This window comes from Helianthus annuus, chromosome 11, assembly GCF_002127325.2.
Source record: "Helianthus annuus cultivar XRQ/B chromosome 11, HanXRQr2.0-SUNRISE, whole genome shotgun sequence".
In the NCBI taxonomy this organism is placed as follows: Eukaryota; Viridiplantae; Streptophyta; class Magnoliopsida; order Asterales; family Asteraceae; genus Helianthus; species Helianthus annuus.
Window position 1 is genome coordinate 74,352,434 of NC_035443.2, and position 72,089 is coordinate 74,424,522.

Sequence of the window (72,089 nt, forward strand, 5' to 3'; positions counted from 1 at the left end):
ACCCATTTTGTAACAGCAGCTAAAGCTGAGTTTTCACTGCAGTAAATGGGTGATATGTTTTTAGTCATAACTTGAAATCTGTGTTAAATCAGCTCATAAAAATTGTATTGTAGGTGACCACTGATGTCGTAGTAATTCTCCCACTGGAATTTCGTCAAACGGACTTACGATAAATTTTAGATGAATAATTTCATAGACTGCAATCAGAAAGTGACAAATCTGATTGCAGTCCGGTAAATAAATTTTGATAAAATATTGTTAATGAACTGGACCCGATATTTTTAGACAATAATGTTTGGATCGTATGAGACACTCTGTAAAAATTTGGGAATTTTTGGAATAAGATAACTATTTTATTAAAATGCCTGAAAACAGCTCGGTTTTGTATATTAAAACTGAAATGATATAAGTAGTATTTCGCATATCTAAATGTCGGGTTGGTTATTTGAGAACGATCTAACGTGTTATATGTTAAAGAAAATGATATGCTATTTAGCATGGGCACCTCCATTTACAAAGGAGACTATGGCGAAATTTTCTGAAAATCCTAACACTTAGTAAATATTCTTCTAACAAGTGTTTACGAATATACTTTTTACTTTGTTTTCAAAATAAACTTCACCATAATTTTTATCACAAAAATACAAAGTATCGGAGGTTGATTTTTACAAATAAAATTTGATAAATATATATTTAGAATATATATTTTACACTAAAACTCTTATGTGATTATTTGTATATTTCGTGGACTAATTATATTGTTTTAGGGTAAAATAATATAACTAACAAAATACTTTGACATTTACAACTCTAAAATAATACCAAAAACATCAAGGAATAAAATATTTAAGTTACACACTTGGTATTGTGAAACCGAACAAGAAAACGCAACTTATGAAATATTCCAGGAAATACTCTTATACATATATTTTGGGTAAAATATTATTTTGGAAACACAAAAATATTGACAAACACATTGTTTTTATTTTTCTAAGCTAGTTATGAACCCCGAACATCATAACACACCTTAAATCATCATAACACATATAAGCACTAAAAATTAACACTTAGATGCTAACTAACTAATGTAACTAAACAATTGAGATCCAACTAACATTCCCCCCAACCTATTCACGATTACATATGGGCCACCACTAGAGATTTTATTTGATCATATTTCTAGATCTTGTCTTCACTTTTTCAAACACATTATCCACTAGATTTTTGGTGGAGGTTATAAGTAAGACCCATAATCCAAGAACCTTCATTCTTCCATCAACATTTCACCAACACTTTTTTTTCCCTTTCCTCCATACCTACGGCCAAGGAGAGCCCACCCACACCCATCTTCATCTTTCAAATTTCATTCATTCCATATATATACAATGGTGTAAGGAGCTAAGTTAGGAAGCTCGGTGTGTTCGGAAGCTCAAGGACCTCTCTTATCTTCTTTTATCCACTTGTTTTCTCCTCTTGATCATCCCTAGCCTTGAGCTAGTGGTAAGTCTCTTAGTTCCATTCATTTTACATCCTATGAAGGTGGTTAAAGTATGATTCGTGATGTTAAACTTAAGAACTCTAAAGATCATAACTTAAAGCATGAACATAAAAGCTTTACATAAAGGTTATGAGATGAAAGAGGATAATATATGATAAATCTGAATTAAATAAACAAAAATCTGCTGTAAATAACTTACGTTATGATATAAATCGTTATTAGAACAAATGGTAATCGTATGGGTACATTTTAGTGGTATTTAGACTATAAAAAGTATGCTGAGTAAAGTTTCCAGCCAACTTCTACTGGCTGTAAACGGATCATAATTAAACGAAAAACTGATTTTCTAAAGCCTAAATTGGGTATTTTTGAAAAACTGATCAAATGGCACTGGAATCGTAATTTTTCGAGGTCGTTTACTATTTTTAAAGACCCATTTTTTAACAGTAGCTAAAGCTGAGTTTTCACTACAGTAAATGGGTGATATTTTTTTAGTCATAACTCTAAATCTGTGTTAAATCAGCTCATAAAAATTATACTGTAGCTGACCACTGATGTCGTAGTAATTCTCCCACTGGAATTTCGTCAAACGGACTTACGATAAATTTTAGATGAATAATTTCGTAGACTGCAATCAGAAAGTGACAAATCTGATTGCAGTCCGGTAAATAAATTTTGATAAAATATTGGTAATGAATTGGACCACGATATTTTTACAAAATAATATTTGGATCGTTGGAGACATTCTGAAAAAATATGGGAATTTTTGGAATAAGATAACTATTTTATTAAAATGCCCGAAAACAGCCTGGTTTTGTATATTAAAACTGAAATGATATAAGTAGTATTTCGCATATCTAAATGTCGGGTTGGTTATTTGAGAACGATCTAACGTGTTATATGTTAAAGAAAATGATATGCTATTTAGCATGGGCACCTCCATTTACAAAGAAGACTATGGCGAAATTTTCTGAAAATCCTAACACTTAGTAAATATTCTTTTAACAAGTGTTTACGAATATACTTTTTACTTTGTTATCAAAATAAATGTTGGTGCTCAAAATGTCTGTTGACTACGTCTACATTAAGTCTTAGGTCAAGTTAAGTCAAAATAGGAGCTTGAAAGTCAAAATTATGTTTAATATAATAGGTTTCGCTCATTAGGTTATTTAGTGAGGTTTCGCTTATTAGTCATTAGGGTTTCGCTCATTTGGTTTCTTGGGGGTTTCGCTTTTGTGTCATGTCTTATGAGCGAAACCACATGCACTATATATAGTCTGTATAGGCGAAACCAGTTCAGTAAGTCGTGTACATTGGAGCGGAACCTGGTCATGCTTTGTGTAACCAAACTCTATCAAAATTGATTCAGAAAGCAGTAATAGAGAAGGAATTAAAGAGGAAAAGCTGTGTAACTTCATGTGCATTGATTCCGCCTTTGTATCTGAAGATGAACTACCTTGACTGACTTTTCAGGGTCATAGAACGGTCCAACAAGTGGTATCAGAGCACAGGACGAGGAGTTCATACTACTACAGCTTGATTCTACCGAATTCTCTTACTTCTACTCACTTTCTCTCATATTTTTTTAATTTGAACTGGTTCCTACAGATGAAATGGCCTGATTTTTTAGTATAACGTGTAAAACATACAATTAACAAACCCTAGAAAGATTCAGGTTAAAACACGGCTTAAAAATGGTAAAAATCAGTTAAAAACCATATTTCACTTATTCGGACATCCAAGGTTTCGCTTGAAATACTTAGTTTCGCTCGAAGGTTTCGCTCGAAATTACTCTGGTTTCGCTCATACGGTAGTTTCGCTCATACGGACTTGCTATTTCGTTCATAGTGACATCTTGCTAGTTTACCTCATACGAACAATCTAGTTTCGCTCATACGGACATTATCAGTTTCGCTTATAGGAACATAACCTGATTTCGCTTTTCTGTCAAAACTGATATTTCGCTTTTGTGTCACCACACTGCTATTTCGCTTTTGTGGACATACAAGCTGATTTCGTTTTTGTGTCACTGTTTTTTCAAAAATTTCGAAAATTATTCTAAGTGATTGCTGATTTTGCAGGTACACTCAAGATGGATGACATATTCTTGAATCCGTTCAGCGACTTGTATGCATTTTCTGGAAATTCGGGAGACGATTCATCTACAAGCAAAAACAATGAGAATCTGTAGAATGTGAAGAAAAAAGAAGCTTGGGAATCGGAAAGTGCCTTTGGAACCTTCAACAAACCACCAAAGCTAATGGCTATCCAGGAATACAGTCGGTGGTCAAGAAAGTTTGAAGATTGGTTGATGGCATTTGCATTTCCCAGCTGGAGGAGTCTGAAAACTGGTTATTCAGATGGAAACAAAAATGGTGAAACTTTAACATCAGCTGAGGAGATTGAATCATTTGTGGCTGAGCAAAAATGTGTGGCGTTGTTATTTCAGTCCGTCCGGGAAGACATAATCTCATTGATCGATTATTCAAATGCAAAAGATCTCTGGAAAAAGCTAGAAACAAAATGTCTAGGAAGTGCTGAAATTGTGAAAAGTAAAAAAGAAACTTCTTAGGAAAGAATTTGATATGTTTGGCTGTTTAAAGAATGAGTCAGTCTGTAAAATGATAGAAAGGTTTGGTCATCTGAAGCTGGAATTAGCAAGACATGATATCAGATATCCTGAGGATGAGCTTATCGACAAATTGTTCGATTCGTTGCCTGACGAGATAGATTGGAGATATTATGCGCTGATGCTGAAAAACACTATCGAGCCTGCAAAGTTGACTTTAGATTTGTTGATTGAGAAACTCGAGAGTCACGAGTTGGAACTGAAGAAGACATACAAAGTCAATCACTCATCCTACCAGCAGAATTTGGATTGGTATTATCCAAAAAGCATGATGCCAAAAGCAACTTCTCCCAAGACGGCGTTTTCTACTGAGAATGTGTCCACAGCAAGCAAAGAAAGTCAAAGTAGTCAAAGCAGTGGAAATCACAGTGGTTATTACAGTGGATCTTTATCATCTGCAAGTCATTCTGATGCAAAGTTTCAATGCAACATAGCAATAGACTTAAAGAATGCTCAGAATTTTGACGAGGAGTCTGCTAAACAACAGATGATTTTCCTAGCATCTGTGTTAGAGTCGTATGAAGGGTTAGTAGCAGGGAAGATAGGCAACACCAACTTAACAAAAGAGGACTATGATCAAATAGATCTTGAAGAAATGGAATTAATCGACATTCATTGGTGCATGGCCAGTGCTGTTCGTCGAGCACAGCATTTCATGGAAATAACAGGCAGGAAGACAATTGGTGGTCCATCTACCAAGCTGGGTTTTGATAAGTCCAAGGTGACATGCTTCAAGTGTAAGCAGAAAGGTCACTTCAAATGAGAATGCAGAAAGGCATATGCTGATGAGTCGGAGAACCCTTTTAGAGAAGGCTATTACAAAAGGCGATATATCATAAGAATAAATCTGAGCCGCCTAGATTGAAGCAGGTTGAAGACAACAAAGAGAAATCTAGAGCTCTTGCGGTGATTTATGATGATGAGGGGTATGATTGGAGTAAAGAGGTTCTACCGGAGGAAGATGCGGTTGGTTACGCATTCATGGCGAAAACTGAACCTATTCCTTGGAAAGATAACCGAACTGAAGAGCAGAAGTATAAACACAGAAAAATGTTGGCTGAAAACAGAATAATTCGAATTTCTGGAATCTATTTGGAAGCGAAGAGAGCGAGAAGATGGGATCCGGACAGGGAGTGTTATCTTGATCCATATGGAAATATTGCGGTCGATGACAAAACTCTTGATCTGGAAGCAATAATCAAGGAGTTCAAAGATGAGGATGATTATTGGCAGAATAAATGGTGGGGAACTGTAGACGAGAAAGAGAAAGAAGAGAAAGAGAGGAAGGAAAAAGAAGAGAAAGAGAAAAAGGAGAAAGAAGAGATAGAGAAGTCAAATAAGATTGATACTGGGGTTATTAACACAACGCAGGAGTTTAATGCTGAAAATCTCGGAAATATAGCTGACAAAGTGCTGGCTGCTAAGGCACTTGAGGTAGACTCTAACTCCGTGTCTGAGTCAAAAAGCCAGGTCAGTTCAAACTTGTCAACAAACGCGTCAGGTAAGAAAATTGATGGAAATGTTGATTGCAAAAATTGCAATAAAGAGTGCAAATTTTGTAACACAGTCACGTACCTCAGGTAAGAAAGTTGAAGATCTGATAGCAAAAGTCAGAAGCGTTGAGAATCAAATTCTTGATCGTGACAAAAGGGTTAAAGCTTCAACTGAACGGATAAAAGAATTAACTAACCAAATTGAAAATGATAAAATTGATCATGAAAGAGTTAAAAATGAAAAGTTAATTCTTGAAAACCGTCAGATTTCTAAAAAGTTTGAAAAGCTCAAAAGCACAATGAAAGATAATGATGATCGAAATGGTAAAACTTATAAAGAAAACGTTCATCTAAAAGCAGTGCTGAGAGTAAAAGAAGAATCAATCAACCAACAACTAGATGAAATCGCTAAATTGAAACTTAAATTTCAAGAGGCTAAAATTGAAAACGAGTGAATCCAGTTAAAGCTTAAAAGTTACAGCTCCGCAAGCTTTGTTTTGCAACACATTGTTCCCAAACCCATCGGGAAAAACAAAGCTGGCAAAGATGTTTATTCTGATGGAACCAGGGTGGGTTTTCATAGAGTTCCACTGCTGATTTTGGATAATTACACGAAAAAGCAATCAGGGTTGGTTGAAATCGAAGAAGAAAGTGAAATGAATCTTCCTGATTCAATTGATGTCACGTTCACATCTTCCAATGACGATAGTGTTCAGAATGATATTGTAAAAGGTGTTGTTGAAAATGTGCTAAAAACGGATAATAACACTACTGAGGAAGATGGATGTTTCTTGGATAAATACATTCTGAAACAAAAATCCAAGAACAACTTAAATGAAGAATCAAATCTTGTCATTTACAAGATGTTGGGTTCAGATAAGTTGTTTTCGGATTCTGAGTTTCCAATTGAGAATGTAAACATGAACAAATTGACAAATGTTTTCAAGTTGGTTGAAGTTGAGTTGTCAGAAGTGAACAATCTGAGTCAAACGAAGAGAAAAATGAGTTCTGAGAAAGAAAAAGCTTACAACAAGAAATCTGTTAATCCATCACGTTTTTATAATAACAACAAGAATCGAAACAATTGGTCGGGTGGTTATCAGGGGGGTAAGCCTTATCAGAAAAGAAATGTTCCAAACAAGAGGTTTGTTGAAAAGAAAAAGTTTGTGAACAGTTCAAGTTCACTTGCTGATGAAGAGAAAGAGATTTTTTTCAAAATCGAATAAAGAGTTCTTTGAGAAAAGAGCTTCACAGGCTCAGTCTGAAGGCATGAGTCAAGTAGCTGATACTCGAACATGCTTCAGATGTAATCAAGTTGGTCACATTGCACGAAAGTGTACCAACGTGAAGCCTAAGACTGAAACTGTGAAGACTCAACAAAAGAAAGTTGAGGTGAAGGGTAAAGCACCAATCGTTGTTGAGAAAAAGAGTGTGAAAAATGACAATGTCAAAGTGAAAAATCAACCCGTAAAGAAGTCGGTAACTAAAAATGACAAATTTTACAAAAGGGTTGCATTATCTCAACAAGTTTGGAAACCCAAAAATGAGAAAAAGATTTCACCTTCTGAGGATTCAATTCAAGTTGATTATGATGCAAATTTTCCACCTCTGAAGGCTGAAAACTTTAAAATTCAAGTTGCGAGAGTTAAAACGGTCAAGGTTACACCTAAGGCTGATGAGGCCTGGGTGGACACCATGTTTGACTAAGCAGTTTGAATTGCCGGAGCTTCCTTGATCGCGAAGCATGAATCGGCATCTTTATTGAAGTGTTTAAATCATGTTTGTTATGTGCTGGATCTTCCAAAACTTGTATCCAGATGGATCATGGATAGTGGAGCTTCAAGACATATGACAGGGAAGACTGCGTTGCTGTATGATGTAAGAAACATAAATGGAGCATACGTAGGTTTTGCGGGTAATCAAGGAGGAAGGATTATTGGTGAAGGAACGTTATCCAACAGGATTGTAACGTTTGAAAGAGTTAACTACATTGCTGAGCTGGAGAACAATCTGCTGAGTATATTGCAGATCTGTGACAGGATGTATACCACTCGCTTCACTTATAAAGAATGTTTGATCTTGAAACCAGGATTTGTTATCCCTGAGGAATGGATTATCATGAGGGCACCAAGAGTTAATGATCTGTACGTGTTGGATATAAGCGTAGCTACTACAACTACGGGTCAGGCTCATTGTTTTGTGTCCAGAGCAACTGAAAAAGAATCAAGATTGTGGCACCGGAAGATGGGGCATATACATCTTAGAAAAATGAATCATTTGGTGCATAATGATTTGGTTACGGGAGTTCATGTCAAAGGTTTTCATCTGGAAGGGGAGTGCATGTTATTCGACCCGAAGCATTCCTGAGTGCTTCCGTTGGCCACCTTTACTAATATCACATGTTCCGCTTCATTGTTAAACCGCGTAACTTCAGCGATTTAAGCGTTTTTACCTGCGAACATACAAACACTCGCAAATAACCAATTCCAAGCATGTAGTTATATAAAATAAGCTAAACCACACAAAATCAACCCTTAAACACCCATGTTTCACACTCTACATCAGTGCATTAGCTGTGTAAAAGGCAAGCAGAAGAAAAAGTCACACCCTACAAAGCAAGTCAATTCAGTCTCAAGACCCCTGGAAAGACTTCACATGGATTTGTTTGGTCCGGTGAATGTCAAGAGTACTACTGGAGATAAATATTGTCTTGTGGTTACTGATGATTATTCCAAATTTTCATGGGTTTCTTTCTTGAAGACGAAAGACGAAACGTTTGACAGCTTAATGGCGTTGTTCAAGAAGATTGAAAATTTGTATAAAAGGCGCATCAAAAGAATTCGAAGTGATAATGGTACTGAATTCAAGAACAGCAGGATGGAAGAATTTTGTGATGAAAGAGGTATTTTGCATGAGTTTAGTGCTCCGTACACTCCGCAGCAGAATGGAGTCGCAGAACGTAAAAATCGGACGCTAATCGAGACGGCTAGAACGATGCTCGCAGATTCAAAGTTACCGATTAATTTTTGGACTGAAGCTGTTTCCGCCGCATGCTATACGCTCAACAGGGTTCTCACTGTCAAGAAGTTCAACAAAACATGCTTTGAGCTGATCAATAATCGCAAACCAAATTTGAAGTATCTAGAACCGTTCGGGTCACCCTGTACAGTTATAGAGCCTTATGGAGAGTTTGGTCCGAAGTGCATTGAGGGTATATTTGTTGGATATTCAAGTCCTACACAACGTGTCTTCGTTCCAAGTGAGAAGCGGATTATTGAAGCTGCAAATGTTGAATGTCAAGGTTATACTATGCCGCCACAAAGTCCAGGAGATTCATGGCGATATCATTACGACAAGTTGTGGGAATCATTTGACATGATGGAAGAAGAAGAAGAAGAAGAAGAAGATTTCTTTGATGAATTGGATATTTTGCGTGAGTACGAGTCACAGCAAAGGTTCCCAGCTGAGTATTCAAGAAGACCACGGGAAACTTCGAATGACAATGAAGCAGGTCCGAGTAATGCTGGTGAACACGATGATGTCCAACAACATGAAGTTGCTCAAGATAATCAGTCGGATCAGAATGATAATCGAGAATCAGAGAACATGCCGATCTTTGATCATGGAGATTCAGATTCTGAGGGGGAGCAGTTTCAGGATTCAAGTCAAATAAACCAAGTTGGTGAACAAAGTGCAGATCAAAATGTTACTAATCTGGAAGGTGATGTGGATGTTCCAAGCGAAGCAATGCCGTGAACTCTTTCATATCATCCAGAGGAGTTGATCATAGGAGAATTGCATTCAGGCGTTCGCACGAGACGTCAAATAGACCAGGGCTTAACATGTTTTTATTCTACAGTAGCACCTTTACAAACTGAATTTTCATTAAGTTGTTTTATCTCACAGATAAAAAAGAGAAAATATATAAAGAGGCGCTTACTGAAGACTCTTGGGTCATTGCGATGCAAAAAGAGTTGAGTCAGTTTGAAAAGTTAGGAATGTGGAAGCTAGTGGATTTACCGGAAGGTCAAAGAAAAATCAATACAAAATGGGTATTCAAATGTAAGAGAGACGACAGAGGAGTTGTTGTAAGGAACAAAGCTCGACTTGTTATTCAGGGCTTTAGTCAACAGGAGGGGATTGATTTTACAGAAGTCTATACTCCTGTAGCACGCCTAGAGGCAATCATAATTTTCCTTGCATTTACGTCTTGGAAGAACTTCAAAGTTTATCAGTTGGATGTAAAATCGGCGTTTCTTTATGGGAATGTCAAAGAGGAGGTTTATGTCGGACAGCCACCGGGCTCTACTGACCCAATCCACAAGAACAAGGTTTACTTATTGGACAAAGCGCTGTATGGTTTACACCAGGCCCCGAGAGCTTGGTACGAGACTTTGTCTCAACACCTACTAGCCAACAAGTTCATACGTGGAAAAGTGGATGCCACTCTCTTCACTAAAGAGGTCGACGGTCATCTTCTGATAGTTCAGATTTATGTGGACGATATAATTTTTGGGTCAACAAATGAGAAATTGTGCAAAGATTTCGAACAGGCGATGAAGCAAAAATTCGAAATGTCATCAATGGGGGAGATGAAATTCTTTCTGGGACTACAAGTTGAATAACTACCTGAGGGAATTTTCATGCACCAGACGAAGTACGTGCATGATATTCTAGAGAAATTTGGAATGTCAAGTTCTACTCCAGCTGCTACCCCACTTGCAACAAATCATGGGATTCACCCAGATCTCACCGGAGACAGGGCTGATGAAACGTTCTACCGTTCCATGATAGGTTCTTTGATGTACCTAACTGCTTCACGTCCTGATATCATGTACCCAACGTGCCTCGCAGCAAGATATCAATCTAACCCGAGAGCTTCGCACATGATTATTGTGAAGAGGATATTACGCTACTTGAAGGGAACTCCTACATTGGGGTTGTGGTATCCTAGAAAAGGCGATTTTACGCTCGAAGGGTATTCCGATTCGGATTTCAGATGCTGCAAAGTCAATTCAAAATCAACGACTGCAGGATGCCAGTTCTTTGGATCTAGATTGGTTACCTGGCAGTGTAAGAAACAAACGTCTGTGGCGTTATCTACATGTGAAGCGGAGTACGTTTCTGCTAGCAGTTGCTGCTCTTAGATCTTGTGGATACAGCAACAGATGCGCGACTACAGTTTGCAGTTTCTTAACACACCTCTTTTTGTTGATAATGAGGCCGCTATAAATATAACAAAAAATCCAGTACATCACGCTAAAACTAAACATATAGAAATTCGTCATCACTTTATTCGCGATTGCTTCGAGAAAAAGTTGATACGAATTGAGAAAATCCACACTGACGAACAGAAAGCTGATTTACATACCAAAGCTTTTGATAAAAATCGGTTTAAATATTTGTTAAAACTGAATGGTATGAAGCTTCTTTTGGTGTCGGATGGCATAATTGGCGTTGATGAGAGTACTGTTGCGGATGAAGACGAGAAACAATCTGCAATGGTTTGTCGATTTTTTACCTGTTTTGGTATTTAGGGGGAGTAGATGTATATAGTTTATTTTCAGAAAATACAAAAACAGTAAAAAATCCAAAAATCCAAAAACATGATAAAATTGAAAAAGAGCTTGTGTTTAGAGGAAAAAATGATAGTACATCGGCTAGACAATTACAGTATGCTAAAGAATTGTAAAGATAAAATGAGTTAAACAGTCTCACTAATGATGTGTCGATAGGTTTTCGCATATTTAGTAGATTTATTCGGGATATAAACCTAAAATTTCAAACTTGTGAAATTCGTGGGGAACACTACTTGGATATACAGGTAACCCCTGAAATCTCGTTTGAAAGGTCCCATATTCTGAGATACTAGGTCTTTATACTCAGTGATATCTGGGGTATTATTCCGGGACTTCTGTTGTATGGAAGTACTGACCTAGTCCCCGAATAATACTTTCTGCAAATGCTTGAAACATAGCATCGCCCTCAGCAAGCTGATGAAACAATAAAATTGATAGTCACTGCTGTTGTAACTAAAAGATCCTCTAAAGGGGACACACCAGAAAGTCGAAGCCGTCATCTCTCTGTGTATACGGAAGTATCGACCTGAGCTCTCACGGCCCTCGCATTTAACCCCTAACAGATATCATTTGTGGTATACTCACCTGTAAGACTGAATATCTGGGATTCTGGATACGGGAGTATATTCAAGAGGTGGGACACATGAATGAGCTAAGTTCATAAGTCATCTAAATCGTATCCTGAATAGATTGAAATCTGTGTGAGAATTTAAGATGGATCAGTATATCTACAATCGAGGTGAATTGTTTAAGTTTGAGTATGAAATGAAGCTTAACGGTACTTGTAATTTTGTTTGAAAAGCTGATATGATTCCCTGACACGCTCTCCAAAAATAAGTTTGTATATAATTTACTTTCTGCAATTTAAGTTTCTATATTTCATTTCTTAGTTTAGAACACTTTATTAAAATCCAAAAAGATTTTATTTCTGCTATTATTTTTGACAAACCAAAGTGGAGAGTTAATCGTTGGATTCTCGAAGATTGAAGCAGATGCAGGAAAAGTTCTAAGCTGAAGAATGAGGAGAGCTTACTTTATCAGAGATTGAGATGTTTTCAAAGTTAAAACAAGTTTATTAATTTGATGCTTGTTATATTTTTCAAAAATTGTTTTTACAAAATCAGTCTGTTTTGTCAAAAGATCAACCAGGGTCATTAAGTTGAACTTGGTAGATTAATCGAGTGATCAGGGTCATTAACTTGGACCTGAATACTTGAGTGGATTTCTAGTACTAATAGTTTGTGTAATTTTGTGAAAAGATAGTATTGTAATGTTTGATGTTTGAGACACAGGTTTTGGACTTCATCATTCCCAACGGAAGCAAATTGTCAAAGCTTGAACCAGATCAAGACCTCAGATTCTAGCATATCGAGAGGGGGAGTCTGCGAAAGGGGGAGTCTGGATCAACGGTCAAAGGGAAGTCTGAAGATGGAGACAGGACAAGATTGTGAACCTGTGAAGTTAGAATGCTTATGGTGTGAAGACAGAGAGTTGGAGAAAAGACCAAGACTGAAGACTCGGAGCTGAAGACTTCGTCAACATCCAAGGGGGAGTCTGTCGGTGCTCAAAATGTCTGTTGACTACGTCTACATTAAGTCTTAGGTCAAGTTAAGTAAAAATAGGAGCTTGAAAGTCAAAATTATGTTTAATATAATAGGTTTCGCTCATTAGGTTATTTAGTGAGGTTTCGCTTATTAGTCATTAGGGTTTCGCTCATTTGGTTTCTTGGGGGTTTCGCTTTTGTGTCATGTCTTATGAGCGAAACCACAGGCACTATATATAGTGTGTATAAGCGAAACCAGTTCAGTAGTTCGTGTACATTGGAGCGGAACCTGGTCATGCTTTGTGTAACCAAACTCTGTCAAAATTGATTCAGAAAGCAGTAATAGAGAAGGAATTAAAGAGGAAAAGCTGTGTAACTTCAAGTGCATAGAACGGTCCATCAATAAACTTCGCCATAATTTTTATCACAAAAATACAAAGTATCGGAGGTTGATTTTTACAAATAAAATTTGATAAATATATATTTAGAATATATATTTTACACTAAAACTCTTATGTGATTATTTGTATATTTCGTGGACTAATTATATTGTTTTAGGGTAAAATAATATAACTAACAAAATACTTTGACATTTACAACTCCAAAATAATACCAAAAACATCAAGGAATAAAATATTTAAGTTACACACTTGGTATTGTGAAACCGAACAAGAAAACGTAACTTATGAAATATTCCAGAAAATACTCTTATACATATATTTTGGGTAAAATATTATTTTGGAAACTAAGGAAGTAAAAATATATTATTTTTGGGAAAAAATATATATATTTTGGAATACGTTATTTTTTACCAATAAGTTATATATTTTCTAACTAAGACTTGAAAATATATTGTTTTGAAGTAACATATTGAGAATATATTGGCACATTATTAGTTGGAATACTACACCGGGATGGCAAGTTATACGAACACAAGAATACGAATACACAAGTATGTGAGACTCCCATCCTTGGGAGGGAAAGGCAAATAACAACACTCGAGAAGTATTATTACAAACATATTAAAAACACTTTAAAACGTAACTCAAGAACCTTCATACTAAGCAAAGGCACGACCCATTCGTCTAATAGACGTTAGTCCACTGTAGGTAGTCGTGCGTTCTAATGGAAGCTTCAAGTTATATTGGATACGAAGACGCAAAACAGTGAGTTCATGTCCCCCTTTTCTGTTAACTGTTTTCAGTTTTATAACTTCGGGGGTGAAATACATGTTACAATTATTACAGACACTTTTATACATGGTATGATTAGCTAAGGAATTTACTGCTAGATCACATTAATGGATAGGCTATTATCGTAAGACCATTAATCCTTGTATAAGGACCGAGAGGCATGAGTGATAGATCTATTGGGTGTTGCGAGCCCCACATATGGGCCAGCGTGTGGCTGCATGTGGTGACTATGTCGTTCCGCCGGAAGGACCGGTATGAAATACGCGTTACAGGTTTGAGTGCTTCCTAGGCCATATCACTTATTAATGTATTAGCTACACATTAATTGATCTCTTTTTCCTTATTGCTACATACCTAGACCATACATTTATACAGACACATTTTAACGATTTATACAGGCTCACATACACATGAACTCACTCAACTTTTGTTGATGTTTTTTTAAACTACATGTATTTCAGGAAATTAAGTATGGATCTGGCGGGCGTTGGAGTTTCAAGTCATGTTAAGTATAAAGATGTCATCCATGGTCTTTGGGTTTGGCCAACGTGTCTTAATCTTGGACGAGACACGTCTTCCAAACTTTGGTTACAACTAATATCTTTTGACGAGTCCTTAGCGAACTTTTACACAATTCATATGGTTTGTAAAACTTAAATTTGAAGTCAACGTTTTAGACAATGTTGTTATGTTTTAAACTCATTTTATGGATGGCAAATCTCTATTTTATCATATAGTTGTTTGATATGGTTGAATGCAATGATAACAAGTAAGTCACACTATAATCACGCTTCCGCAAAAGTCAGGGTGTGACAAAAATAACATATTTTTAAAGTTTGCTTGTTATATATATACGTTGTTATACTCGTTGACTATATATATTTATTTTCGTCACTTGTCCCACTTTGTATAATCTTCATTATTTGTAGTGATTATGTATATATGTCCATAAATATATATAATTGTCCAATAATGTCCACTTATTATCCAAGTTCATGTATTTGTGAGGAATATATTTCTATTAATACATATTTTTGTGTTTGTCCGTGTACCCATTATGGGTAATTTTTGTATATATATTCTTAAATATTCCTTATGTATTTTTATGCATATTTTGGTAGTTACACTCCTTTGGAGTGTTTAGTGTATTTTCAAGTTCCTAACATACACTAATATATATTACACATAATATACACTAAGCACATAATTTTTGTGACCACTAAATATATATATATATATATATATTTCCTAAAAATATACATATGTATAATTGTTTTTATTCTTGAAGAAAACCTTATTTTCTTGGCTTGTAATTTGGTATAAAAATTAGGAAACATTTGTTAAATATTTTTGAATAATTTTTGTAGAAAAAGTATCACCAAAACTTATATTTCTCTAAGTGTGAAAATTTTATAAAATTTTGACATAGTTTCCCTTAAAAATGAAGGTTTCCCATGTTTTTAAAACATGTGTTTATTTTATTAAATCATCAAGATTCAAGTTTCAACAATTTCACAAGTAACAATCACTAAAATCATCATGTTTAACCATATGATGAACTTGATTATTCTTAAAAATGTGTAGTCTTTCAAATTTATACTTTAAACACTTAGATCTTTCCAAATCAAGCTTCTTGTTAAACTTTTATAAACTTTTTATCAAACTTTATTTCATAAAATTAACCATCCACACGTTTAGTGGTTCTAAGACCATGAAAAACATACTTTAAAACCATTTCCATACTTACTTTGAAGACCTTCAAGTTCATCATCAAGTTTCTTCATGGATCTTTCAAGATCCATGCTTAAACTTGTTAGATCTAAGCTTCTAACAAGCTTACACATGATGGATCTAACTAAAAACACAAGATCAACATCAACAACTTCATATCATACATCAAACAACACTAAAATCACTTGTTTTCACATAGATTATGTTCGATCGCCGTGTCTTCATATTTTAATGTCTAGTTCCTTAGATGATATAACTTGTACATAACACTAACATGAAGTAAAAATGAGTGTATGAAGCTTACCACTAGCTCTTGTGGCTAGGGAAATGGCAAAGAACAAGATGAAGAAGATGATGATGTAAATAAGGTGGTTAAAAGCTCCAAATGATGGTCCTTCAACTTCCTTTTCTTGAAACCTTCTTAGAACACCTTCATACACCTTTGAGTAGCTTTAGATCTTCTTGAATGATGAAGAAAAATATAGATGTGTGTGTGTGTGTGTGTTTATGGCCGAGAGCACAAGGGGAAAGGGAGAGGAAGAGATGAAATTTTTGAATGTGAAATGATAAGGTTTAGCATCCTTGGGTCCATTCTTATAATTCTCCAACATACAATTAACAAATGGTAATATCTTTGACCAAACAAGGGTTTGGTCAATGGAGAAAGTTGTGGGGCCTCATGGGGGCTGGCCTACATAAAGGGGGGGGGGGGGGTAATGTGCAAGTTTTTGGAAGTTTAGAGGTTAGAAGGTAAGTTAGGGGGTTTAAGTATGACGTTTAGGTGTTTAAGTGTTTTTATGGTTTTTAAGGTGCTCTGTGAGGACCGTGTTCGGTTCTTGAACGCTCCGACCGAATCTAGAATCTACTTGCAAATGCGGAATCCATGAAATAGATTGACATAATGATCACACAGACACCGTTAAATGTTCTTCTCATGAATATTCAAAGATGTACAAATCCTAGAGAAGATTGGACAGAGCTTCGCGTCAATTGCCCAAAATTTATCTAAACTAAGAGCCCAACACCCCTAAAAATAGACATGATGGCTTTGTACGAAGGCATACCTAGCTTCGTACGAACCGGGTGTTGTGTTGCAGCTTTGTACGAACTGACTCAAATGTCCTTTCGTACGAAGAGACTATTACATTAATAAACCTATCAGTTCGATACGAATAACATACAAATACATACAATACAAGATAAACTAAGACTCGATATAAGACGGTAGCTACAGACATAGTGCATTCATAGACTTCCCCTTGGATGTAGTTGTAGCTTCTTGTGCATCTCGTTTCTCTCTTTTCGTCCTCCGAGCCTCAGCTCTTCGGATACTGATTTGATCATACTCTGCTTGCACATTTAGACCCAACTTGTCTTCAATCACCGCATACATCATCTCGATCTGCTTTGACTTATTCTCTTTATCAGCTTTTAGATCTAACACTTTCTGGACTATCTCATTTTCTACACTTAAAGCCACATTAGAATCATTTAAATCAGCATTAGTGGTTAATAATTCATCTGTCATTTCATTTAGTGCATTGTTGCCAGCCTGAAGATCTTCTATCTTCTCGTTCATCGCCAGTACTTCATTTTTCAGTACAACGTTTTCGGCCTCAACATTCTTCAACTTTTCTTCTGTTGCTTTCAAATTTGCATCTGAGGCTTTCAACTTTTCATCTGTTTCAGCTTTAGATTTCTCCAACTCTACAACCTTTTCGCCACTGCATCAACTCTTTCGTCATTGAAGAACGACATGTCTCTAATATCTTCTAAACGAGTAGGACCAGCACCAAGGTTGTATGGAATATCAGGAAAACTTTGTTTAGAACTTTCTTGCATTGGAGTTGTTACTTTCATTGTAGATCCTGGTTCTTCAATGTTCTGTGGTTGCTGAGGAGGAGTAACATGAATTTCTGTCTGAACAGGAATAGATTCCTGTATTGGTGATGTTGGAGGAGTAGAAACATGAACTTTAGCTTGAACCACCGGTACCTCTACTTCAACACTTTCAACCCTTTCAATTGGAATTTGCACAGACTTACCAGATGTAGCTTAAACAGCTTTCGCTGTAGTCTTTCTAATCTTGTGCTTTCTCGGAATTTCACTAGTAGGTTGAGCCTTACGCTTCATTTTTCCTCTGCCTTTATCTTTTCAACTTCAGCAGGCGAAGGAACATAAGAAGCGTCTTCCTCATCACTATTCTTTCTCTTTATTGTTGGCCCTGCTTTTCTACCTTGTTTGCCGTTGTGGCCAGTCGTAGGTGCAATTTCCATAAGATCAAAATCACCTTCTATTTCACTTGAATCAGTGCGAACAACACCTTCAACAAATGTTTCAACATTCTCTCCACCTGCCTTTTCACCACCAGCTTCATCACTCGCCTTTTCAGCATTCTTAGCCGCTCAGCATCCTGAGCAGCTGCAATATTTTCTATATCTTCAAAGGTGATGTCTTGCTGAGATGATCCAACCTTACCTTCAACTTTAACATTCCTAGGTTGAACTTCATCAGGCTTATTGTAACACCCCGAAATTTATTATGAAGGGAGTAAAATGAATTAAATTAAAAATCCCAACTTGGTTGGTAAAATGTGTGTAAATAATTAGTTAGTAATAGAAATGCTTAAATAAAACAAAAACATAACTAGAGGGGGTAAATTGGTAAAGCTCTAAAGTGAAAGTATTAATGTATAACAAAACTAAAAAAACACACACTTCTGGTGTGTGGGGAGATCGATCAGAACAGGGAGAAAAGGGGGTTCAACCCTAGTTCTTGAAACCAGCCAAATTAAAGAGAATTTCATGGAAATCGAACTGCATGGGCTAAGAATTTCGACCATCTAAACCTATCTATTGAAGTGGTAAGTTCAATTTCTTGAAATCATGACTTGTAGGAAGTGGGTTATGACCCAATTTCGAATTTTATACAAGAAAGTGTGTAGAATGGAGTTAGGATTTTTCTATAGAACATGAATCATGTGTATTTATGCGTGAATTCGATCATTTGAAAAGATAATTGCATAACCCATTTGATATGAATTATTAGAGGTGTAGAATGGTGGAAAATTAGTAGTGATTATGTGTGAATTTGATATAAGATGATGTTGTAGTACTTGAATCTTAAACAAATTTGAATAGGATAAGAGAATATTATGAACTTGATTGTTTGTTGACGAATATTGAAATGAACTAGTAGGAATTGTGCTTTAAAAGCTTGTACTTAGTGTCCCACAAATACGAAATCCGCCAAGTGTTTGATGAAATGCTTGAAAGAATAAATATGTGTAATTTGCGAGGTAATTGAATGAAATAGTGGGATACTAATAAATGAATGAATGTGATGATATAGGCGTGAAGGAAGAAGGTTCCAATACTAGGAAATTGGAAGGTTCACAAGATCGAGGTATGTTAGTGTACACCCTATTTCTATTATGTTGTTATATGCATAATAATCTCAATCGAGTTGTGTTGTTGTGTTAAAATTTTGAGATTTGAAATCTATGATTTTTCGAAAGTAAAAGTAAGATCCGTCATAACGGATTGTGAGGAATGAATAAGTTATGAAAGATAATGCATCATATCTGGTTCTTTTAGTTGAACCGAGTATGGGAAGTTAAGTATGTAATGTATGAAAGTCTACTCGATCCATTTTTCTCGGATTGGAGTATGATGTATGAATGTAAAGAATATGTTGTTCGTCATGAACGAATCGAATGGAAGTTATGTAATGTTACTAGTATCCGTTCATAGCGGGTATGTTAAGAAAAGTATGCTTAGACTCTACTTTGAGGCAAGCATGTAATGAACCGTTTAACGGTTAGTAAAGTATTCGAATGATGTAATACCGTGAAAGAGACGAGTCGATTTATCGTTTAGATGTGTTAGTGACGAAATACTAAATTATTTGTTAATGTTGAATGTAGGTAAATCCTCACTTTAGGCGACTTGGCAATTTGGAGCGAGCACATGCACACATTATGACCATCAAGCGCTTCCGTTATTTCGTATTAATGTTTTGGGTCAAAATGCTTGTTTTGTATAACCTTGTTAGTCGTTGCACTTTTTAACACTTGATGTTATGGTTTTTAGTCGTGTCTAGTCGAACGGGTTGTAGACTTAATTGTTTTGATGATGGTTAAAACAGGGATATGCTCGTCTTATGGACGGGTCATGCCGAAATTTTGTTAAAATGGTGCATTAATGATATTGGTATTGTTACTTTAATTTGTGAAAAGATTACGTGAATTTGAAAGTGAAAATGTTAGCATCTATTCTCGCCATTTTTATTATACTTAAATGCGGACCTTACACTTATCAACCAGATGTAGTGTTGATTTCTTCTTTAGGGTTCTTTTTAGTGTTGTTGGTGTCTTTGGTATTCAAGTTTCAGGAGGTGTTTTCTTTTCTTCTTCTTATCACAGCTTTAAACCAGAATTTTCCTCGTTTGTTCATAAATAACTCCATCTTCTTATTCTTTATACCAGAATCACTGTCTTCATGTCTCCACTTGTCGTTTGCAGGAGGCACGTAATCTGGTTTAGCAATAGCTGCAAACTTCTTTCAATATGGAGGTACTGAATCTTGACCTTGGTAAACATTCAATCTTCTCAAAGTTTCATTATCCATGTGTTCTAGTACCATCTCATCATCTTCTTCCTTTGGTAAATTTGCAATTTGATCATCCAGAAGCATTTGAATGAACCTTGGGTACTGTAGAAACATTTCTCCATGAACATCATCCACCATGTGATTAAAAATGACTTGAGAGATATTGAATGGCATGTTTAACATCAAACAAGTCAAGATACACATGAATAAAATCAGCAGACACATTAAATCCTCCTTTCTGATGATGTAAAGCATGAGTTGTGGAGTGCACGAGGAATTTGTATAGTTTTAGAAGTTTGAACTTGAAATACGAAAAAGGTGGTGGCTCAAGGTCGATATGAAGATGACCTCTGTGTGTTGTATACGGGTCCTCAAGATTTTTCCTCAACTTAGGCAAAATCACCTAAGGCATTGATATGCACCAAATGCAACATATAAATTGTATCAAATAAGGTATTAAAATCAACTCTTTTTAGTACTAATGCTGGAAAAGGTGTGTTTCTTTATATACTTTTGATTTTCAAGATTAAAAGAGCTTAAATGTACAAAAGGAACAAATTAACGGAAAAAACCAACATAAATGCAGAAAAAGAGAAGTTGATACATCATACCAACCCTCCAGGCTTCACCCCAAGACCAAAAACAACAAATCAGAAGGCAAGCACGGGGCCGTACCAATAAGGCATGGGGCTGTGCTACTAAGGCATGGGGTCGTGCCCTACTCAAGATTCCAGAAAGAAAAAGACAAGCAGAAGCAGAAAAGAGACACGGGGATGTGTCCCATGGACACGGGCCGTGGTCAACTCCCAGATATGCAAATATTGGATAGTACAGCAAGTACAATGGCCACGAGGCCGTGTCGTTGGCACACGGGGCCGTGCAAGCATACGGACTGACACAACTCATTAAATGAAGACAGAGAAGAAAGAAGGCACGGGGTCATGCCCACCGAGCACAGGGCCGTGTAAACTGTTTGTTTCCAACTATAAATAGGGGTTCTTGGTTCAATTGTAATCCATCCCTTGGCAAACCACTTCTCTCGCACCTACCACCTCTCCACCACCATAATACCACCATCATCCACCACATTCCTCCATCATCCATCTTTATAGTGTGTGTGGTAGTCTCGGGATCCAAGATTGATCATAAGAGTTTTTGTCAAACAAAGGCCATGCTTGGCTAATCTATTACATCACTTGGTGAAGAAAATTCTTTTATGTATTACTTTAGATTTCCAAGGTTTAGTAAACTTTTTAATTGCGTATGTATTAATGACTTTAATAACTAGTTTTTTATATTGAAAGTGAACTTTATTCTATCATCTCTTCATGTTTTGTTGATTTACTCATTCGTGTCTTTACGGTCTATATAAAGCACATTAACTGCCTGGAAGGTGGTTAGAAGGGTGGTTTTGGTAAAGGTCTTGCCTCGTTCAGTGTATAGGTCCTGCGAATACTTGATTCAAGCTTATTAGAACTTCCTTTGAGGCAGATAACATCAAATCGGGGGAAGTAAGAACGACTTGAATCCCTTATAAATAAACTACTATTTAAACTTTAAACTGGCCTTGCGGGACTGTATCACAACTGACTCAGACTAATATGGCCGAGGGTAGCGTTGCCTCCAAAAGAGAGACATGCCACATTTTTCATTAATAACATACTTAATTATCTTTCAATAATCCGGCCTTGTGGGACTGTATCCCTGTTGACTTAGACCAATATAGCTAAGGGTAGTATTGCCTCCAAAAACCCAAAGTGTGGAAATCATCAACGGATTCGTAAAAGATAAGTCGGAACCAAGTGATTTTGTCTTTTCCCAATTTGTTTATTTCATTATCCTAGTTTCTTTCTTTATTTTAACTATTATAAATCTTTTCTAAAAATTTGGTTAGATTAGATGTTGACGATATTCTGGTATTAAAAGCTCTTGTGCCCTTGGACGATCTCGGTATCTTACCATCACTATACTATGCCAATGATGGGTACACTTGCCCTAGCGTGTTGTAGAGAGTGATAGCATTATATCATGTTTCATAAATTTAAACTTGATAAACGAGTAAAAAATACTTAAAATTATATTAAAAATCATACACCCTCAACTCCATGTCAGACATCTTTTTAACTATGGCACTCTGGTCTTGGACTTGCTTCTTTTAACACCATCTTACGTTTGAATAAAAGTGGGTCATTGCAATTCACGTCCATATTGCCTAAACCAATAATGTGTCCTTCTTGTGAAATGTCTAAAGGACACTGTTTACCATTTTCTGTTAATGAAAGTCGAGCATCTTTTCCTTTGGATTTGGTTAATTGTGACTTATGGAGCCCTTCTCCAGTTTCAACCATGGAAGCATATAGATATTATGTTGTTTTTGTGGGTGACTTCTCATGATTCACTTGGTTTTATCCATTAAAGACTAAATCCGAGTTCCATATTATTTTTGCAACATTTATGCAGTTCACTCAAACTTAATTTTCAACAAAAATTAAAGTTTTTCAAAGCGATGGAGGCACCGAGTTCCTCAATCATCGTCAGAAACAATTATTTGATGATAATGGAACTTTTCATATAATATCGTGTCACTCCCCAACAAAATGGGCGAGCCGAAAGAAAGCGTTGACATATTGTTGAGACGGGTTTAGCACTCCTTTTCAATAGCAGTCTTTCGCCATCATATTGGGTTCATGCCTTTAGTACCGCGGTCTATATTATCAATCCACTTCCCACTAAAGTTTTAGATGACAAATCACCCTTTGAGGTGCTATTTCTCAAGCAACCAATTTATAATACTTTTCTGGTTTTTTAGTTGTCGTGCCTGTCTTTATATTCATGACCACTCGGCACACAAATTAGCACCGCGGAGCTTACCATGTATTTTTATAGGCTATTGTACTCCATACAAATGCTTCAAATGCCTTGACCCGAATACCCCACGTATCTACATTACTCGTCATGCGTGGTTTGATGAGCAAATCTTACCATTAAAGGTTCTCCGACACATCTTCCCTTCCGTGGCATACCTTCTCGGATCTCAATATTTCCACTCCACATCCACCACCAAAGAATACCTCACCAACTACACCTCACAAAATCACAATCCCTTGTACTCAACGTTGTGAACCTCTACACATTTTTCCTACCCACTCACCCCAAGCCCAATCCACCATCCCTCCTACTGTGGCCCAAACTCACCCCATTCCACCCTCAAATCCTTCGGCCCATACTGTTGTAACACCCCAAAATCTAATAGTTGACTACTTGAATGTTTAAAAGTTTTAAATAAAAATTTATTAAGTTATAATAAACAAGGAAGCTCATAAAATTAGTAAAATGTACTAGAATGGTAACATGATTAATCCCAAGGGACTGAATGTGTAAATTAGCAAAATAAATAAGAAATTAAAAGATGGAATGTGGGTGGAGTGTGGGGTGCGACGCAGGGGAACGACCAGGAAGGGAAACCCTTCTTCTTGCCCTAGTTCCTCAAATCACAAACAATTGGATGAGTTTCTAGCCCTAAGTCGAATGCATGTGATCAAATTCTCAACTATCTAAGAGTCTCATACATAGGGTAAGTCAGATTTTGTGATTTGATGCTAGTTAGTGAATGTGGGTTTTGATCAATCTGTGAATTAGTATGAAATTGAGCTTAAGTATGCTTTAGAATCATCATTTAGAAGATGTTCCATGTCTGAATTCAGTTGTATTGAAGGTTTGAAGTAAAACCCATTTAACCTAGTAGTATGGTGACTTTGTAATTCAATAAATTTAGTAGTTGAGATAGATGAATGCATGAGTACTAAGATAATTGATGAATTTCAATGTTGTAGAATGCTTGGTCATGTGATTTAGATTGATAAAAAGAGTGGTGAAGACTACTAGAGAAATTATGCATAAAACACTTGTACATAGTGCTAAAATTGTTATACGCACACCAAGTGTTCGATTAAATGCTTGAATAGTTGATTCATGTAATTTTGAGTGAATTAGGATATCTTGCTTTGTGTGTAAAAATATGGAGATGATATTGTAAAAAGTGTGTGTGGAATGCGAATTCTATATGAATGCGAAAGCTATGTAAATAAATGGCACGGTCTAAGTAAGAATGGAAATATGTGTAGGAATCAAAGAAGAAGGAGGAAACTCCGGTTCGCAACAAAAATCTCAAGAACGAGGTAAGTTCGCTACTTACAAGTTTATTTAATATTGTTAGTAGTTTGTTCTTTTAAATTATTAGTTACTTAATAGAAGACATTGTATTAGAATGGAACGCGAAAGTAAAGCTCCATTACGGTCCGTGATGATCGGGTCAGTTCGGATTAGAATGAGAATTAAAAAGTCAAAGTTTCTTAATGTTCCGTGTTGAACGAATTATTGGAATGGAATGATAATGAGTTTACTAATATCCGTCTTGAACGGATTGGATAATTAGAACAAACATGATAAAGTTGTTATGTTGAAAATCCATGTAAACGGGTTGAGATAGAAAGAGTTATATGAGAAAGAATGATGTAACAAAGTCGGTTACACAAGCAAGAAAGTTGAACTCAAGAATGAATTAGTCAAGTATGGTACAAAGTTAAAGTGGTGATTATTAGTTCATCGATGCATTAGTTGAAATATGAATGATATGCTAACGTTGTTTCGTTGTTTCGTTTTAGGTAAAACTTAAGCTTAGGTGCTATTGCCTCGCTCGGACCGAACACACTTTGAACGCCTTTTATGCGCTTCCGCAACTTTTGAAGTATCCTCAGTGGGTCAAATACTTTTGTAAAATAGGACATGTTTGGTAGTTAAAAACTCTAAACTTGATGTTTTAAATCATTTATCAAAATTCTAGTTGGGGTGGATGTTTGAAAGGTCTTTAAAATGTTATGGTTTTCATTATGTCTTTTGAATGTTGTTAAAACAGGGAAATTGTTCATAATACGAACGGGTCATGCCCGAATTTTGTTAAATAATAGTATGATAGTATTACTTTTTGGATTAAGAATTATGGGCGTTTCAAGTTGGTATCAGAGCCTAGGTTTGAGGGATTCGAACACAATGTAGTGCTCGGAGTCAAGCCGAAAGCTCGTAAGAATGGGTGTGCTCGCTCCGAGACGCAAAAGAGGTAAAACTTTTGAGAAATTTTATAGTAATTAATGTTACGAGTTATAAAGTAATAGAAAGGTTAGAACGAGTCTTAAATATAGTTATAGTAGTGAATGGTGTATTAGGATTCCCAGGGATTAGCGGAATTGAAACCGTACTCGGGAACGGTTCGAAACGGTTGCAAATATGAAAATTTGGGTCTTTTTAGCTGGGCACTACCGTAGCTTACGGTGGCCACCATAAGCTACGGTAGATACTGGGCAAACAAATGGGCTGCCGTAAGACAGTAGCTTGGCACCATAAAGAATCAGTCAGCACCATAAGCTACGGTAGCCACCGTAGCTTACGGTGGCTTTCTCGCACCCCGCGTAAGATCAAGAGTGGGCTTTCGCGGCCCGCCAAGGACCAAAAAGCTGGCAAATTTTTTTAGTGTTGCTGATTTAATTTTGGGACTTGTTTTAACTAGTTTTTAAGGCCTCATAATCAATGTTTAAGATAATGTTTATATTAAGAGTGATGAGGGAAAGTATATACAAAGGGCGAAAAGATAAATCGTTGCGATCAAAGATTTTGATCTACACGATACGACTTAATCGTCGATGACGATAATGCATGAAGTATGAAATGTAAAATTGATTGTAGTATGATAAAATGAGTTAAATATGATAAAGGAGAGTATGAAAAGAAATTTAATGAATGAAATGAATGTTTTAATGTAGAAGGCGGACAATGTAAACGTGAATGATAATGAAACTATGAATATAAGTTGACTAACACGAAGGCAATTAGTTAAAGAACGAAGGAATAAGAAGTAAGTGTAAGAATGAATGTATGATTGAATTAACACGTCTAAGATGTTTGTAATGAAAAATGATCTACGAGAATGAATTGTTGACAAAAAAAAAACTAACAAAGTATAGAATGATGAAGAGAATGAATGGAATGCTATCTAATACAAGTATGTAATTGTAGATGGCAAACGAAGGAGATGCAAATACCACAGATTTAAATGGGTATCATTACGGGAAGGGTTGTACGGATTAAACTTATAAGAATGGAACATAATAATGGAAGGTAAAACCCGTAAGCAAATACGGATCGAACATATAAGAGTCATAAGTAAGAATGAAAAGACTTGAATCGATAAGTATCTGTGAACCAAACACGTAAGAACAAAAGGTCGAATTCATAAACAGGTGGAAATGGGTAAAAAGTGAGGGAGAGAATGTGCTTATTCATCCTACAATGGTAGGTATAAATCTTGTAAGTAAATGATGCCGGTAACCTTGTCGAGTCAAGTAGGTCACTTGACTAACATGATGCATATATACATATGATGCACTTACGAACAAGCGAGGGATAGGTTGAGTTTTAAAAAAAATGTGTATTGACGGTTCGACCTTATTGGAGTCAAACGGGTTATATGGATAAGTGTAAGACCAATGACAATATGATGGAAAGGGAGATCAAGCTAAATATAATATAAACAAAATTCTGTAGGAAACATATTAAAAGTCAACTCATGTGAGTTGGAGTGGATGACAGGCTACGACCCGGAGAATGGCATAAGTATGGATAAGGTTAGAAAAGTTGCCCGCGAACTGCTAACACGGTGAAATGATGTTTTGTTAGAATGTGTGAATTGGAAGTAAGTTCAACACATGATCCAATATAAGTATACAATAAGTAATAAGTGGCAGATTAACCTTGAAAAGTCAAACTGCAGAAGTTAGCATATAATTGATAAACTGCAAGAGTAGTACGTAAGAAACGAAGTGTGTAATGTAATATATTAAATAAGTGAGAAATTTGTGAAAGAAATATAGGTTAGTTAACACCGAATACAGTGAACACCTGAATGAAAATGATAGTATGTTAAAAAAATGGTTATGTATTGACCTGTCATAAACAAGTCAAACGAGTGAAAATGATATGTTGAGGAATGGTCATGTATTGACCCGTTATGAACGGGAAATTATGTTTTTAAAAGAATCTAGTAAGGACTAGTATATAAATAGGATGATTTAATAAATGCCATGCTTGAGGGAAACTGAATGAAATATGCTAACCCTTGTATTGAAGAGGAGAATGGACGAACTCTTGGCGTGATAAAACTAGTAAACTTAATGAAAGGATGCACACGAGTGGAAGCCCGTCATATGAATGGACGAGGTGAATCTAGTTTTCGACACTCGCTTATGAAGGGGCGGGCTGAACCAGGATACGGATTGTTGTTCATGCAAATAATAATGTTAGTGAAGTATTTGACTTGTGAATGATAAATAGAAAGTTATAGGTGTAATAATGTTTATATACGAACTGGAATGAAATGCTTAATATGGTCATACAGTTGATCTGGTACGAACTGGTCAAAGAATAAGAATGTTATGTTTAGAATGAATATGTAGACGAATCCGGTAGAAGCGGGTCAACGAGCTAGAATATAATGTTTGAAATAGTCATGTATTTATTCCGTTGTGAGCGGCTTAAACATTTATTAATTTTACTATTATTCAAATGGATTAAAGTGATGAAATCGAGTGGATGAGTAAGCCAAATATAATACAATAGAAGGAATACAAACATGAGGTTTATGGGAATAATGCAAATGATGAAATGTCTAAGTGAAGTTAGGATGTAAGATTGTATGAAAGAAAGACTTGACATATATGATTGAAATATGATGATGATGTAGTTAATTGTAAAATAACTTGAAGAACGTGTTATAGATGGAACTCGTACAAGAATTCGGGTAAAATATATGTTTTGAAAAGATTATGCTTTAGAGGCTTGTACATTGTGCTTGAATGGGTGATACTCGCCATGTTCTACATTAATTACTTAATTTGCGATCAAGAATTAAATGTGTGCTAAAAGTAAAACATATAAACTTGCTAGTGAGGGATGATGTTATGATTATGTTAAATAGACTAATCTTGTATGTGCTTGTCAAATGTAAGATAATGAAAGCATTAGTATGTGTAAAATTGTTTATGTGTATTTGTGTATGTAATTAGGTGATTACATGGTTGTATACTAAATGGGTACGAAATAATTATGGTGTCACTAGCATAACCGACTACATCATTATGGACATATGTTCTTAAGTTGGAAGTTTGCATACTTGATCGTTGACTTTTCAGAAAGGTCAATGAGTATGAGAATAACATGATTAGTGTGACAACCGGTAATTAAGGGCTTTTAATTACGCAATTAACAAGTGTTAAGGTGATAATACGTGGTGTTTAAGGCACGAATTAACTTAATTAGGCTCTTGGTATGCCTGGGAACGCTGATCGAACGTTACAGTGCGCGTATGAGGATTTTCGTGAAATCTACTGAATATTAAGCGATAACGAACTGACACCGTACAAACTACTGAAAACGCCGAAAAATACAAAGTTTATACGTATAACTTATAGTTGTGAATGTAGTTTTGCGAAATATTAACGAAAAACACGGAAACAGTAACGCGCCGACAATCAACAACGAAACGGAAGCACCGGGCTCGAATTTCCATCTCGATATTAATATATTATGATATATTTAGCTTCGTTTTTAAATTTTATTTTCTGTAGTTGAAAACGGATCGAAAACGAGTTAGAAACGACAAACGGAACAAGTTACGCGTTTTAACGCGACGACAATCATATGCGTCAAATATCAACATCCGATGTAAATTTTTAGACGTTTCGTCTCTAAGATTATATTTTATGGCGTTATACGATAATCGGGTTTGAAAACGGGCTTTGGATTTTTATTGGGCCGCTTAAAACACGTTAATGGGCTTTTAGGCCCAACCCACTTACTAAAAACCCTATGTATATAGGGGACATTTATGATCAGATCACATTTTGAACAACCCTAGACAACATTCACGCACACCACTACAGAACTCCATCCTCTGCCTTCTCTTGTTCGATCACCGGTGACCGGAGTGAGTTACAGGCCGGTTGCCGGCGCCCCGTGCTCCGACAAACCCCAACCCTCACATCTGATAAGCCCTCATCTCTCCCTCTCGTCCCTCTCGTCTGTATACGACCCGACACCTGCAGCCGCACCCCCTTCCTTGGATCTATGTAACCGGCCGACCACCACCACCATCGTTTAGTGGTGGCGTATGGCGGCTCTGCAACGAAATCGAAGAACGAGAGGAGGAGAGAGGGAAATCGGGGAAAGAGAGAGGAGCACGGCGTCGTCGGTGGGATTCCGGCGACGGCCGGCGAGAATTACGGCAGCCGCGGTGCGAGTTGTCTTCTCCGGTAAGCCGCCTATCCTCTTCTTTCTTTTCAGATTTTTTTTCCATGTTTCTTTTCTTCCTTCTTCTGCCGATACTTGTTTCAGGCAAGGGTGTTGACGAAGATGACAGATAATGATGTTGATGATGACATTGCTGAATGATAACCAATGAGATGATGAAGACAGTGATGTGCGATAGTGGTGGTGTCGTTAAGATTCAGGTTCAGTCCGCAAAAGTCAGATTTGGTTTGGTTCAACTTGGTTTGACTCGGTCAAACCGAGTCAACTCAGTCAAAGGCGGTCAACGGAAGTCAACCCGGGTCAGGCGTGGTTCGGGTTCGCAGCGGGTCAACAATTCAAAAGTTGTGGTCAAAATCAGATTTTGGTTCGGTCAACGAGTCCACTGGTTACTCTTTTCAACTTTGGTTCGGGTCAACACCAGGTCAAACCCGAGTCAACTCGGGTCAACAGCAGTCAACACGCGGTCAACTTAAGACCCGGTAAAGTTAGGCGTTACAAGTCGTTATTACGTTATTCTTAGATTTATTTAGTTTACGCGACCGAGCTCGACCCGTTTCGATTTGGTATTAGTTTACCTTTATTATACTCGACGAAAACTTATTATATAGATTGATTATAATATCGAATTGTTGTTGAAAATTTGTTGAATCTTGATAAAAATATCGACACTTTTATTGTCGGGATCGTCCAAAAACGGAGGAAACTCTGCCCGATTTTCCGTAAAAATCCGAAATATCAAATATATTTGTATGGTATAAACGCACATATCAAAGTTCGAGTTTTCTTATAAAATAAATACGAAAGTATATTTATTTTGGCAACGTATTACAAATTTCAAAACAAGTTATAATATTCCGACAAACTTAATTTACAACTTAACGAAATCCGACACTTATTTAGATAAACATAATTATCTATATTTATTCGAGCGTCGATACTTCTGAGAACTTTATAAAATAAATATAACGATTTATATTTATTTCAAACGTAGTTACGTCATGTATTTTTATAAGATAATATAATGTTTATATTTACTTCATTACGTTCTACGAAAGCTACAAAGAGTCGTACAACTATTCACCTACGCCTTCTAATTCACGACGACTAATACGACTATGTAAGCATATTTATATTTATATATGAATATATATATATATATATATATATCATAAACTATTCGGAATAATATGTCGTTTTTGATACTTAGTATTTGTCTCGATTAAATGGGATCAAACAACCGTAGATTGGTTATTCTAAGTCAATATAATAACACCTTTATAGAATCGTTTAGTTAACGATTCGGTAGAGCTCGGACACGTAGTTTAACTACGTTGTTTAATTAGAAACTTATAATTATTCCTTGATTAGGAATGCATTAGTTGCACGCTAGCGAGTTCACATTCTTGGTATGACATCACGGAATCACGTTAAGCTAGCTTTGCACTGGAATGTCAAGGTGAGTTCATAACCCCCACTTTTTACTATTTTACATTTTATAAATGTTTTCGGGGGTGGAAAGACATGCAAGTTTTGCAAAAACAAACAACTTTTCGATGAACGAAAACTCATATTTATAAACCGTGTTGCGAATGAATTTCAAGGAACTTAAATGGTTTACGAATGATTTCGATCAAACATACCGGTTTTACAAATTTGATCCGCATATTACGAAACGTGCATGATTCGACACAGTCGAGGGGATTCGACACAGTCGAGGTTATTCGACACAGTCGAGGTGATTCGACCCAGTCGAGGTTATTCGACACAGTCGAGGTGATTCACACAGTCGAGGTGATTCGACACAGTCGAGGTGATTCGACACTAAAAACCGTCTACACAGGTTGAGTACTTCCTATGTCGCCGTATACGTTAATATCCTCGCGAAACATTAACGATCAACCTGTTCATAGACGCTTTACATACCCATTTACAACAGTTTTTCATAAGATTCATTTGATGGAAACTCAAAAATACATGAATTACAAACTTTGGTAACGTTTCTCAAGTTATACCTAAGTAAGAGGAAGCGCTGATCCTGCTTACAAAGGTTCGTTTGGGCTCGGCCCATTCTCTCTCATGCAATGCACAAACACTCTCGTGGGCTAGACTCACAGTTCTCATATATCATGCCAAGAAAATGATTTTACTATATTTTCTCAACAACTTTTAAACCGGTTATCAAAAAGATTTATTTTAAATCTTTTCAAAACAAACTATGAACTCGCTCAACTTTATGTTGACTTTTTCGCATGTTCTTTCTCAGGTTGCATTTTCAAAACTATGGAACGGTTGGAATAGGAAAACCCATGGGAATTCGAGTACTTAGCAGGCGTTAAATTTCTAGAAGTCTTAGCTTATTTGCTTCCGCTGTGCAATGAAGATACCGGTCCAGTCACGCCAGCTCTGATATTTCGGGGTGTGACAGATTGGTATCAGAGCTATAGGTTTCAGCGAATTAGGTTTCTGTAGAGATACCTAGGCTTTAACCTCACTCTTTGGGAACTTAGATTGTTAAGTCTTTGAGTACGTACAAAACGCCTAGGATTCGAATATGGGTTCCAACCGTTGCCGAAAACAATGAGTCAACAACTTCGGTTTTAAACAAACACAAGTGTTGTGTTGATACACGTTACATGAAACAATTACACACAAATATCAAAACTTTGAGAGTTTTGGATATTATGCATTTAGGACCTTTGGAAAACTTATGTCGAAACTCATTAAAGGTCTTCACTTAGAAACCGTGACTAACAACTCGGGCAAACACCATTATCAATATTGTCTATGCTATTTTAATTACCCGAGCAGGTAACATACGCGGAACGAAACAATAGTGCACAAGTATACATGAAACATAAACTACACGTCAGCGGACGTCGAAGCACATCACACATGACTTTCGAGGCAAGGCCTTGGGGAAAACACAAATGGGCACAACAACAACGATGCCAATCTCGTCAGCGGGAGAAGATTTCACAACAGTCGATACTTAGTCTGAAGAGACTCACAATTGTTGGTGCTGCAAAAGAAGTCACACGTCTTCGCTTTCCCCCTATTTCACTTATGGCGATTACGTTATGTTCGAAATTCCAGGTAAAGTCCTTAAATTTCTTTTGTTGAAATTTCGACTTCTTGCATATAGTGAGTAGATTTTTGCATTTCTACTCCCCCTTAATGATCGTTGCACCACAAAGATTTTCTTCCATGATAGCAAACACTCAATTGTTTTATTTTTGGTGAATTCATATGTACGCATGCATTGTTTATCGCGCATGTGGTTCGTTGATTCGTGAAGACCATTGGAAGGCTTCACTCCAAATTGTCGTTTTATCAAAGCTCATATCGTTCGCTATACTTGATCTTTGCATTGTGATCTAGATGACCCGCATTGTTGCAAAGTGTTGACTTTTTGATATCGAGTCAACGAACTAGTCGAAACTCTTTTCTTTTGAATACATTACATGGTTTGTTCATTGTAACCATGTCGAAATCTCTTGTTAACACATGCATTTATCGTTGGAATGTGACTAAACCAAGTTTAATTGTTGAACTTGCTCGTAATATATATTCGATTCAAGATTCCATATGATGGATTGAGGCCATCATATTCTAAATAATCCCAACAAGCGCTTCATTTGCTTTGAACCATAACATGCTTGTTTGGTCCTCGACTTCATTGAATCGTTTCTTTGATCACGATCACCTTGCGGTGACGTTTTCCACAAGTTTGAAGCTTGCGCTAATCTCGTTGCTCACCTCATGTACGGATTTAATTATTTATTTATTTGTTTATTGACATTAAATCCGCTTTGTTGATTTATCATATTAAAGCAATCTTAACACAATCGTGTGTTAGGATAATGGTACACAAATTTATGTCATATTTCGGTGTACCTCTTAACGATTCTTTCAGCATCGATCGAACATTTTGTGATATTTATTGCTCTTTCATTTTCGATCGAAAAACATTATTTATTTGTTTCGTTTTCAATTGAAAATCTTATGAGAATTGTTTGAAACAGACATTCAGATTTACTTCGTTGAATCTCTCACTTGATTTCAAAACAAGGTGATGTTTGTTCAGTCACCACTATTATTGAATTATTTCGATCACTATGACACCTTGTGGTGTTGGTATAAACTTGTAGCTTGGGCTAATTATGAATCGAGCGTTTCATGCAAAACACGGTGATACTTGTTCGGTCACCGCTATTATTGAATTATTTCAATCACTACGACACCTTGTGGCGTCGGTATAAACTTGTAGCTTTTGCTAATCATGATCAACCGTCTCATGCGAAACTATATATGCTTTTCGTTTGACTCATCTTTTAAATGGTCTTAATGCAACTATGTATTAAGACGATGATACATCATGTTCGGTTGTACTTCATTTCGGTGTATCCTTGCAACTCAATAATGTCAACACGTTGATTTATTTTCATTTAATGGTTCGGTAGTTGACAAATCATTTTCATGATTCTATTTATTTGAGTTTGTTGGATTCAAGTTTCAATCATACAACAACCAACGCAAGGTTCCGTTGGTAGTAAATTCTGTTGTTTCAAAAATTGATTTGCAGTTTGCGAATGTTCATTGGAATTCCATCGGTTGAATCTCCTCTTTTGTTGAACCTAGTAAACCTAGTCACATTGGTGATAGTATCACAACATCTCGTTCACGTGACATTGATTTCTAGAACAAACTCAGTTAAACCGTTGGGTTCCTATTGATGCAAAATTTTCTTGCAATCACGTAATATGAACAAGTTTTGGTTCAATTACACGGTCATTCACTTTGGTATTATTCGGACTTACCTAGGAACAGCACAACTCTGAGGAGTTAACATAGTCTAAATTTCGAGGACGAAATTTCTGTAACAGGGGGAGAATGTGACAACCGGTAATTAAGGGCTTTTAATTACGCAATTAACAAGTGTTTAAGGTGATAATACGTGGTGTTTAAGGCACGAATTAACTTAATTAGGCTCTTGGTATGCCTGGGAACGCTGATCGAACGTTACAGTGCGCGTATGAGGATTTTCGTGAAATCTACTGAATATTAAGCGATAACGAACTGACACCGTACAAACTACTGAAAACGCCGAAAAATACAAAGTTTATACGTATAACTTATAGTTGTGAATGTAGTTTTGCGAAATATTATCCTTTCGAACGACACAAAGGGAAAACGTGAACGAAAAACACGGAAACAGTAACGCGCCGACAATCAACAACGAAACGGAAGCATCGGGCTCGAATTTCCATCTCGATATTAATATATTATGATATATTTAGCTTCGTTTTTAAATTTTATTTTCTGTAGTTGAAAACGGATCGAAAACGAGTTAGAAACGACAAACGGAACAAGTTACGCGTTTTAACGCGACGACAATCATACGCGTCAAATATCAACATCCGATGTAAATTTTTAGACGTTTCGTCTCTAAGATTATATTTTATGGCGTTATACGATAATCGGGTTTGAAAACGGGCTTTGGATTTTTATTGGGCCGCTTAAAACACGTTAATGGGCTTTTAGGCCCAACCCACTTACTAAAAACCCTATGTATATAGGGGACATTTATGATCAGATCACATTTTGAACAACCCTAGACAACATTCACGCACACCACTACAGAACTCCATCCTCTGCCTTCTCTTGTTCGATCACCGGTGACCGGAGTGAGTTACAGGCCGGTTGCCGGCGCCCCGTGCTCCGACAAACCCCAACCCTCACATCTGATAAGCCCTCATCTCTCCCTCTCGTCTGTATACGACCCGACACCTGCAGCCGCACCCCCTTCCTTGGATCTATGTAACCGGCCGACCACCACCACCATCGTTTAGTGGTGGCGTATGGCGGCTCTGCAACGAAATCGAAGAACGAGAGGAAGAGAGAGGGAAATCGGGGAAAGAGAGAGGAGCACGGCGTCGTCGGTGGGATTCCGGCGACGGCCGGCGAGAATTACGGCAGCCGCGGTGCGAGTTGTCTTCTCCGGTAAGCCGTCTATCCTCTTCTTTCTTTTCAGATTTTTTTCCATGTTTCTTTTCTTCCTTCTTCTGCCGATACTTGTTTCAGGCAAGGGTGTTAATGAAGATGACAGATAATGATGTTGATGATGACATTGCTGAATGATAACCAATGAGATGATGAAGACAGTGATGTGCGATAGTGGTGGTGTCGTTAAGATTCAGGTTCAGTCCGCAAAAGTCAGATTTGGTTTGGTTCAACTTGGTTTGACTCGGTCAAACCGAGTCAACTCAGTCAAAGGCGGTCAACGGAAGTCAACCCGGGTCAGGCGTGGTTCGGGTTCGCAGCGGGTCAACAATTCAAAAGTTGTGGTCAAAATCAGATTTTGGTTCGGTCAACGAGTCCACTGGTTACTCTTTTCAACTTCGGTTCGGGTCAACACCAGGTCAAACCCGAGTCAACTCGGGTCAACAGCAGTCAACACGCGGTCAACTTAAGACCCGGTAAAGTTAGGCGTTACAAGTCGTTATTACGTTATTCTTAGATTTATTTAGTTTACGCGACCGAGCTCGACCCGTTTCGATTTGGTATTAGTTTACCTTTATTATACTCGACGAAAACTTATTATATAGATTGATTATAATATCGAATTGTTGTTGAAAATTTGTTGAATCTTGATAAAAATATCGACACTTTTATTGTCGGGATCGTCCAAAAACGGAGGAAACTCTGCCCGATTTTCCGTAAAAATCCGAAATATCAAATATATTTGTATGGTATAAACGCACATATCAAAGTTCGAGTTTTCTTATAAAATAAATACGAAAGTATATTTATTTTGGCAACGTATTACAAATTTCAAAACAAGTATAATATTCCGACAAACTTAATTTACAACTTAACGAAATCCGACACTTATTTAGATAAACATAATTATCTATATTTATTCGAGCGTCGATACTTCCGAGTACTTTATAAAATAAATATAACGATTTATATTTATTTCAAACGTAGTTACGTCATGTATTTTTATAAGATAAATATAATGTTTATATTTACTTCATTACGTTCTACGAAAGCTACAAAGAGTCGTACAACTATTCACCTACGCCTTCTAATTCACGACGACTAATACGACTATGTAAGCATATTTATATTTATATATGAATATATATATATATATATCATAAACTATTCGGAATAATATGTCGTTTTCGATACTTAGTATTTGTCTCGATTAAATGGGATCAAACAACCGTAGATTGGTTATTCTAAGTCAATATAATAACACCTTTATAGAATCGTTTAGTTAACGATTCGGTAGAGCTCGGACACGTAGTTTAACTACGTTGTTTAATTAGAAACTTATAATTATTCCTTGATTAGGAATGCTTTAGTTGCACGCTAGCGAGTTCACATTCTTGGTATGACATCACGGAATCACATTAAGCTAGCTTTGCACTGGAATGTCAAGGTGAGTTCATAACCCCCACTTTTTACTATTTTACATTTTTATAAATGTTTTCGGGGGTGGAAAGACATGCAAGTTTTGCAAAAACAAACAACTTTTCGATGAACGAAAACTCATATTTATAAACCGTGTTGCGAATGAATTTCAAGGAACTTAAATGGTTTACGAATGATTTCGATCAAACATACCGGTTTTACAAATTTGATCCGCATATTACGAAACGTGCATGATTTTCTAATGGGTACGGGCGACACAGTCGAGGTGATTCGACACAGTCGAGGGGATTCGACACAGTCGAGGTTATTCGACACAGTCGAGGTGATTCGACCCAGTCGAGGTGATTCGACCCAGTCGAGGTTATTCGACACAGTCGAGGTGATTCACACAGTCGAGGTGATTCGACACAGTCGAGGTGATTCGACACTAAAAACCGTCTACACAGGTTGAGTACTTCCTATGTCGCCGTATACGTTAATATCCTCGCGAAACATTAACGATCAACCTGTTCATAGACGCTTTACATACCCATTTACAACAGTTTTTCATAAGATTCATTTGATGGAAACTCAAAAATACATGAATTACAAACTTTGGTAACGTTTCTCAAGTTATACCTAAGTAAGAGGAAGCGCTGATCCTGCTTACAAAGGTTCGTTTGGGCTCGGCCCATTCTCTCTCATGCAATGCACAAACACTCTCGTGGGCTAGACTCACAGTTCTCATATATCATGCCAAGAAAATGATTTTACTATATTTTCTCAACAACTTTTAAACCGGTTATAAAAAGATTTATTTTAAATCTTTTCAAAACAAACTATGAACTCGCTCAACTTTATGTTGACTTTTTCGCATGTTCTTTCTCAGGTTGCATTTTCAAAACTATGGAACGGTTGGAATAGGAAAACCCATGGGAATTCGAGTACTTAGCAGGCGTTAAATTTCTAGAAGTCTTAGCTTATTTGCTTCCGCTGTGCAATGAAGATACCGGTCCAGTCACGCCAGCTCTGATATTTCGGGGTGTGACAATTAGAAATCCTAATATGATTGTAAGAAAAGAAGGATTGATTGATGCATGATGGATCCTTGTATGATATACTTAATGATATGTTAAATTTGCGTGAATTTGGAATGATGTATTATTGAGTCTATGACTTGTGCTTGTTACGAATGAAAGGTGAAAGTCAAATGCGAGATATGAACTAGAGATGATAAGTGATGTATAAATTTTGTATGCTAACAAGAATGTGAATGTGGTGACATGTAATGATAAGCATTATATCAAGATGACGCGAGCACGAAAGGCAAATGGGTCAAAAGGAGGCGAGGAAGTGATCACGAATACGGACGCTTAATGTAAGTGACTATCACTCACACTTCTTATTTTGTTTAGATAAAGTTATCTATAATTGGAAAACTGAAATCAAGTAAAGATTTACAAATAATGGAATTGCTAGGATGAGAATGGTTGTAATGGTCGTTCGATGTCAATCCGGTGAAACCTCAACGTAGGGGCAAGCGAGTCAAAACTTTTAGAATAAAGATTTAACCAAAGAACATGTGGATTGGGTTGGAAAAGGTATGGAATGAATTGAGAACTTGAATAATGATTTATTTCAAGTATTAGAACCTTCGGGACACACAGTTAGTGAGTAGAAAGAACAAAACGCAAAATCAGCGTCTGAGCTACAGAGGAGGCGTCGGCGACGCCTTGCCCTGTTGCAGCCGACACCTTATCTTGTTGTCTACGCGGGTCCGGCGTCAGAAACCCGGTTTTCACATTCTTTCTCACTTTTCCTTGCTTTCAAGGCCTCGATAAGCTTCCCAAATGTATCCCAAGCCTACTATAGAGTATTTTGAGGTACATGTAAGAACGGAAGTTTAGGAGGGCAAGTACGAAGATGTGGTATGTATGTTTATATGTTTTCTTTATGGACATGGCTAAGTTTTTAATAAGTAAAACTTATTGAGACACTATAGATATGTGAAGTGACGTGATTAGTATATGGTAACATGCTTATAAACGGTGCGCCTGTTATAGCAGGGTGTTCAAAGGATATTAAGTGAAAATGTATGCACGAGATGTAGTTTATTATATAAAAGAATCATCCGCATAGATGTTGTGATTAGCATTTGTTTAATAGATTTGTGAGCATGTAAAATTATACGAAAGAAATTTGAGTAGTAAGGCATGTATGATCGTGGTAGAACCATTTATACCCGAAAGAGTTGGATTACATAATGTGTATGCATGTTATTAAACCGTACGTATTAAGGTTTCGGGGACGAAACCTCTTTAAGGGGGGGTAGATTTGTAACACCCCAAAATCTAATAATTGACTACTTGAATGTTTAAAAGTTTTAAATAAAAATTTATTAAGTTATAATAAACAAGGAAGCTCATAAAATTAGTAAAATGTACTAGAATGCTAACATGATTAATCCCAAGGGACTGAATGTGTAAATTAGCAAAATAAATAAGAAATTAAAAGATGGAATGTGGGTGGAGTGTGGGGTGCGACGCAGGGGAACGACCAGGAAGGGAAACCCTTCTTCTTGCCCTAGTTCCTCAAATCACAAACAATTGGATGAGTTTCTGGCCCTAATTCGAATGCATGTGATCAAATTCTCAACTATCTAAAAGTCTCATACATAGGGTAAGTCAGATTTTGTGATTTGATGCTAGTTAGTGAATGTGGGTTTTGATCAATCTGTGAATTAGTATGAAATTGAGCTTAAGTATGCTTTAGAATCATCATTTAGAAGATGTTCCATGTCTGAATTCAGTTGTATTGAAGGTTTGAAGTAAAACCCATTTAACCTAGTAGTATGGTGACTTTGTAATTCAATAAATTTAGTAGTTGAGATAGATGAATGCATGAGTACTAAGATAATTGATGAATTTCTATGTTGTAGAATGATTGGTCATGTGATTTAGATTGATAAAAAGAGTTGTGAAGACTACTAGAGAAATTATGCATAAAACACTTGTACATAGTGCTAAAATTGTTATACGCACACCAAGTGTTCGATTAAATGCTTGAATAGTTGATTCATGTAATTTTGAGTGAATTAGGATATTTTGCTTTGTGTGTAAAAATATGGAGATGATATTGTAAAAGGTGTGTGTGGAATGCGAATTCTATATGAATGCGAAAGCTATGTAAATAAATGACATGGTCTAAGTAAGAATGGAAATATGTGTAGGAATCAAGGAAGAAGGAGGAAGCTCCGGTTCGCAACAAAAATCTCAAGAACGAGGTAAGTTCGCTACTTACAAGTTTATTTAATATTGTTAGTAGTTTGTTCTTTTAAATTATTAGTTACTTAATAGAAGACATTGTATTAGAATGGAACGCGAAAGTAAAGCTCTGTTACGGTCCGTGATGATCGGGTCAGTTCGGATTAGAATGAGAATTAAAAAGTCAAAGTTTCTTAATGTTCCGTGTTGAACGAATTATTGAAATGGAATGATAATGAGTTTACTAATATCCGTCTTGAACGGATTGGATAATTAGAACAAACATGATAAAGTCGTTATGTTGAAATCCGTGTAAACGGGTTGAGATAGAAAGAGTTATATGAGAAAGAATGATGTAACAAAGTCGGTTACACAAGCAAGAAAGTTGAACTCAAGAATGAATTAGTCAAGTATGGTACAAAGTTAAAGTGGTGATTATTAGTTCATCGGTGCATTAGTTGAAATATGAATGATATGCTAACGTTGTTTCGTTGTATTGGTTTTAGGTAAAACCCAAGCTTAGGTGCTATTGCCTCGCTCGGACCGAACACACTTTGAACGCCTTTTATGCGCTTCCGCAACTTTTGAAGTATCCTCAGTGGGTCATATACTTTTGTAAAATAGGACATGTTTGGTAGTTAAAAACTCTAAACTTGATGTTTTAAATCTTTTGTCAAAATTCTAGTTGTGGTGGATGTTTGAAAGGTCTTTAAAATGTTATGGTTTTCATTATGTCTTTTGAATGATGTTAAAACAGGGAAATTGTTCATAATACGAACGGGTCATGCCCGAATTTTGTTAAATAATAGTATGATAGTATTACTTTTTGGATTAAGAATTATGGGCGTTTCAACTGCCCACCTCCTACTACCTCAGCCCACACTGAAACGACCCAAACCTCATCCACTACCGAACCCGTATCACCTCCAACCCATCCTCAGCCTCCTTCTGTCTCCCTTACGACTCAATATGACCACCCTCAAACCCAACTTACATCTGGTTCAGCCCTTCACGAAGATCCTTCAACCCAACCCAAACAACACAACATCCCACAATCTCCACCACTAATACTCACATGGTTACTCGTGCTAAAGTAGGCATCTTTAAACCAAAGTCTCATGCCAATCTTGCAGATCTTGATTCTCACAAGCTATACTTTGCTCTTTTTTCTCAAACCGAACCTAATGGGTTTAAATCTCCAAGCAAACATCCACACTGGGTTGAAGAAATGCATAAGGCACCATCGGCTCTTCATAATAATAATACTTAGACTCTAGTTCCTCAACCTAACAATCAAAACGTTGTTGGTTCCAAGTGGTTGTTTCGTACAAAATATTGATCAGTTGGAACCATTGAAGACATAAGGCGTGTCTCGTCGCTCAAGGCTTTAGTCAAATGCCTGGTTTGGACTATTCTCACACCTTTAGTCCTGTTGTCAAGGCCTCTACTATTCGGGTTGTTCTCTCATTGGCAGTTACTAATGGCTGGAAGCTTCATCAACTAGATGTTAACAACGTCTTCCTTCATGGCCATCTCTCTGAGCATATCTATATGGAACAACCTCTAGGATTTGAAAACCCGCATTTTCCTAATCACGCGTGCTTGTTGAACAAAGCTCTTTATGGCATTAAGCAAGCCCCCGTGCTTGGTTCCATCGGCTTAGTACATTTTTACTCGACAATGGGTTTGTTTGTAATAGGGCTGACCCATCTTTACTCATATTCAAACAAGACTTGCATGTATTATATCTCCTTGTCTATGTAGATGACAACCTTAATAGGTAATCATGCAACCAACATGGCCGCCTTTGTCACACGTCTCAACCGCGAGTTTGCCATTAATGATCTAGGTGATCTTAGTTATTTTCTTAGAATTGAAGTCACTCGCACTACCTATGGTCTATTTCTAACTCAGTCGAAGTATGCTCATGACGTTCTTACCCGTGCTGACCTTGTTGAGTGCAAGTCCGTTCACATGCTTCTTGTAGCAAATGCGTCTCTTACTAGCAATGGAGATCCCTTCCTAATCCCACCACTTACAAATCTTTGGTTGGGGCTCTTAAGTATCTCACCATTACTCGCCCAGACATCTCATATGCAGTGAACAGGTGAGTTAGTTTCTCCAGACTCCAACCATTACACAATTTCAGCATATGAAACACATACTTCGCTATGTTAAAGTCATTGTGGCCTTTGGTCTGACTTTTTCTAAACCTGCAAAAACTGCCATACTTGGATACACTGATGCCGACTGGGCTCGCTATATTGACACCCGTCGCTCCATCTATGGTTGCTTGATTTTCTTAGGTGGCAATCTTGTGTCCTGGAGTGCTAAGAAACAACCTAATGTTGCTCGTTCCAGTTGCGATTCTGAACATCGTGCTATGGCCAACACTGCAGTTGAAATTGTTTGGATTACTCACCTCTTGCGTGAGTTACATGCCTTACCTCCTGATCGCCCTACATTATTATGTGACAACAAGATCGCTCTATTTCTCATTCAAAATCCGGTCTCTCACAAGCGCCAAATACATTGAGTTGGATTATCATTTTTTTTTGTGAACTTGTCTCCTCTGGGAAACTATATACCTGCTTTGTTCCGACCAAGCTTCAGGAAGGAGGAAGGAAGCTGAAATTTTCACCAAGAGCCTTCCTCGTCCTCAATTTGAAGTCTTTTGTCATTATCTTGGAATTCGCTCGCCATTGTTCCGCTTGAAGAGGGATGTTAAACAATATTAACTTATGTATACAGTTTGTATTTTATTCATTCTTATTGTACCAAAGTGTACTATTTTTGTGTATATATTTCCTGCTCCAAACCCAAGTGACTTTACATTACTCTCATAACTATGAGGAAACACGTATGAGTTTTAACTAGTTAATTTTTAATATTTGTTAGTCTAGGAATACGTGCGGAATCACTCTCCTCGGTCTTACGATTCCTAAAATATAATACTCTTTTAGAACTTTAGCGATTGAGCAATGAACTATAATTAAACATGTTTGGTTAAGGTAGAGATGTCATAAAAATAAAATATAAGAAGATAAACATATGATTAATATTTTACAGACACATGTTAACCATAACACTATTACACGCAACATACAAACGTTAGTTAAAAAAAACTTACATAAAATCAAAACATTTTTTTCATCTACAAATCTTACCAAGGAACTTTTACTGAGTTCCGGAAGAAGAGGGGTATGTAGTACTTGTATGTTCAGAATATAAGTTACTTAGCTATTTTATGTTGTGTTGTTGATGAAATTCCATTGAGGATATTAATTAAGAACATACAGATATATGACAAATTATTTTAAATAATTACATCTATTATTTAGATCTCATATGCATTTTGCATGACATTCTTCGTAGGTATTGACACAGTTGGGGCAGTAGATGTCACTATCACTGCAACACCACACAAATACGCGTCCTGCACACTGGGGGGTTCGAATACACCATGGTTTGTCGGGTTGACTTCCGGCACCTGCAAATAAAATAAAAAAAAAATCATTTTACATGTTTTTCTGTAGTTTTTGGTTCACTACACGGTATGGGGTCCGTCCCCACACCGTTTTAGACCGGCGATGGTCAGAACACCATGCCCCCCCCCCCCACACACGTCCCGGCTACTCTAGCCGTTTGCAACGTTCCAAAATGGTGGGCCCAAGCTCGATTTTGACCGTTAAAAACAAAAAAAAAAAAAAAAAAAATTCAAACGGCTATTTTTTAATTTCTCCCCCATTTTACTTCCATTTTTATAAATACTCACCTCTTTTACTTATTTTTTCACAACTTTTCACCCACTACAATCTCACATCTCTCTCACATTTTATAACCCTCTTCCCTTTTTATAAAAACTCATCTATTTTTTTACCCGCTACCACCCCATCTCTCGCTAAAAAATTATCATGGCTTCACCCATTTCTTCCATTTCTTCAATTTCTTCTATGTCTTCATCGTCTTCGTCTGCGTGGTATTCATCATTTTCGGAAGAGGATGCTATTATGCACAACATGATTATGAACGCGGCTCAGGTATTCATGGCGGCTGATGAAGGGTCGTCCCAACGGCTAACTTGACGAGCAAAATATAATCGAGACCAAGAAGGTATTTTACTTTTTTTTCCTTTTGTTTTATATAGATTTGAAAATGTATTTTATAATTAATTTCATTTATGTTTCGTTTTAAATTTATAGCCGGCCACGATAAACTAGTAGCTGATTATTTTGCCGATGAACCCGTGTACCCATCCGAGATTTTTCGACGTCGGTTCCGCATGAGTCTCCACTGGTTTTACGTATTGCAGGCGACATGGCCCAGTCTGATCCGTTTTTTACTTTGCGAAACGACGCTAGGGGGCAAAGGGGTTTCAGTGGCATACAAAAATGTACGTCGGCCATTCGCCAACTTGCGTACGGTTACGCACCCGATGCATTAGACGAGTATATTAGGATGTCTGAAAGAACCGCACGTCGATGTTTGCACAAGTTTTGCCAATGGGTTGTCAAATTGTATAGCAAGCGATACCTGCAGAAACCGAACGCAAACGACGTTCAAAAATTATATCAAGCACACGAACAGAGACATGGTTTCCCAGGAATGCTCGGGAGCATTGATTGCATGCACTGGCGGTGGCAGAACTGCCCAGTTGCATGGCAAGGTCAGTATACTAGGGGAGATCATGGACATCTGACTATCATTCTAGAGGCTGTTGCGTCACAGGATCTCTGGATATGGCATGCTTTTTTTGGTCTACCTGGTTCGCTCAATGACCTTAACATCATATACCAGTCACAGATATTTGAGGATGTAGTGGCGGGTACAGGTTCAGACACAAGCTTTACGGTTTCAGGGGTGGAATACGGGCGAGGTTACTACCTAGCCGATGGGATATACCCAACGTACTCGACAATCGTTAAAACTATCCCGCACCCGACAGGCGACAAAAGAAAAAAGTTTGCGAAGTTTCAAGAGGGTGCGAGAAAAGATATTGAACGGGCTTTTGGTGTTCTACAAAAAAAATGGCACATCATTTCACATCCAGCACGTTCGCAAACACCAAAGAGGTTACGACACATTATGTACGCTTGTATCATCTTTCATAACATGATCATTGAAGACGAAGGGAGAGCGATATGCGAGTACGACGAAAACGCGTCTACTAGAAATTCTGTTCCAGTTAGTGAGGAACAACAAGATTTGAACGCCTTCGCTCTACGTAACGAGTACACACATCATAACCTACAAGCGAACTTGGTGGAGTACATTTGGAACAACGCTCAAAACGAACCCGGCCATGACATGGAAGACGAAGACTAGTAGCTTATTTTAATATGTTTGGATATTTTTAAGTTTATTTTTTTTTTTTACTTTATTTTTTTTAAGTTTATGTTTTTTTAAATTTATTTCTTTAAGTTTAATTTTTTTTAAGTTTATGTAATTTTTTTTAATATTAATGAAAATATTTTGTTACTTTATTTGGTAAATGTTAAATAAAAGTTGAAGCTTAAAAAAAATAAAAAAACATAAAAGTGGTGGAGGACTATGACTAGGACCATCCTCTCATGCCCTCTAGTTTTGGAGGATGATCCATCCTTGGGAGGACTACGACGTGTCGCCTACGTGGCGGATCATCCTCCAAGGATGGACCATCACCATACCTTGTAGTCTAAGCACGTTGCTTCTTATTGACAAAAAAAATGTTGTTGCATTAAAAGTACTATCCTAAATGTTTGCCAAATATGAGATTTGGGTAAAAAATTTAGCTGAGTACGTAGTCACGATGTTGTATAAAATACATGAAAAATATTTGTTGCATAACCTTAAACCATCATTTGTTATGTGTGTTGATTTTACACTGTGTGCAGGTACCGTACCGTACTCACAAGTATGTCCCATCGCTCAATACTTGTGTGCGCACCCAAGCATGTATGTGTAAACACACATATATTAAATAAGTTAACAAACAATCCATAAATTTATTTATAGAGTAACTATGAAGATAACAGTAGAAGTAAATATACCAAAAGACCAAAAAGACAGTAAGAATTACATATTCTTCATGATATATTCATTCAACTATGAAGTATGGGACTCTAAATGAAAGAACTGCAATCTACCTGGAAATAGCCTAATGATATTGGTGAGTTAGATACAGCTTAGGATACTAGGAGTAGGGGCACGTCTTACAAGAGGCCCGGGGGTGCCTAGGCCCATGCCGATGTTTTGGTTAGTAGTTTTAATTTTCCAATTTTTAGTCTGAAATTTTTTTAAGTATAGAGATTGGCCTCAACCAATTATTTTGCCTAAAAATTCCTGTCCCCTACCAATTTCCTTGCCAAAAAATTTTATATGTATTCTCATATTGAGTTTTAAAAAAATGTGAAGGACGGGGGCTACTAGTAAATTTTTATACTTGGAGTTATACATGAAGAACGTGAATGGAGATTAATTAGATACTTAGAGTTATTATTGTTTGACCCGACATGAATTAAATCGCCAATTAAAACATATAACCCGAAAAATAACGATAGAAGAAAAAAAATTAAGTCCCATAACTTTCTGTCCTATGAAATTTTTGGTCAAGCTCTCTGTTACCGAGTAGAAAATCAGGGGGGATTGAATCCCCATGATACCCTTAAATTAAATACGACACCCATATTCCACCAATTATCACCAGTGTTCGAATATATTTGGATGTAAGCTGACTCAAATAGCAAATATTGTTGGTGAGAAAGTATGTTGGTGAAAAGCCTAATTTCACATACTCATATTGTTCACCATAACATTATTACATCTGTCACATAATCATAACTTCAAAAGCCTTTATATAAAAATGAGAAAAATGCCCGGATAGTCCCTGTGCTTTCGCCTTTTTTCACCTATAGTCCCCAACTTTCTAAAATTACCTGAATAGTCCCCAAGTTTTCATTTTTTGTTCCCGGATAGTCCCTGGGTCTAACTTCAGTTTGTTTTCTCTGTTAAGAGGGTGTGAAATGACAAAAATACCCTTTCCTTAAAGGGCCAAACCACAGGGACTATCCGGGCATCTTCTTTATTTTTATTTATATAAAACCCCACCACCACACTTCATCTTCAACCTCCACCCACCATTACCCTCCTCCACCCACCATCACCCTCCTCCACCCTCCACTATCACCGCCACAGTCACTCTCCACCAATTGTGACTACAGATCCCACCATTTTAATTTGATTAGTCGCAGCTGAGATCTGAAACCAAGGCAAAAATTAGAATCGGGAACGTGACTACAGATCCCACCATTTTAATTTGTGACTACAGATATCTGCACAAGTTCATCATTTCTTAATGCACAAGTGGGAACGTGATTATCTTTCAGTTCCGAATCTGAGAAGCAACAATTATAAAAAACTAAAACATAACCCATCAACAACCACCCCCCTACCCATCCCCTTCAACCTCCTCAACCATCACCGGCAAAGAATTCCGGTCACCACCGCATGCCACAGATTCCAACCAGCAAAGCAAATCTGTGAAAGCAAAACTCTCACTTGTTCCCGAGTGAGAAAAAGAAATAGGCGGTGGTTGTGACAATTTTCATAGATCGGATGGGTTTTGGTGAACCGAATCGGACGCCATCTATGACAATCCATCATCGTTTGATAAAACGCCCTCAAGGTGTTCGATCTTTTGTGTGACGTCAACCCTGTCGGATGACTTGACTTTGTAGCCGAGAACTGCTAGCAGCTCGTCAACTCCGGTGTCTTGTTCATTGAATTCGTCCCACATCTTTGATTTACCGGTCAGATCGGGAAGCAGGGAGGAGTGGAGCTGCTGGAGCCGGTGAAGAGGGTGTGGTTTTGATTTGGGTAGTCACGTTTCATGTTTGAATTGGTTATTGGATGAGTTGGTTTTGAGTTTTGCTATTTGGGATCGGGATTTGTTTTGTTTAACTGTTGGTGAGGGAGAGTGACTGTAGTCACAATTTGTTTTGTTTGAATTGGATGAGTTGGTTTTGAGTTTTGCTATTGGCCTTGGTTTCAGATCTTAGCTTCGATTAATCAAATTAAAATGGTGGGATATGTGTTCACAATTGGTGGAGAGTGACTGTGGCGGTGATGGTGGAGGGTGGAGGAGGGTAATGGTGGGTGGAGGTTGAAGATGAAGTGTGGTGGTGGGGTTTTACAAATAAAAATGAAGAAGATGCCCGGATAGTCCTTGTGGTTTGGCCTTTTAAGGAAAGGGTATTTTTATCATTTCACACCCTCTTAACAGAGAAAACAAACTGAAGTTAGATCCAGGGACTATCCGGGAACAAAAAATGAAAACTTGGGGACTATTCAGGTAATTTTAGAAAGTTGGGGACTATAGGTGAAAAAAGGCGAAACCACAGGGACTATCCGGGCATTTTTCTCTATAAAAATTTAAACACTTTTCATATGTAACTATAGGTAAAGTTATTCTATAAATATTCCTTAAAATAAATGTAAAAAACACAATCGATCGTAAAAACTTACACAATGCCGAAAAATATAACACAATATGGAGGAAAAAATACACAATGATAAAAAAAAAAAAAAAAAAACATAGTGATATAAACAAAAATTCTAAATATACAAGCTAAACATCTAAAAAAAAAACCTAAAATCTCATATCATAGAGTTTAATAAGACGGTTCCAATATCGTTGGACTGAGGTCAATCGGAGTTCGTTTAATACATTTCTTACGATTATTTTTATTTTTAAGAGACTTTGTATTCGATCCTAACACTCTTAACTATATATACTAAGGACCTATTACTTAATATTCAAGAAAAAAGAAAAGAATGGAGGGGTATCCTTTTATAACCCCTACATTTGTACACATTAGTTTAGAATATAAGTTATTTTTCTAGTTATGCTGTGTTTTTAATGAAATTCCATTAAAGGTAAGAAATTATTTTACTTATTTACATTTATTGATGGATTTTCATTTGCATTATTCAAAGCATTCTTCGTAGGTATTAAAAGGAATATCTTCAACTATGTACAACACCACACATATGTATTCTGCATATTCGGGGTTCTAAAACAATTTGGTCGATATGGTTCACTTATGGAATCTACAAATACATGAAAAAAGAAGAAGAAAACTTAATCATTTTGTATATTTTTCTATAGTGTTTGGCAGGGCCGGCCCTGAGAATTCGTATACCCTGTTCGAGCTCGAAGAAATGTGCCCTTAGGCCTTAACGAAATTGGGTATTGGGCTTACGGGGTCTAAATCTAATGCCAAAGAGGTTAATAACTAATCTAAACCATAAGAATAGTTTTGTAAGAGGGCCTATGTTGGTGTTTGTATGCGTGTACCCTATTAAAACAATATTTTACATATACATATCGGGTTTTTTTCATAAAAAATGTGCCCCTCGAGATATCGGGCCCTGGCCGGTGGTCCTCCCTGCCCACCCCCAGGGCCGGCTATGGTGTTTGGTTCAAAACGTAAATAGCAATCACGTTGCTTCTTACTGAATAAAAACTAGTGTTGTACTAAAAGTAATATCTTCAACTATAAAATGTTGCAAATTATGTGATTCGTATATAAAATTTAATTAAGTAATCACCGTGTTATATAATACATGGTAAAAGTTTGTTGCATAACCTTAAACCAACATTTCTTATGTATGGTGATTCAGTCTGCGATGTGTGCGGCTGCACATACTTAAAAGTTTGTCCACATCGCTGCTCAATACGTATGCACAGATGCATGTATGTGTTAAACACACACACATATGGTAAGGATCATGAGAAAACTCCCTTCATAAAAAGACTAAAAAAACTATATACCGGACATGTGTAGTATATACTACATATGTATGGTACTAACTACGTATGCTCATGTATACAGTATACGATATACTGCATATATGATGTATATATTGTATATATGTATCAAGTATATGTTGTGTATATGCAACATATGCTTTACTACATATGTGTAGTATGATATAATTATGAATTTTTTTTTTGTTTTCTCTTGAAAAAATAATTTTTCCGTGATTCAGCCCTTATATATATTATAAAACAAATCATAACATAAACTTATTGATAGCGTACCTATGATGATAACCATAGAAGTAAATATAAGAAAAAGAGTAAGCAATGAAAGGCTCTTCATGACAAATTCTTTCAACTACAAATATTTGACTCTAAATGAAAGAAGTTACAATTTATAACAAACTATAAGAACAAAGAACGAAACTTAATCCTCCACGAGCTAAGTGTGTATATATTTGAAGTAATGCATGCAATGTGCGTGAACTAGGTTGTTATAAATATACATATGGGGATTTTTCAAATTAAAACTAAGAAATATGTTGAAAACTACACTATTTATTTTAGGGAGTTAATATTCACACATCTCTCATCTCTATCTCTTCCTATACATACATAGATATACATAGAGAGAGATAGAGTGAAAAGGGATGTGAAAATAAGATTTAGAGGTGTGAAAATAGTGGAAGCCTTATTATTAATGTGAGGCATGGCTCGCTGAAGGGTCACACACTTTGGTTGGTATGTTGATTCTCACATCTCCAATGTGAATGGCACCACACCACCCTGACCGAACCACCACCACCTCCTAGAACACCATCCAAGCATTTGCTCCAAAACACTTCCTACTTTAGATGCACCCATCCGTAACCAAAAACCGCACCCTCAGCACCCATAACCAGCCCCTAAACCAGCACTAAAACACCCACCTCCATATACACTTTTTGAAAAACAACGACGTCATACCACTTTTAAAACCAGCTTTTCTGCCTTTTTTCATCTCCATCTCTAAAACTCTAAACATACTTTTGTTATTTATAGCATTCCAAAGAAAAATAACTAACCTACTTATAGACCCACAACTCTACTAACAATTGACCCACTATTTCTAGACTATAGTAAACAAAGAAAAAAGAACAATGCTCTAAAGTGGAACGTGGACTAGTGCCGCTGAATACTATTAGCGGAACATATATCAAAGAATATATTTGTATTTTTTTGTATATATCTCTCCATTAGTTTAGGAGATCTATGTTTATCCTCTTGTAACTTATATTTATAGAGCTTTACTTTATCAATAATATTATCGAATTCTTCAAGATTACATGGCATCAGAACGCATCCGCTCTATACCCTAGCTAGTCGATAACTCTCCTTCGGGTTTCGATCTGACTTCTTTGTTTCGACCAATACTGTTTTGCCGGCCACCTTGATTTCGATCTTGCCCTGTTGAAACTTCTGAAACATCCACAAAGAAACCCGCTCCTCTTCACCCCGCCTACACTGTCACATATGATCAGAAGAAGGTCCGTGTGGGTGAAGCTTTTTCAACTTCATGCACGTGGGTGTGAGGTTTTGGATCACATCCATGAGAAACGTCCGCCTAAAGATGACCCTACGTATGAGCAATGGATGAAGATTGATGCTCTCGTTCTTCAATGGATTTATGGTACCTTGTCTGAAGACTATCTCCTTGGTGTTCTTGAAGCTGAGTCAACCGCCCTAGAAGTCTGGGATCGTGTGAAAACCATATTTCTCAACAACAAAGGCCCAAGATGTGTTGCTCTTCAACAAAATTTTATTAATCTCAAGCTAAGTGCCATGCCCTCTGTGGAAGCTTATTGTCTGACACCCCGAGATCTTGCAGCGTAGTTGAATGATGTAGGTAATTCCATCAATGAATAGAGTCTCGTTTTGCAACTTGTGGCGTGGGTTGCCAATGGAATTCGATAATATCGGTTTCATTATTAACCAATCTTTACCCATGTGGGTTGCCAATGGAATTCGAAAGACACGCTGCTCGGGAAGGTACCCGCTCTGCACCATCCAAGGCGTTGGCTGCTGTGATCTCTTCTGGTTGTGGTGGCCCAAATCACAACCCTCAGCTGAGGTGATGAGGGTTGCGCCTTAAGGCGCCTCAACGTGCCTCAGGCACGCTTTTTTATGCCCAGGTCACCCTTCATCTTCTTCAACGATTAGTGGCTTTGGCCATCAAAAGTCGGCTAGGTTGCCGCTGGTTGAATTTCAATCTCAAAGATATGGATAGCTGCTGTCAAACAGAAAGAAAATCAAAGGTGCCGATCACTTTTTTTGGATCGATTTTGGTTTGAGGAGAATGACAGTGTCAAAAAGAACAATCGATAACAACATAGCGGGATCCCAACTAAATGTTGACATATATGCTTTACGCTCCAGGAAACAAGAGTTAATGACGATCCACCACCCACATAATCCACCCAAGTATGCCTTTTGTTTAAACATTTGGATCATGTATATCCGATTGGGAGTTAGATCATGTATTTCGTGTACTGGATCTAGCGACCAAGTTGTTGGCTTGCTGTGTTCAAATTTTGGTTCAGTTTCTCCTATCCAAAAACGTATTCGTTCGCTAATCTCCCTATGGTTGTGTTTTGTATTGTTGTATTCGCATCAGGACTTCTAGTGTGCATTCTGATTGGATCGGAAATGGTTCGTACAAAAGTCTTCATATGTATTAAAGGTTTTTAGAAAAACCATGTACGAAACCCAACAGTTTTTCCATTTCCCTATGTTCTATAAACTTTATCTTCATCAGAATAATCGCCGAATATATACAGATTAGGGAATACCTGCTTATCATGCTAATAAGTAAAGCGTTTTATAACTTTGTGTTATAGATTTACCTTACAAGAATGGCACAGACAGAAAACCAAAGATGTTGAACACATTACAAAATCTTTGACAGCCATATGTTTTGCAAGAACACCGACAACAATAGCAGACCGTCAGTTCTAGACGTTCAAACACTGAACTAAAGTTCATCTCTGAGCCCATAACCGCTTGGATATCCAGCTTCCTTACCGTGACCATGACCGTGGCTATGGTCATGACCACTGAAACCATGGTGGTGAACATTGGCTGTTGCTTCATCAAGCAATTCACGAATATGGTCCGGTACAGGCTCTTTTTTCTTGGAGTCTTTGATGGGTTTTGGTAAGCTGTACACAAACTCGCGTATACTTTCTGCCAGCTCATCAGCTGTATCATCCTGCACAAACCAAAGATGTAATAGTTAAGTGATATCCTAGAACAGATTATATCAAATTTGCTTATAAAGACGGTTGGTTCAGGCCCCTTTGATTACACACAACACACACGTATGTATATTGAGTTGCAAAAGAAAAGCTTCTGTATTCAATAATAAAAAAAGGGTACATCACAAATAAAACAATGCTACTATTTATAATAAACTAATAACCATCACATGCAAAAAAAAAAAAATAAAAATAAAAAAAAAAAAAAAAAAAAAAAAAACTCAGTCCATGTCTCCATGAAATCGGCAACAACTTGCAACGTTCACATCCACTCATCTGACCCGTTTAAGCTATTTGGTTCCATAACCAGGCCCGTACATGTTAACCCATCATACGTGACCTGCATTTTGGACCCATCCCGTGACCCGATAACGTGCCGACCCCTGACCCGTACTCGACCCGAGTCATCAAGATTAACCCAACAAAGACTGTGGCATTTCAGCAGATTTGCCCAAACTAAATTACATTATTATCATAACATTGATCACTAAACAAACAAAAAAGATGGTGTTGACCAAAATAAGTCAAAGATAACTGTTTTGCAGAATGGTGATCAGCCTTGAAAATATCATTCAAGGGCGAGTATAAGATAGTACTTCTTTTGGTAATAGTAGTAATCGAAAGTGCAAAAAGACAATAATGGCCACAAAGGTTCAATAAGAAGACTATAGAAGGCTTATAAATTTAACTGATACAAACAATTCACCCATTCCATTGCCCTGCAAATTTATAACATTCATTGAATCAACTTTCAACCATACATGACACACCATAGTTGTCGACAGAGAATAGCGACAAGGCACCTATAGGCTACGTAGCGAATAGCGACAAATAGCGACGCCTATTTTATAAATAGCGATTACACTAGAAAAAGAATTTTGAAAATTTTTATATGTATATTACATCAAAATACCCTTGTATATATGCTATTTTACATGTATATTTAACAAAAACCTATAAATCCAGCTATTTTATAGCTATGTCTAATCGATATTAACATCAAAAAAAAAAAAAACTAACTGTCGCTAAGTTCGCTATTGATCGCTAAGACCCATATGGCGACACTTGGTCGCATGGCTACATAGCGCGCTATAGCGGTCGCTATAGCCGCTATTAACAACTATGTGACACACTTTTGACCCATTCACTTCTGAGTGAAACCATTCGGGTTATTGTTATCCAAAGAGGTTGAAAGAAATTAGTAAAAAACAAACAGGTCGAATAGGTGTCAAACTGATTTAAAGGCACTCAAAATTTATTTTCATTGACGGAAATAGACTGTTATTCAAAAAGACGAATTCTTGTACCATACAACAACATTTTTTAAAAGATTTGGATACAAAGTGTTTAAGGTCAACCCAACATGAACACACCAAAAAGGCAAAAACATACCCGTTGTAACCCATTACTCAGTCCGCCTGTTTTCCCACCCATATGTGATACATTCGAAGATAAACTATAGTCATCAAAAGCAACAATATATTCAAATTTAACAATCACCATGATCATAAAACAATACTGCAGCCCAATTCAAACTGTGTAATTCTCACCTGTGGCCAGCAGCCACCGGAATGTGTGACAAATGCCGCATGAGGAAGCACCTCCGCCAGTTGCCGCCCCTTTTCAATCCACTCGTTAGACAAACCGCTGGACCAAATCACTTGCATTGGCAAATTCTTCACACCATCTAGTTTACCCCATTCTCCAGCGTCAAAACTAGAATTCATCTTTTTCCCCATTTCAAGAACCGATTTAACTCCATCCGCACTCTTCAAAAGAAGCCTATGACTCTCCGTATCCAACACGCCCCCTGTTTTCGAACAACAACGTCGAACAACCTTATCAAAAACAAACCCTAAACCAGAGACAACCCCTCTAACCACCGGCACTTTCAAAACCCACAAAGGAAAAGCCGACTGATCTGATGCACTATCAACAAGAGTAACACTTCTTACAACCCCTAGATTTTTCGCCACCCAATTCGCCCCCAAATTGAATGCCGAATCATGAAGAACCAAATCAACCGGACCCAAACCCGTCGCATCAATCACTTGCCCCAAAACCCTGCCCATTTCATCAGGACCGAGTTCAATCGCCTTCAAACTCGTCACTTTCGACATCCTAACCTCATTTTCGGGATAATCATAATTCACATACCCTTGCTCAACCAACTGATCAAACCCCCAAAAAATACCCTTTTCTTTAATTTCATTATACATCTCCAAAACCCTCCCAAAACCCGAGACTTCTTTCTCCTCCGTCACCGATTCGAATTTATCCGAAAACCCGGAACCGGGCAGGTCAATAGCAACAGCATGAACCCCATTTTTCCCCAAACTTTTGACAATTTTACTGAAAACATAAGAGCTGCAGCCTAACCCATGTACAAAAAGAACTTTACTTGAAGAATCTACTGGACCATCTTGAATAGAAAATACCTCAATTGAGCCGCTGTGAACAGTTGGTTGGACCTTTATGGTTCTGCCACTAGAGTAGTGTTGTCTGAGATTTGTGGGCAGTGTAAGAAACCATGTTTTGGGGTCTTGTTGGGTGTAAAGATTTGAAACTGTGACGAATATTAGGGTTATGATTGAGACTGAGATGGTGAAGTAGAACCAGAAAGTGAAAGGGTTTGGAGTTGATTTTGGAGATGGTGAAGATGGTTTGTGTTTGGGAGAGTTTGGTGTGTCTGGTTCTTCTGTTAGGATCGCCATTGATGTGGGTTTGAAGGTGCAATGGGGATGAAGATGATGGAAGTGAGTTGAAGATGTAAAAGAATTGGGAAAGGTAACAAGAGACTGGATCTTTGTTTTCAACTTTTACATGTTTCATGAAAACTTGCACCCACAAAAAGAAAGTGAACTAGATTCAAGATTCAATTTGATTTCAGAATTTCAAGAGTAAATTACAAAAATCTTATTTCAACGTTTTTTCTTTTATAATTACAGAAAATGTATCCGATGTTTACAAACACTTTCAAGTTATGTCCTTTAGCCCTAACTCAGTTAATTTTTTATGGTTAAATCTGACCAAATGAACCCCATATGAGGGTATTTTGGTCATTTTACTTTCATGTGTGGTCCATTTGTTTACATTTAATCACAAAAATACCCTCATGTAGGGTCTATTTGGTCAGATTTAATCATAAAAATTAACTGAGTTAGAGCTAAAGGACATGAGTTGCAAGAGTTTGCAAACATGAAGTACGTTTTTTTTAATTATTGAAGACAAATGATATAATTTGCAAATGAGTAAGATACATAAAATATGATTTTGTAATTTACTCGAATTACAATATATTTGAAGTGGGGTCGTGGTAATCACGCGCTTTGTGAAAGGCATCATTTGTTTGCTAAAATGTGTGATAGTATCATTACTTTAACACAATAATGAAAAAGCACGTATTAATTTAAAGATTTGTTATGCTAAAGCCTAAAATGTGTGATAGTATCATTGCTTAAACACAATAATGAATAGCGCGTCTTAAATTGGCGAAATGAAAAGCACGTCTTAATTTTGCAAAATTAAACCTGTGTTGTTGTGGCGACGCGAGAAAAAGTTAATAGGGGTCGGTTCGTTATAGGATCAACAATGTAGCATATGTAAGACAAAACTCAAAAATAAACGGTATCAGTTTAGTTTGTTAAAAAAGCGAACCTACAAAAATCGGAACATATAAAAATTATTTGATTATTAAAAGAAAGAGTAAATGGTTATTTTAATCCCTAAGGTTTGTCTCAAATTGTCATTTTAGTCAAAAATAGTTTTTTTTCCTCCTCTGGATACCTGACTTTTCCCATTTGTTGTCATTTTGATTATCTTGCATAACTCCATCCAAAATACTCAATTAAGTCAAGGCGTATTTTGGTCACTTTACAATTATATTTTGTTTTTGCAATTTTCATCTGATCTCTTTTTAAAATATTTATTTTCTTTTAATTATGTATATATTTATATTATATATATTAATATACACTAGTCGTTTACCCGCGCGATGCGGCGGGAAACATATCACTTAGGTTGGTAAGTTTAGGGCTATATACGGGGCGGTTCGGTTTTGAGCCATAACCAAAACCAAATTCGCTATGCAACGGAAAACAAAACACTTGTTAATAATTTTAATGGTGTGCATGAGAAGGTTCAGTTCAGTTCAGGTGGGTCAGAACTAAAATTTAAATTTCCGGTTAAGGTACTTCAAAACCGGCGGGGTTACAAATCATGACGCGGTACTCGTTTTTTGTTAGTTTATCAATCATCTTGTGATATATTGCTTACTATTTCTATTGGCTTTTTTTATTCGTAACATTGGTACGTCATGAGCTTTATAGATAATAATTAAATAATTAAAAAAAATCATACATTCGAAACAGTACAAGGAATCGGGTTTCATTAGACCCACTGAATCTTTTAATCAATATAAATTATTATAAATTACTAAAACACAACGCTCAGCTAAAGGAGCCAAGAGTTTTGTCTTTTAGTTCTGTTTTTTACTATATTTACTATACTACTCAACTTTAACTTTTTTAATATATGTTTAGCCTCTCTACTTTAATTATTTAGTCTCTCTACTTTTATTCTTTTTCATATTTTGCCTTTCAGTGTTTTCTCTCGCTAACGTGACGAACCAGACTGACTTTAACTGAACAATATCGTTACCGGTATCTATATTAACTGAACAAGTTTTTTTTTTTTTTTTGAAATGCCACGTAAATAAAATCTAGTTAATACTACTTCAAGTAGGGTGAAGCGTTTCTATCAACACTTCAGACTTCAGAGGCCTCATGCCTCAGACGCACTATTTTAAACCAATATTCAAGTTGTCACTTCTACTTAAACTTGTTTTGTACTGGTTACCCAGACCTCAAAATTTAACTTTGCTACATCAGACCATAAAATGCAACTATTCAACTCATACAATAGTTTCCCAAATCCCAAGTTCTTTTAAATAATCAAGAATTCTTCCATACTATTTAGCATTGTGTTCATCTTTTCTCCATGCAAATGGGCAGAATATAAATTGATTTGTTAATTAAGTTATAACATAAAGAAAGGATTCTATAGATTACAGAACAATATTCATACATTCTCTATATGAAGGCAACATAAAGAAGCACCAATAGGCTACCAAAGGCGTCAAACGTTTGCCAGCCAGCTCCGAAACCAGATATCTAGTTGCAATCTGCCATCATAAGATTAGGCAATGAGTCAAAATCGGTACTGACCGAAACATGTCACATTGGGCCGGCAGGGGCAGATATAGCTTGTAAATAGGGGTAGCCCCGCTACCCCTTAACGCTCCAGCGGTAGTGTAAATTTTGGAAAAAAAATGACGTTTTTTCGATTTCATTACTCCTTTTTTTGAAATGTTGATTTTCTAGATCCGCCATTGCAGGGCGGGCTTGGGAATATCTGCGAACACTTTCTTTTCTTTATGTATAAACAGCTAATGCATAATTGTAACTATAGAAACAATACTATTACAATTTGTTTGCATATCTATTAATAATAATAATGTTTTAGGAGGTTGCATGCACTAAATATAAACGTCAGACCACTTATAACCAGTTTGACCCATTCGACTTGTGTTCATATTAGCTATTTTTTTAATTTGGCCCATTTGAAACAAAACACAACCCAAATCGACCCATTCATAAGTAATGAATCAAATTTGCCACCTATATTTACGAAGTTTCTTCCTTTTCTATACAAAATATACCACTTGAACAGTGACATTTACCGAACCAACTTTCAACTTCGTATCATGACATAAAGATTTTAAACTAAAAAAAAAAAATTATTTCTAATGACCACAGAACTACATAGCTGTTAACACCAATCACTCATTTGAACATCATCAAATCATGCTTAAATTTCATACTATTGGTCAACAGTATATTATAAAGTTAGCAATTTTGACCCATTTACTTATGAATGAGTAGATGTGGATGATGATTTGTTCCCTAGTTCTAACTAAAAAATTTAACTGAAAGAGAAACGGGTTGAACATATTGAAATTCCTCAAAAGTGTCTTTTTGAACTCACATAGTAACCGCGCGGGGGGGGGGGGGGGGGGGGGGGGGGTGTAGGTCGACCAACCGGCCACATTTTGACTATTTAACCATCCCGCCTATTTTGACACTTGGAATGTAAAAAAAAGTTAGAAACTAACCTTCCAGACGTGTGTATCAACAGGAACAACATGATGTTGATCTAGAGAGAACAAAGCTATGCAGGCTGCAACGTTGGGGCCCACGCCAGGTAGACTCGTTAGAAACCTGAAATGGCCATAGCAAACCCACAGCCGCCACCGTCAAGTTGGGGCCCACGCCAGGTAGACGCACCAGATTGCTAAAAATGCCACATGCATTCCCCTTCTTTTTGTAATCTTCTTCTGAAAGCAGCAAATTTGCAATTCGAGGGATACATCGACTCAACTCTTCATATAAGAAGTCGTTATGAAAAGCTGCATTACTAATCTATTAAAAATAGTGGCCATGTGTTATTTACTTATTTCAACATAAACATACATATTGTTATAAAAAAAATTAGAATCCCATCTTACTGCAAAACAAGCAAACTTGCGGGTGTGTTTGTCCCTGTCAGAGCAGCGATCAACCAAGAGACTGATGATATTATACTTCGCCTATAACAGAATATTGTTAGGCCAACTGCCAACTTGACGCACGCAGTCCCTTTCGCGGCCGGTGTCATGGTACTTAAGCTAAACAAGCAGATAAAATACTTAGCAAATGGTGAAAAGTGCTTAAAAACGTTAAAAAGAGCTCTCTCATATACCCTAGGAGGAGGTAAAATCCAAGCTTCAACAGATGCTAGCTGTGTGCTAATTTTTATCCCAAACTCCTTCGCATAAGGATCCTGTCCATAAGCATTGTGTCTGAAAGTCTGCAAAAGTTAAGATACATGTAAGTGAGCCAAAGCCAGAAGAGAGTAAAACACAGAAAACGCTAATTGTTTCAATCACAATAAATAAGTTGAGTAGGAATGAATCACCTTCACAAAAAAGTTATTGTGTTAATTTGGAACTTGGGATTACAAAAACAACGTTGTTACATAATAATCAACTACTTTAATTAAAAATAATTTAGTTTTTTGAATTTTTGGTTAACAGAAGTAAAATAAAACCAAATTTAGTGCAAAAATCAGTAAATAGATTGAAATTACCACAATAGAAAAAACCAACCTTGAGAATATCCCCTTTTCTTTCCTGGGGGCGCTGACAGGTGACCTTAAGAAGAGCAGTAATATGTCGCTCATTTAGCCTCTTTGAGTACCTCTGGCCCTCTACAATCTTACAGACCTGAAAATAAACAAAACATTAGAACTCAATCACGCATTGCATGTCAAACTATCATACAAATGAATAAACCACACAAATAAAACTATATCCAAGTGATAAATTTGATCTATTTACCTATAAATGAATCGAGCTGATAAAAGTGTTGGTTGGTTGCATGCACGGCCCGACCCATTCTGGACTGCACATAAACACGGGATCATGCCCGCTCCGTTGAGTTCGATCTTCATTAAAATGTTTTCCAGTCGATCCAAAGCTGCAAAGTCCAAAGCCTTCCACCTAAAACACATCACCCAAAATTTAGATAAAAAAACACCAACTTTGACTTTATTCGCAAAAAATAAAACTATTACCCATATTGGGGTAAACCAACCGTAATTCCTTAACAACAGCATAATCTGCAAAACTTATGTTTAATAAACATGCCACAACAGTTTGGATCAATTAACATTTTCGGCCATAAGGGTTGACATATTCAGAAGGTCAGGAGTTTCCGTTGTGGAATAGCTTTTTAAAGAGTCTCGTCCTATGCAATGTTAGAAATCAATATACTTAATTATAATCTCATAAATTACATGGGTTTCAGAAAACGATGGTTATCATAAATCCGTAAATCTTTTCATAAATTTAAATTGCATATTACATATAAAAAGAAAATCGAATTACAGTTATAATTCACAAATCTCTAATAGCTTGAAACTTAATTCACCCCACGAACACTGTCACAAATATTTTTCCCCGCGTCATGCAGAAACTCATGCTCAACACAGTACTTGAATGTTTGAAATATCTAAATAGAAACCACAAAATATTGTGTACACTAAAAAGATCTTAGCTTTTCAAAAATGAGGCTACAGATTGTACCAGTCATGGTTTGATTGTTAATTAAGACCAACTGCTTAAACAAAGGCATACATCCATAGAAAGGTTATATTATTTAACTTTTTAAGTAACTTTTAAGATAATACATCCATAAACAGATAAACTGGCTTGAAGATACTTAACCGCTTGGCAGTGTTGCCTTCCTTATTCTTCCCCTGCAAATAACAAGTAAATAAACGTTAATACACAAACAGATTCTTGAAGGTTTTTATGGACTTAGATCCGATTTTTGAATTAAACTTACCCAGCGGCAGATGTGTAGAACCTGTAGCGAGATCTGGAGCAAGAGGATATGTGAAGTAAAAAATGTAACCAGATAATTAAACTCTGAACATGTTAATATAACATAATATAGTATATATTCCTTTTGACATGGAACTCAAAACTGAAAACATACTCAAATGCTATTGTAGGGTCACCTGATGCCACTTTTATGAGTAATCAGATTCTCTTTGATGGATTCGTTTCTAATCACACCTTAAAAATCATTTAAAAATGTGTATATGTTAACATTATTATTCAATGAAATTTAAAACTCAAGTGATTAAACTAATTGATTAATTATGAATTTATGTATACTTATCAGGCGTAACATGGACCGTGTATTTTCAGAACAAAAGGTTTAGCTTGCAACTAAAATATTTGCATTTGGATCCTGGTAATAACATACATGGTAAACCATGTTGGCCTCAGTTACATGATGTAAAAAATACTTATTATTTACAGTAATAAAAGAAATTACCAGTCCAGGGGAAACAAAAAGCCTCAAACTGTAAAAATAGGATAGCCATTCTTCAAGGGACATCAGTTTACGCCTCTAGTCCTGTTCGAATAATAGAAAAAGCGAATTTTTAATACCCTCCGGTGATGTTAAAAAAGAATAAATGAATTCAACAAATTTTATATAAGCAACTTCTTGAAGTATCAAAGGAGGTGCAGCGAGTGATCTCTACCGTGGGAAAATTCCTCAGCGGATATAATTATTGCCTAAAAATTTTGTTCAATATTGTAGGAATGCAAATCTTATCAAAAGCTTTGCAAGTGCAGCTAAACTTTCACCCTGAAATCAACAATTAATCCATTCAAAACGAAACTAACGACAAATAAAGATGGGCATATGATGTTAACAGACCTTCTAAAACGGAAATCTGGATCATCATAGCCTTCAACATAGAAGAAATCACATCGCAGGTGAACCTAATGCCACAATCATCCATTAATCAATTGAAAAAAATCAAAAAATTTGTAAACAAATTAGAAGGTTCGTAAAAAAATATATAGGGTTTACAACCATGAGTTCAGAATTATGGTAGCCATCAACATAATCGAGGTCCAGAATCAGATAAACCACATAAACCATACCTAAATAGGGTAAGAGACGCACTTGAATATAACACCATCAGAGGTCCTGCAAACCTTCTAAACAATTATTAAAAAAACCCTAACTAAAATAAAAAAAATGTAACTGTAGCAAACGTTGGCCTCGAATTAGAGCTTCATTCGAGCTAATAAGCAAAAGAACACTCAAAACTTACCCCTGAAACTCCTATCAAATCCCAGTTCATCACTGCCCTTCATCCATCTTTCGATTATGAGAAAACCAATACCTCTCAGCCTCTTGTACATTTGATTGTAACCTCCTAACAGTGATTTCAGGTCGAAAATCCTTCAAGATCTGACTAATTATGCGTTTCAGTGTTTCTCCGGCATAACTTGTGGTGAATTGTGAAGAGAGAGCACATCCAATCCAGATCCAAATCCAGATCTTTGAGGGAGAGAGAAAACGAAATTGAAAAAGGGCTCTGGATTTGAAATTTGAAATGAAATTTTGGGGTTTTGTTGGCCGCCCAAAGATTGGATGAGGCGGGTTAGGGTAGAAAGGGTATTGTTGGAAATGTATAAATATATTGTGCTTTAGAGAGTTGTACTTCATGCTTGAAAGGTGTTTTCAACACATTTGTTTCCTTGCCCTTCCAATATGCTTATTAAAGTAGTATAGATATAGATATATACACTTATATAACACACATAGATACACATACACTCTCTCTCTATAATCTCTATTGTATACGCACAACAACCAATCAGCCATTACCATCTCCCGCTACCGTAACAATCACCATCTCCGGCCACCATAACAATCCCCATCCCCGGCCACCGTCACCAAAGCCATCCCCTACCAAAACAAACCAAAATCCCCTTACTTCATAGCATCAGATCTCTTCTTTCTCATCAAATCTGTTTTCGATCAATAGGGGCGGTTGCCATAGATGGTGCTGGCGAAGGTGAGAAATTCAAGAGCATCGGTGGGTGGTGGCTGGAAATAGATAGCTCAGACATGGAGGACTAATCGGCGGCACTGGTGGTGATGATCCATGGTATGGTGGTGGCACTTGTAGGGGATGGTGATGGTGGGTGGTGATTGTGACGGTGGTGGTTGCAGGTGGTGAATGTGGCGGTGGAGGTTCTGGTGGAGTTGTGGTGGTTTTCTGAAAAAACAGAGGGATAGAGAGAAGATAGATAGGAGAGATGATAGAGAGAAACAAAGTATAAGTTGTTTGTATATATTTTGTATATAGAGTGTGTATAAATTATTTATAGATAAGTAAATATGTGTGTGCTTTTTATAACATTATTTTTTTTTCTTTTATTTTTTAATGTAAAATAGGTTTTGGGCTAAAATGGCTAGTTGAAAATTTTATAACGAAAATGTCAAAAATACCCCTGGTTAAAACTGAGTTTTTTTTACTGAGTTAGGTTGTTGGATCAAAATGACAAAAAATGGAAAACTCAGGGACACAGAAGAGAAAAGAAAAATTATTTGAACTAAAATAACAATTTGGGACAAATCTCAAGGACTAAAATGGCAATTTACTCTAAAAGAAAGGATATGTTGTGACCTATGAAAAAAATAATAATTTGTATGTAGTCACAAAATAATTTAGATTTATCTTAGTTATTTGTATCATGTCAATCGCGTTTGGTTTATTTTCGCATGAAAGTGAATGAAAAATATGTTTAAAGGCTCGATTTAGATTTATATATTTTTAGTCAGGGTTTTACGTAAAAATTGAATAAGTATCCAACAAATAGAACTTTGAAGAGAAATAAGTGAAATAGGAGAAGTGTCAATTATTTATTGAACTCTATCTCTTATATACATGTACATGTAGTCAAAGATGTAAAATGAAAATACAACATAATAGGAAAAAAACCAGGGTGAAATATTTGCATTCTTGCTACTCCACCTCAGATATATATTACCACTTATTATACATTGTTAACAACATATTAAGGATGATGTTAATTATGTACTTCAGGACCTATATAACAAACTGGTACTACTGGATCAGTTATGATGCCTCATTAAAAATCGTACTAAGAAAATCCAGTAGGGGAAAACTTATTTAAGAGAAAAAGAGTACAACGTGTATAATTACCCCCCCCCTCCCCGAGTTCAACAAACATCTTTCAATTTGTAAAGACTGATCTTGTATGATAGGTGCTCGAAACTACTTCTAGGTAAAGATTTGGTGAATAGGTTAGTTAAATTTTCACTTGACTTGATCTGGCAAACATCTATTTCCCCTTCTTTCTGCAAGTCATATGTTGAAAAGAACTTTGGTGAGATGAGCTTTGTTCGATCACCCTTGATGTAACCTTCTCTGATTTGAGTTATGCAAGCAACATTGTCTTCGTAAATAATCTTCGGCTCCTTCTTGATCTCTTCTCATTCTCATTCTTCTTGTATGTGAGTAATCATTGATCTCAACCACAGGCATCCTCGACTGACATCATATAGTGCTATTAGTTCGACATGATTTGATGGCGTTGCTATAAGTGTTTGCTTAGTTGACTTCCAAGAAATTGTTGTCTCACCATATGTGAAAACATAACCTTTTTGAGATTTTGCTTTAAGTGGATCTGATTGATATCCAACATTGGCATAACCAACAAGTTGAGACTTTTTATCTTTCTGGTAGAAAAGACCCAAGTCTTGTGTCCCACAAAGATATCAAAATATATGTTCTATTCCATTCCAATGCTTGCGTGTTGGGTTTGAATTGTATCTTGCTAGTACATATACTGAAAAAGAAATATCGGTCTTGTGTTATTTGCAAGATACATAAGGCAACGATCGCACTTAAGTACAATACTTCTAGACCAAGTACTTCTGGAGCAAGTACTTCTTCGCTTTCTGATGTAGCTGTCGTGGGCTAAAAAAAACAAGTATTTTTAAGACTTAAATACCTATACTAGTGCCGTATGGGTAAGTAAGGTCGTCTCCACATGGAATAAGTGGTTAGTGTTTAGCTAGATTATCTAATTAATTAACTAACTAGTTACATATATCAATGAGGTATATTCACCTGTAAGATGAAATCTAGGGAATCTTGATACGGGGGTATATTCTGAGGTGGGGCACATAGCTAAGTCAAGTTCTAAAACACCTAATAACCGTATTTTGAAACAATTGAAATGTGTGTAGAGATTTAAGTGGACAAACAATATTGACAATCTATGTGAACTTGTTTAAAGCTTAAAGTTTATTAGATCAATGGTGTAAGTGACATGTCTCATTAAACTGATATGATCCTCTTACACAAACTCAGAAAAATATGTCTGTAAATATGTTTGTGAACAGTTGTGTTTCTATTTCAAAAACAAAAAGATTTTCAGTGTGTTTTAGCATAAAGTTTGGAAAATACAAAAAGATTTTATTTCATCTTATTTTTGAGTACCGATGATGAAACGCTAATCTTTCAAAATCCAAAGATGTTTGACAGAATCTAAAGCACAACGGGCTGGGAGTCAATCTGAAATGGAAAATGATTTGAAACGTATACAAGTTCATTAATTTGAACTTGACAGTGTTTGAAAATATCAGTTTGTTCATAAAGTGTTTAATCAAGGTCATTAACTTGGACCTGGTTAGAAAATCAGATAACCAGGGTCATTGACTTGGACTTGGTTAACTGAGTGGGTTGTTAAAATTGGAAAAATGTTAAAAAAATTTAAAAGTTGGAGTTTTCAAACCAATGAATGTTTCATACGGACTAAGCTGATCCGTACAAAGGAGACTTCTCCGCATGGATTACAACTTAATCCGCATGAGAAAGCTTTGTTCGCACGAAGAAGAGTCCTTCGCACGGATCACTTCGTCCGTCCATATATATGGTCTTCTTCGCACGAAGAACCTTATTCGTTCCAAAAGGTTTCCTCCACACAAAATATCTTCAAAAACTGAAAGTTGTGATTTACATCGTTATTCTACCAAATTTGAACCTTGGATTGTTGATTGACATAACAATCACAATGGGAAAGGTAGAAATACTCTCTAAATCGAACTGATTCGTGGCATGTTTGATGTGTTTTTGCATATCTGGAAATATGAAGATGATATTGAGATTTTTTGAACTTGGATAGATGATTAAACGCAAAATGAACATTATAATGTCATAGAAGAACAATTAACAATAACTTTTGATCTGAATCAAACATAACTGATGAATCGAAACCTAAAACTCTAGATCTTTTATGTTTTAACGGATAAAAATCTAAATTGATAAAGGGTTTTATTTGACCGGAGTTGTTTGTTAGTAACAGAACCAAAAATTGTTCGGAAAATATGATGTTTTAATGTTTTTTTTTTGGAAAATTGGATTAGATACAATGTTTATGGAATGGAAGACTTTTCCCTCGCACGAATGAGTCATTCGTACGAATGACTCATTCGTTGCAAAATATGTTCATTCGTGCAAATCTGATCCGTTCCAAATTAATTCATTCCAAAAATTATCATTCGTGTTAAACTCATTTGTACCAAGGTTGATTCGTTCTAAAATGTTTTATTCGTGTCAAATTTTGCCATTCGTTCTAAGATTTGTCATTCACATCAAAAGTTAATTCGCATGAAATATTGGTCATTTTCATGAATATATTGTCATCCGTACTAAAAACTTAAAGTGTCAAAATTGTTTTAATTCTGCTTGTGATGTGTTTGCAGGCTAAAGAAAGTGATTTCGATGCGAAGCATAACATATGTGCTATTCTTGGCAAAAACGCGAAGAAAATGAAGCCACTCATGGAGATTATACCGTTTCTAGGGAGATCAAGGGTAAAGAAGGCGATTACTGAAGAGTGTCCTGCTTATAGAGATCTTGTTCAAGCTTCCTGGAACAATGCACCTTATATTGAGGATCCACCGGCAATTCAGTCTATTATAAAAGATAAAGAAGAAGAGAAGGATGTGGTTATCGCAGAAGATCTTATTCGACAGGTGCTATAGTTTGGAGACAAGAAGGATGATCCTGCTGGATATTATGAACCTACGGTGAAAGGGTGCTTTATGAGAATGGGATACAAGGGATATGTAAATACTGCCAATTATTACAAGCGCAATGTGTCAAGACCCTACAAATTTCTGATATACGTAGTCATTCACGCATTAGGGCACAGAAAAGGAGGCTATGATGTGGCAGTTGATTATATTATGTGTATGATAGCAACATCGTGTGTCTGAATCTGTCGTATAACTTTTCGAAAGTAATTTTTACGCAGATGAAGAACAATATTAATGATGATCGTTGGTTGATGTACCTGTTGGCCCATGTAATCAAACCAGAAGAACAGATGATACTGAAAGCCAAAATTAGTTCTCAACAGTTGATCACCAATAAGCATTGCATGTCCTAAGTTCCCTCCAATGAAAGTGTTTCTATCAGCTGATGAATCTATGTACCGATCCCCTCAACAACTGTTATTCAAAGAACTACTGAGTATAAAGACTGAAGACTTAACAACTGTTGTTTCTCAAAGTACTGATGAAGACTAAAGCACTGCTGATTCAAGGCCTAATCACCCATTGAAGAAAGCACTGATTTGCAACATTAGTGCTTAGGCAACAACAGTGGAAAGCAACATCAGTGTTTATGTACCAGTTGTTGAGTAAATTGCCATTTTAGTCCCTGAGTTTTGTCCAAATTTGCCATTTTAGTCCAAATAGTTTTTTTTTGCCTCTGAGTCCCTGACTTTTCCCTTTTGTTGCCATTTTGATCACATACACTAACTCCATCCAAAAACTCCATCTTTAACCAGGGGTATTTTGGGGATTTTCATTTTAAATGTTTTCAATTGCCATTTTGATCCAATTCCAAAAAATCAAAAAAAATCCAAAAAATCAAAACAATTCTAAAAAATCATAAAAATTCTAAAAAATCCAAAAAATCCGTTTCGGTGCGAACCGTTTCGAACTCGAACCGTTTCGAGCGGAACCGTTTCGACGCGAACCGTTTCGACCTGAACCGTTTCGACGCGAACCGTTTCGAACCGAACCGTTTCGAGCTGAAACGGTTCGGTTCGAAACGGTTCAGCTCGAAACGGTTCGGTTCGAAACGGTTCGGGTCGAAACGGTTCGGGTCGAAACGGTTCAGCTCGAAACGGTTCGGGTTCGAAACGGTTCAGCTCGAAACGGATTTTTTGTATTTTTTAGAATTTTTTAGAATTTTTATGATTTTTTAGAATTTTTATTATTTTTTAGATTTTTTTGGAGTTTTTTTGATTTTTTGGAATTTTTTTGATTTTTTGGAATTGGTCAAAATGGCAATTGAAAACATTTAAAATGAAAATCCCCAAAATACCCTTGGTTAACGATGGAGTTTTTGGATGGAGTTAGTGTATGTGATCAAAATGGCAACAAAAGGGAAAAGTCAGGGACCCAGAGGCAAAAAAAAAAAAAACTAATTGGACTAAAATGGCAAATTTGGACAAAACTCAGGGACTAAAATGGCAATTTACTAATCAGTTGTTTATTGTATCAGTGTTTTGTATAGATCAGTGTTTAGAGGTTGTTAGTCTGTTAGATGTCACTGTCTAGGTGACGTCAGCATTAGATGCTCAGTGGTTAGGATTGTACTATAAATAGAACAGTACCTGTACTGTTCTATTAGCTCTCTTTCACCATCATCTTGTACGAACTAACTGTGAGCTCAGGCTGAGGGGAGTTTAGTGTTGCATGCATGCATAGTTGAATATTGTACTTCATACAATCATTCGATTAATGAAATTATGTTTGCTGAAAACTATTCTCCTGTGATTGTGTTATAAAGTTCACTTTCATTTCCACTGCAAATCATTCTCTGATTCATCTTTCATTTTAGTTAAACAACACAATCTAAAGAAACTCAGATCCTACAATTGGTATCAGAGCATAGGACAGTCAAATTCGATCTAACAATCAATTTGACATAAAAGTTCAGCTCAAACTCATTGATACTTAATTTGTTCATATCAGTTGAAAAAACAGAGTAAAAGGTAATCACGTACAAAGTTGATTATTCAAAAACTTTTGTAAAATCAACCAAGATGACATCACACTCACAAGATCCTCACAACATCGGAACACTTTTCAGGCCACCTATGCTTGTCAGATCCGAGTACAATATCTGGCAACGTAGGATGGGCCATATGTTAGCTCAGCAAAACACCGACTGCTAGAAGTCACACATCTTTGGACCACATGTTCCAATGGTGCCTAGCATAGAAGATCCCAAAGGCTAAGTGCCTAAAAGCCTTGAAAATTACTCAGAACATGATTTTCAAAAAATTGAATTAGATGCAAAGGCTTTTAGCATAGTGGCCTCAGCTCTCCCAAATGACATTTATGTTGGACTGTTACATTGTAACAATGCTAAGGAGCTGTGGGATGCACTGAAAGGGTAGTTCGTTGGAATAGAAGAGGTTATCGAAAATAACAGGGAGGTTTTGAATCAACAGTATGAAACCTTTTGTCATGTCAAAGGAGAGTCTCTAACCCAACAGTTTGAATGATTTAGCTGTCTCATTAGTGAACTCAAACTGGTTAATGTTGAATTTGCAAAGTCCACTTTAAATAATAGGTTTCTAAGGTCATTACCAGACAAATGAGACACAATAGCTTTTGTAACAAGAAATTATGTGGGTTTTAAAGAGCTAAGTTTGACCCAACTTCATGGTCTACTCCTCACCTATGAGAGAGAGTTGAACCAGAAAAAGAAGTTACAAGAGTCTGGGAAGGTTGCTGATGATTACACCTTTAGTAACACAACACTTCTGGGTCAAGAAGAATCTGGTGGTAGTAAGGATCAGAGTTATGATCATTACTTTGACATAACTGCTGGTGGAGCTTTTAACAACTCTAAGCCTTACTCACCCAACTATGCTTTTATAGCAAGTGGGGAAAATCAGAATTCTGAAAACTTATCCTTTGAGCTCAATGATCTCCAACATTTTGATCCCACTGATCTGGAGGAAATGGACATATTGCACCAACTGGCACTGCTGAGTGTAAGAACCAGCAAGTTTTATAAGAGAACAGGAAGAAAGTTTCCAGGGTTACATGGGAATCTAAAAGTAGGGTTAGATAAATCAAAACTTAAGTGCTACAAGTGTAACAGGCTAGGACATTTTGCTAGAGAATGCAGAAGTCAAAATAATGGACCAATCATAACACATCCTAGCCCTAGACCTCAAAACACACAAAACACTGTGCACTATTCCCAATATACCCCTACTACTCATGTAAACACTGCTCATTATGCAGACCCTGTAACAACTGTTCCAGTGCAATATGTTCAAACCCCTGTTCCACAAATACAGTATGTCCAACACCCAGTCTTTCAGGTTCAAGTGCAACAACCTGCACCACAACATGCTGCAAAAACATCTGCTCCAGCAGAGGCCAGTCAACAAAGCTTCTTTACCCAAGGCTTTGTTGATTGGAGTAGCATGCCCAATGAGTTATCTGATGAAAATTTTGCTCTATGTGCTAAGAATGATGCTCCTTGTGATGAATTTTGTTTGCAGCATTAGAGTCAATTACAGAAGGGCTGGAAACTGAAGAGGTGGAATCCAGTGTTGAAACAGTGGATGAAGTTGCTGAAGCAGTGGTTACTGCTGTTGTTGGTGAATAGCTGTTAGAGAAGGAACCTGAACCACTATTAGAACCTCTTGCTGACCCATGGTGTGTTGATGAAGTGGAGAAGAACACCAGTGCTTGTGAGAATGTCTGTGACTGTGCCATGATGGTTGTAGCTAAGGTATCACCTCAGGTCTTGAAAAACTATGTTCAGACAAATGCATCATAGAATTTGCAAATGTTAAAGAGGTGAATGAAAACCTTAGGGACAAAATTTTAAAAGATGAAGTACAATTTGAAAAGTCTGTTAAAGAATTGAAAAAGAAATTGTTTGAAAAAGATAATGAGATCTTCAGTCTTAAACATGAACACAGCATAACCAAGGACCAACTCCAAGCCATGATAGAAAAATATCAAGCTTGTAAAAAGGAGTTGAAATCCACCCAAATCACTTGTGAAAAATGGGTGGAATCCTGCAAAGTTTATGAGCTGATATTAGAGAAACAGATCAAAAGCAATGTAAAATTTGGCATAGGTTTCAGGAAAAATGACCAAGTTGAAAACATTGCTGTAAATGAGTCTGGTTC

At 36.6% G+C, this 72,089-nt stretch overlaps 2 protein-coding genes and 4 long non-coding RNA genes across 25 annotated transcripts; 4 read left to right on the forward strand and 2 right to left on the reverse strand.

Annotated features, from left to right (window-relative positions):
* The first annotated feature begins 29,394 nt into the window (after positions 1 to 29,394).
* On the forward strand, positions 29,395 to 30,274 carry LOC110892058. 2 transcript variants are annotated; one of them, XR_004871699.1, is made up of 2 exons: positions 29,395 to 29,635; positions 29,718 to 30,274. It is a non-coding gene; the product is annotated as an uncharacterized LOC110892058 (long non-coding RNA). The 2 variants fall into 2 exon arrangements; XR_002565794.2 differs by having other exon boundaries at positions 29,736 to 30,274.
* A 4,942-nt stretch (positions 30,275 to 35,216) lies between these two features.
* On the forward strand, positions 35,217 to 36,256 carry LOC118483809. Its single transcript, XR_004871700.1, has 2 exons — positions 35,217 to 35,633; positions 35,715 to 36,256. It is a non-coding gene; the product is annotated as an uncharacterized LOC118483809 (long non-coding RNA).
* A 3,339-nt stretch (positions 36,257 to 39,595) lies between these two features.
* Positions 39,596 to 41,044, forward strand: LOC110892059. The gene is made up of 3 exons (XR_004871701.1): positions 39,596 to 39,731; positions 40,282 to 40,335; positions 40,822 to 41,044. It is a non-coding gene; the product is annotated as an uncharacterized LOC110892059 (long non-coding RNA).
* Positions 41,045 to 51,626: 10,582 nt separating this feature from the next.
* Positions 51,627 to 51,986, forward strand: LOC110888334. The gene has a single exon (XM_022135865.1). It carries the CDS (start codon positions 51,627 to 51,629, stop codon positions 51,984 to 51,986), a length of 360 nt encoding a protein of 119 aa, XP_021991557.1.
* A 937-nt stretch (positions 51,987 to 52,923) lies between these two features.
* On the reverse strand, positions 52,924 to 56,278 carry LOC110890385 (protein AUXIN RESPONSE 4). Its single transcript, XM_022137986.2, has 2 exons — positions 54,958 to 56,278; positions 52,924 to 53,361 (listed from the first exon to the last, which is right to left on the reverse strand). Exons 1-2 carry the CDS (start codon positions 56,119 to 56,121, stop codon positions 53,125 to 53,127), a joined length of 1,401 nt encoding a protein of 466 aa, XP_021993678.1. The 5' UTR covers positions 56,122 to 56,278; the 3' UTR covers positions 52,924 to 53,124.
* A 2,139-nt stretch (positions 56,279 to 58,417) lies between these two features.
* Positions 58,418 to 63,470, reverse strand: LOC110890386. Of its 19 annotated transcripts, none has more exons than XR_004871703.1 (16): positions 63,143 to 63,465; positions 62,970 to 63,015; positions 62,740 to 62,804; positions 62,561 to 62,667; positions 62,350 to 62,430; positions 62,187 to 62,262; positions 62,027 to 62,084; positions 61,852 to 61,884; positions 61,731 to 61,762; positions 61,079 to 61,123; positions 60,843 to 61,004; positions 60,612 to 60,728; positions 60,206 to 60,313; positions 59,973 to 60,131; positions 59,580 to 59,886; positions 58,418 to 58,589 (listed from the first exon to the last, which is right to left on the reverse strand). It is a non-coding gene; the product is annotated as an uncharacterized LOC110890386 (long non-coding RNA). The 19 variants fall into 19 exon arrangements; XR_004871702.1 differs by having other exon boundaries at positions 62,005 to 62,084; XR_002564464.2 differs by lacking the exon at positions 62,187 to 62,262 and having other exon boundaries at positions 63,143 to 63,464.
* Positions 63,471 to 72,089: the final 8,619 nt, after the last annotated feature.

Bases quoted from the DNA above. Each gene is read 5' to 3' on its own strand.
- LOC110888334 (XM_022135865.1), top strand. From the start codon at position 51,627: ATGATCAGAAGAAGGTCCGTGTGGGTGAAGCTTTTTCAACTTCATGCA.
- LOC110890385 (XM_022137986.2), bottom strand. From the start codon at position 56,121: ATGGCGATCCTAACAGAAGAACCAGACACACCAAACTCTCCCAAACAC. The intron at 53,362-54,957 runs GTGAGAATTACA...TGGTTTGTGCAG, and splicing joins CCGGTGGCTGCTGGCCACAG to GATGATACAGCTGATGAGCT.